At 38.7% G+C, this 61665-nt stretch overlaps 3 protein-coding genes across 3 annotated transcripts; 1 reads left to right on the top strand and 2 right to left on the bottom strand.

The window, feature by feature from the left end:
- Positions 1-29549: 29549 nt before the first annotated feature.
- Positions 29550-33700, top strand: LOC126707251 (protein LAZ1 homolog 2). Its single transcript, XM_050406838.1, has 8 exons — positions 29550-29839; positions 30330-30386; positions 30544-30652; positions 31171-31355; positions 31427-31515; positions 32115-32364; positions 33005-33238; positions 33327-33700. Exons 1-8 carry the CDS (start codon positions 29690-29692, stop codon positions 33525-33527), a joined length of 1275 nt encoding a protein of 424 aa, XP_050262795.1. The 5' UTR covers positions 29550-29689; the 3' UTR covers positions 33528-33700.
- A 480-nt stretch (positions 33701-34180) lies between these two features.
- LOC126706672 (uncharacterized) lies at positions 34181-43077 on the bottom strand. The gene is made up of 13 exons (XM_050406205.1): positions 42502-43077; positions 40167-40319; positions 39826-40038; positions 39643-39732; positions 39310-39426; positions 38949-39218; positions 38657-38813; positions 38315-38392; positions 37171-37271; positions 36517-36687; positions 35878-35952; positions 35226-35333; positions 34181-34815 (listed from the first exon to the last, which is right to left on the bottom strand). Exons 1-13 carry the CDS (start codon positions 42883-42885, stop codon positions 34489-34491), a joined length of 2244 nt encoding a protein of 747 aa, XP_050262162.1. The 5' UTR covers positions 42886-43077; the 3' UTR covers positions 34181-34488.
- Positions 43078-46858: 3781 nt separating this feature from the next.
- LOC126706671 (protein trichome birefringence-like 16) lies at positions 46859-52782 on the bottom strand. Its single transcript, XM_050406204.1, has 6 exons — positions 52495-52782; positions 51936-52093; positions 51190-51399; positions 50595-50849; positions 49847-50042; positions 46859-48219 (listed from the first exon to the last, which is right to left on the bottom strand). Exons 2-6 carry the CDS (start codon positions 52087-52089, stop codon positions 47391-47393), a joined length of 1644 nt encoding a protein of 547 aa, XP_050262161.1. The 5' UTR covers positions 52090-52093; positions 52495-52782; the 3' UTR covers positions 46859-47390.
- Positions 52783-61665: the final 8883 nt, after the last annotated feature.

The following is a 61665-nucleotide window of genomic DNA, read 5'->3' as shown; positions in this document are numbered from 1 at the left end:
TTTTTTGTGACGAAACTGATGATACCGAAAACAATACCACCAATGAGTCACACGTTCCTCGTACGATCACTAATGGCACCTGCACAACGAAAACGAATAACCTAGCGGGGAGTACCGGTGTGGTACCGGCCAAGTACCCTCCGAAGGTCAAATTAGAATTATTCTCGCAGCTCTAGAGTGCTAGAGAGGGTAAATTACGCGTACCTTGGTTTGTGAGAATGCTTGGGTTTTTATAGTAGAGAGGGCTGACCCTCTTTTCCTTGGAGTAGAAGTCTTTTCCTTATCGGAGTCTTCCTGGGCGTATTTTACAGGATCCTTTCCATATAGGAGTCCTTAGGTTCCATGAAACGTGGGGAGCAAGTTATTTATTTGTACATGTAAATGTGTAGAATAGGCGTTTCATAGACTGACGCCGTCAGTCTATGTATCCCGTCAGTCTACACATATCCCGTGACCTTCAGGATGTTCGGCTTTGTGTGTCCTTTTGCCTTAGGTCACCGTCAGCCTCGAAGGTATGCTGACGGCAAGACCGTCTCGTCACCCTTGCAAGGCATTCACCGTCTCCCTTGTTAAGTATGTGCCGTCACCCCTTTTTAGGTCTTCACCGTCGCTCTTGCCAGTTATGTACCGTCACGCTGGCCAGCATAATTTTATCCTCATCATTTGCCCCCTACTCCATAACTCCGTCACCCTCTGTACTGACGGGCTATGGAGTTTGTTTTTCAAAAGAGGCAGAAACATCGTTCGCGTGGATCTGAGCATTTAATGCCTTGGACAGGTGGCTCGTTCCCATTGGCCTCACTTCTGACGAGATGTCGCTTCGTCTTCCGCGCCATTTTTTCCATATATAAATAGCGTTTCCAGTCATTTTTTCACTATTTCATCCTTGCTGAACTTGTGGAGAGACAGACCGTCGATCACTTTCCGTCAGCTTTAACTTCCGTCAGCTTATCCGTTGCTGTAGCCGTCCAGAGGGCTTCCATACCGGTAAGTTTTCATCCTCTCTCCTTCTCTTTATTTTTGCCTCATTAGTGAGGCCGTCAGCCTAGGTACTTAGTTTGAACCCGTCACTTGTAGGTAGTCAGATGTCGAGTGACGCGTCTTGTGACGGGTCGTCAGTCCGCGAAGGAGCGGGCTACGACGAGACCTTTGGTTCCGGAAACGAGTCGGACTTCTCCCTCCCGTCAGAGAGAGAGTCGTCAGCCCAATCTCCTGACGGCAATGAGAGTTTTGCTGAGGGAGAAGATGAGGGAAGAGGGGATGAAAATGACGGGGGTGGAATGGATATTGACGGAGGGAATAGTGACGGGGAGGAGAGATCCAGTGAAGGAACCTCGGAGGGTACCGTAGATAACCGTCCCTTCATTCTTCCTGAGGATTGGGCCGTCAACAGATTTTTGCCTGGGATGAGTGGTAAAGTTTTTAGGGAGTTACGGATCCGTTATCAAATCCCAGACCACATCCCCCTCCGTCTCCCTAGAGAGGGTGAGAGGTGTTACTCCGGGCGGACAGCGGACGTTGGCATGTATGACGCCATGTTTGCTGCCGGCCTGAGGTTACCGTTGACGGCTCTTCACCGTCAACTAGCTGACTTCCTTGGGATATCCGTCACCCAGGTTGCCCCAAACGCCTGGAGGACTTTTATAGGAGCTGAAATCTTGTGGGGCAGCTTTAGTGGAGGGCACCGTCAGCTTACACTCGGAGAATTTTTTTATTGCTATAGGCCTCATCACATTGCCTCGTCTAAGGGGACTTATCATTTTAATGCCCGAGAGAAAGGGCTACGGTTAGTGTCAGATATGCCTGACTCAAATAGGAACTGGAAGAGTAGGTATTTTTTCGTTGAAGGGACGGACTGGGTGTGCCGTCAGGAGGAGTGGGCGACGATGCCCAGTGGTTACTTTGACAATACCTGGGCCTTTGTCAAGGATTCAGGTTAATCCCGTCACCCATGAGGCTCGTGCGTTTTTTGAAGTGACGGTGCTAACACTTGTTATTTTTTTCTTTTTCCAGCTTATACCCGTCCGTATATAACTGACGAGCAGGAGGAGTTCATCCATCGGATTCTAGAAATTCCTTTGGAGGACCGTAAGTGCAGGGATTTGATTACCCTTGACACCCTCCATCTATACTGTGGGGGCCCAAATCCGTCAGCGGAAGCTCGTAGGTTGGAGGAGTTTGCGCGACGTCGTAAGTAGACTTTTATTTTTCCGTCAGTTTCATTATTTCCGTCACTTTTCCTAAAGTGTTTTCTTTTGTGTTGTAGAGATGGATTCTGCGAAGCAAAGGATACGGGCTGCCGCAGCTCGTCAGAAGGAGGAGAGGAAGGCCAAGGAAGCAGGGGGGGAAGCCTCGTCAACCCCCACGGCCGTCGCCAAAGTGGCGAAGAGGAAACCTGACGGGAGTGACGGCCGTCCCTCAAAAAAGCCTGCCGTCACTCCGTCAGTCGAACCATTGAAGGAAAAGTCCCCTCCGACGTCTGGCCATGGTGCGGGAAAGGGGGTGATGACTTCCGCTGGTCCCGTCACTGAGGGTCCGTGCCGTCTCCTAACCCACAAAGAATATGCCGTCGGGGAGGTTGAGTCCCTGATAAAACCAACGGACATGGAGCCCTGTGATCAAGTAGGGATGGAGGATTTAGGGGCGTCGGCCCTCTTTGATCTCTCCAGGGTAAGTTTCTCACATTTTTGGGTTGAACATACCGTATCTTGTTTTGGCGTACTTTTTATCTGACGGATATGCTCTTTCAGGCCTTGGTTCGTGTCAAAGCCCTCCGTGACCGTTGCGTGGCGAAGGAGGGGGTCGTCAGTCGAGTTCGCAGCCATAACAAGAACTTACTGAATCAGCAGGCTCAGTATAAGGAAGCCGTCCGTCTCCTTAACCAGGAGCTGCAGGAAGTCAAGGAGAAACTGACGACGGTCAGTGGCGAGAACGTCAAGCTCCAAGGAGAGGTGACGGCTCTGGAGGAGAAGTTACAGACGGCGGGGGCTGACGCGATTGGACACTTCAAAACGTCGCAGTCATTCATCGACTCATGTGGTCAATATTACGGCACTGGGTTCGATGACTGCCTTCGACAGGTCGCGTCGGCCTTCCCGGAGCTGGACTTATCTGGGATTTCAATGGATGATGGAGACGACGTCTCTCTTCAGCCAGAACCCACTCCGGAGCGTGACGGCTCGGTAGTCCTGGCTCAGCCTGCTGCTAATCCTACAGCTTCAGATTCTCCAACCGTTATCGTGGATGTTGAAGATCATCAGGCTGACGGAAATCCTGCTGACGCTCCTCCTTCTTAACCATGGCTATGTAAAATTTTTTGAAAATAGTTGTAATCTTTAGACGGTTTTTTGGAGAACAGTTGTAATTTCTTAAACAGTTGTAGTTTTAAACAGTTGTAATTTTAAACAATTGTAGTTTTAAACAATTGTAATGTTTAAGTGCCCTTGACGTTTATGCATAGTTGTACGTATTTCATTTCCGTCGCTTTTATCTCTATCTCAGACAAATGTTGGAAATTCCCGTCTGTTTTTAATACGTCGGCTTTTTAAATTGTTTGAATATCCCGTCAGCTTTACGATCGTCGGTTTACAAGTGTTGTCTTTTGACATCTTTGTTGGTCCGTCAGTTTTGAGGACCTTGCCTCTAAGATGGTTATTCCACCTTATCGGACCGTCAGCCCTTAGGCTGTTAGTCTTTTTGGGCCGTCACCTTCTTGGCCTTGGCCCTGATGTCATTTGACATCCTTTTGGTCCGTCAGTTTTGAGGACTTTGTCCCTACGATTGTTACTCCATCTTGTTGGACCGTCAGTCTTTTGGCTTTTAGCCTTTTTGGGCCGTCACCTTCTTGGCCTTGGCCTTGATGTCATTTGACATCGTTTTAGCCCGTCAGCTTTTTAGGTGTTGATGTCTTTTGACATCTTTGTCGATCCGTCGGCTTTTTAGCCTTTTCGGACCACTGTTTTCTTGGCTTTTTTAGCCTTGATGCCTTGACATCTTTCATTAGTCCGTCAACTATTAAGGCCTGGGTCCTGTGATGGTTACTCCATCTTATTGGACCGTCGGCTTTTTCTTTAGTCCGTGTGTTATGGACTTAGTCGTTTTTTGGGCTGCAAACTTAGTGGACCGTCGGAAGGAAAATACACTTCAGCAATTTCTGAATAAAACTCCTCTTATTGCCATGCATTTAAATAAAAGTAATTAAAACCAAATCCTGCCCCTTGGGCTAAAAAAGTTGTTGCGAAAAAAACTAAAATAAACGATAAATCTGAGGAGTTAAACTATAATTTGCTGAAAAAATATAAAAGGAGTTGGTCTTCATGCTGCTGCTCCTATTGGTAGTACTTCCGTAGGTGCTCGGTGTTCCATGGATGTGGTAGTTTCTGTCCCTCCAATGTTTCAAGGTGGTAAGTACCTTTTCTCTGCCACGACGAAACTCGGTAAGGACCTTCCCAATTGGGGCCGAGTTTCCCTTGGGTAGGGTCCCTAGCGGCGCCCATGACTTTTCTAAGAACAAGGTCTCCGACTTGGAAGTCTCTGTGTCGGACCCGAGAGTTGTAGCATTTGGCCATGCGATCCTGGTACCTAGCGAGCCTTTGTTCTGCTGCTGCCCTGATCTCGTCCACTAGGTCGAGCTGTAGTCGCATAGCCTCGTCGTTTCTGCTTTCATCGTGGTTGTGTACCCTGTAGCTTGCGAGTCCAACTTCGGCCGGGATGACTGCTTCGCTTCCGTACGTCAGGCGGAACGGAGTCTCTCCTGTGGGTGTTCTTGCCGTCGTCCTGTATGCCCATAGTACACTTGGCAATTCTTCGGGCCATATACCTTTTGCCCCCTCGAGCCGAGTCTTGATGATCTTTAGCAAGGATCGGTTCGTGACTTCGACCTGTCCATTAGCTTGAGGGTGGGCGGGGGAGGAGTAGTGGTTCTTTATTCCCAACTGTGAGCAAAAGTCCCGGAAGTGATCGTTGTCGAACTGTCTCCCGTTATCCGAGACAAAGACTCTAGGAATGCCAAACCTGCATACGATGCATCTCCAGACGAAGCTCCGAACGTTTTTCTCTGTAATCGTGGCTAAAGCTTCAGCTTCCACCCATTTCGTGAAATAGTCGATGCCTACTACCAGGAATTTCAGCTGCCGTATAGCTGTAGGGAATGGTCCCATAATGTCTAATCCCCATTGTGCGAACGGCCATGGGGCTGTCATTGGGGTCAGCTCTTCGGTCGGTTGTCTGATGATATTGCTGAACCGTTGGCATTTGTCGCAGGTCCTGACATAGGCTTCGGCGTCCTTCTGCATGGTGGGCCAATAATACCCTGCTCGTACAAGCTTGTGTACCAATGATCTGGACCCTGAGTGGTTTCCGCAGATTCCTTCATGTAATTCTCTCATGATGTAGTCTGCTTCTTCCGCACCCAAGCACCTCAGATACGGTCGGGAGAAACCTCTCTTGTATAGGACGTCTTTTATCAGGACGAACCTTGCCGCCTGGACTTTAAGTTTCCTTGCGGCGTCCTTCTCGTCTGGTAAGACCCCGTCTTTTAAGTACGAAACTAACGGTGCTGCCCAGCTGCTGTCGGAACATATTTCCTGCATGTTGCTGAGATCTATTAGCGGGGAAAGCTGTACAAAAGAGAGTACATTACCAGGGATGACCATTTGTTCAGCTGAAGCGACCTTCGCGAGACGGTCGGCTCTCTGGTTTTCTTCTCTGGGAATCTGGACGACTTTGGCTTCTAGGTCTCCCACCCTTGTCTTTACTTCGCCAAGGTACCTTTTCATCTTTTCGCCCTTGCAATCGTAGTCTCCGTTTATTTGGTTAGTGATGACCTGTGAGTCGCAGTAGATGACTACCCTGGCGGCTCCTGCTGCTTTGGCAAGGTCAAGTCCTGCTATCAGAGCCTCATACTCTGATTCATTGTTGGTGGCAGGGAAGTCGAAACGGACCATACATTCGATGGTGTCTCCCTCGGGCGATAGCAGCACGATGCCGGCCCCTGCGGCTTGTCTGTTGGACGATCCGTCCGTATATATGCTCCATTGAGGGGACTCTGCTGCCCCCTCATCTTCCCCATGGGTGAACTCAGCTATAAAGTCGGCGACGATCTGTCCCTTGATGGCGGTCCGCGGGCGATATTGAATGTCAAATTCGCTTAGTTCTATGGCCCAGAGTGCTAATCGTCCCGCCGTCTCAGGGCTGCTCATCGCCCGTCGTAAGGGCTTGTCCGTTAGGACGTTTATAGTATGAGCTTGGAAGTATGGCTTGAGCTTACGGGCTGCCGTAATCAATGCGAAGGCAAGTTTCTCCATGGGCGGGTATCTCTCTTCGGCACCGTGAAGCGCTCGGCTTGCGTAGTACACGGGTTTCTGCACCTTCTCTTCCTCTCTGACCAAGGCCGCGCTAACGGCTGCGGGGGAGACGGCTAGATAGAGGAAAAGTTCCTCTCCTGGCTGCGACGGGCTTAGCAGTGGTGGGGAGGAGAGGTAAGCCTTCAATCTTTCGAACGCTTGTTGGCACTCGTCAGTCCACTCGAAGGATTTCTTCAATGTTCGGAAGAAGGGCAAGCATTTGTCCGTCGCCCTTGACACGAACCTATTCAGTGCCGCTATCTTTCCATTGAGGCTTTGCACCTCCTTCACATTTCTTGGTGGTGCCATATCCATAATGGCCCGGATCTTGTCCGGGTTTGCCTCGATCCCTCTTTGAGACACCATGAATCCCAAGAATTTTCCTGCCGTCACTCCAAAGGCACATTTCCCCGGATTGAGTTTCATGTTGTAAGAGCGAAGGGTGTCGAATGTTTCTTTGAGATCTCCTAGATGATCTTCCTCCCTTCGGCTTTTGACTAGCATGTCGTCTACGTAGACCTGGACATTCCTCCCAATTTGTTGCGCGAACATTTTGTTCATGAGCCTTTGGTATGTTGCGCCCGCGTTCTTCAGGCCGAAGGGCATGACCTTGTAGCAGAATAGGCCTTGGCTGGTCACGAACGACGTTTTCTCCTGGTCGGCTTCGTGCATCCGGATTTGGTTGTATCCTGAGAAAGCGTCCATGAAGCTCAGCAACTGATGTCGGGCCGTAGAGTCTACTAGGACATCGACCCTGGGAAGGGGGTAGCTGTCCTTGGGGCAGGCCTTGTTAAGGTCGGTGAAGTCCACACACATTCGCCATTTTCCGCTCGCTTTCTTCACCATCACTACATTTGCTAACCAGTCGGGATAGTACACTTCCCTGATGAAGTTTGCATCCCGTAGTTTTCTGACTTCCTCTGCTATGGCTCGGTCCCGCTCCGGGGCAAACACCCTCTTCTTTTGTCTGACGGGTGAAAAGGCGGGCGACACATTCAGCTTATGCACCATGATTGAAGGATCTATTCCTGGCATATCTTCATGACCCCATGCGAATACGTCTTGATTTTGCCTAAGGAATGTTATGAGCTCTTGACGGGTCGTGGTGTTAGCGAGTGTTCCAATTCTGGTCGTTCGGCCAGGATCGGAACTGTCAAGGGGTATTTCTTCTAGCTTCTCAACCGGCTCCGTTACCGTCCGGTGCTCTTCTATACTTAAAGTCTGAACCTGATCCTCCATTTCCACCATGGCTATGTAACATTCGCGCGAGGCCATCTGATTCCCGCGCAACTCCCCTACTCCGTAGTCAGTTGGGAACTTAATCATCAGGTGGTAGGTGGAGGTTACTGCCTTCCATGAGTTGAGCGTGGGTCGCCCGAGGATAGCGTTGTAGGCTGATGAGCAATCAACAACCAAGAATGTCACGTCCCTGGCTATCTGTTGGGGGTAATCACCCACAACTACGGATAAGGTAACTACGCCCAGTGGGAATACTCGGCTCCCGCCGAAGCCGACAAGCGGGGCATTTGTTGGGATCAGTCGCCCCCTGTCGATCCTCATCTGCTGGAACGCGGTGTAGTATAAGATATCTGCTGAACTGCCGTTGTCGACGAGCACCCGGTGCATATTGTAATCTCCTACACGCAAGCTGACGACGAGTGCGTCGTCATGTGGATGGTGAAGGCGTCGTGCGTCTTCTTCTGAGAATCCGATCACGGGACCTTCTCTTCTTGCTATCTTCGGCACGGCTCCCGTCAGTTGAACATTCTGTATCAGCCGGAGATAGGTTTTACGGGCCTTCTTGGATGACCCGGCAGCGGTTATCCCTCCTACGATCATCCTTATATCCCCAATTGGGGGCCTTGGTCGCTCATTGTCCCGTCGGGGGTGCTGGTCTTGTGCGGGGGGATCCGCCCTCTCCTTGCTAACGAATCTCTGCAGCTTTCCTTGTCTAATAAGGGCTTCAATCTGCTGCTTGAGGTCATAGCAATCTGCTGTGTCGTGGCCGTGGTCGCGGTGGAATCGGCAGTACTTATCTCGTGAACGTTTGTTGGGGTCACTCTTCAGTTTCCCTGGGAACGTCAGTGACTCCTCGTCCTTGATCTGCATAAGGACTTGATCTATCGGGGCTGTTAGCAGAGTGAAGCTTGTGAACCTTCCCCCCAGGGGCTTAGGGCGTCTTTCGTCCCTTCGGTCCGCGGTTCTTGCCTTCTTTCGGCTTTGGTCCTGCCGACCGTCTTCCTGCCGTTCTCTTTTTCTAGGCCTTTCTTCCCGAGCTAAGAGTGCATCTTCAGCGTTCATATATTTTGTGGCACGATAAAGTACTTCTGACATGGTTTTTGGGTCGTTTTTGTATATGGAAAACAAAAACTTGCCCTTCTTCAAACCATTTGTAAATGCCGCGACAAGTATCTTGTCGTCCGCTTCGTCGATTGAGAGCGCCTCTTTATTGAAACGGGAGATGTAGGCTCTTAGAGTTTCGTCTTCTCGCTGCTTCATACTCATCAAGCAAGCCGTAGACTTCTTGTACCGATGGCCTCCAATAAAGTGTGCGGTAAACTGAGCGCTGAGTTCCTTGAAGGTGCTGATGGAGTTTGGGGTCAGTCGACTGAACCAAATTCTTGCCGCGCCCTTTAGCGTTGTAGGGAAGGCCCTACACATGATGGCGTCCGCTACTCCTTGAAGGTGCATTAGGGTTTTGAAGGTCTCCAGGTGGTCCAGTGGGTCCTTGACCCCGTCATAACTGTCTATCTGCGGCATGCGGAACTTGCTCGGCAACGGGTAGGAGTTGACGGTAGTGGTGAACGGTGAGTCCGTTCGGTTGACAAGGTCATCAAGGTCGCTCGATACTCGTCCCTTGAGAGCATTCATCATAACCTCCATTTGTTCCTTCATGGCTTGCATCTCCGCGAGAACGAGGGGCGGAGTGGTTTCCGCGAGGGAGGGGATGCTCGTGTTCTGTCGTTCAGGTTTGCTCGGGGCGTTGCTGGCCTGGGGTCCTTCCTGGTTTCTCCTGTCAGCGCTGGTTCCTTCCTGCTCTGCTCCTTGGTTATTGGGAGCTACATTCTTCTGTCTCAGTTGCTCTTCTAGGTCGTGATTTTGCTTTGGTACACAAGCTTGTACGAGCAGGGTATTATTGGCCCACCATGCAGAAGGACGCCGAAGCCTATGTCAGGACCTGCGACAAATGCCAACGGTTCAGCAATATCATCAGACAACCGACCGAAGAGCTGACCCCAATGACAGCCCCATGGCCGTTCGCACAATGGGGATTAGACATTATGGGACCATTCCCTACAGCTATACGGCAGCTGAAATTCCTGGTAGTAGGCATCGACTATTTCACGAAATGGGTGGAAGCTGAAGCTTTAGCCACGATTACGGAGAAAAACGTTCGGAGCTTCGTCTGGAGATGCATCGTATGCAGGTTTGGCATTCCTAGAGTCTTTGTCTCGGATAACGGGAGACAGTTCGACAACGATCACTTCCGGGACTTTTGCTCACAGTTGGGAATAAAGAACCACTACTCCTCCCCCGCCCACCCTCAAGCTAATGGACAGGTCGAAGTCACGAACCGATCCTTGCTAAAGATCATCAAGACTCGGCTCGAGGGGGCAAAAGGTATATGGCCCGAAGAATTGCCAAGTGTACTATGGGCATACAGGACGGCGGCAAGAACACCCACAGGAGAGACTCCGTTCCGCCTGACGTACGGAAGCGAAGCAGTCATCCCGGCCGAAGTTGGACTCGCAAGCTACAGGGTACACAACCACGATGAAAGCAGAAACGACGAGGCTATGCGACTACAGCTCGACCTAGTGGACGAGATCAGGGCAGCAGCAGAACAAAGGCTCGCTAGGTACCAGGATCGCATGGCCAAATGCTACAACTCTCGGGTCCGACACAGAGACTTCCAAGTCGGAGACCTTGTTCTTAGAAAAGTCATGGGCGCCGCTAGGGACCCTACCCAAGGGAAACTCGGCCCCAATTGGGAAGGTCCTTACCGAGTTTCGTCGTGGCAGAGAAAAGGTACTTACCACCTTGAAACATTGGAGGGACAGAAACTACCACATCCATGGAACACCGAGCACCTACGGAAGTACTACCAATAGGAGCAGCAGCATGAAGACCAACTCCTTTTATATTTTTTCAGCAAATTATAGTTTAACTCCTCAGATTTATCGTTTATTTTAGTTTTTTTCGCAACAACTTTTTTAGCCCAAGGGGCAGGATTTGGTTTTAATTACTTTTATTTAAATGCATGGCAATAAGAGGAGTTTTATTCAGAAATTGCTGAAGTGTATTTTCCTTCCGACGGTCCACTAAGTTTGCAGCCCAAAAAACGACTAAGTCCATAACACACGGACTAAAGAAAAAGCCGACGGTCCAATAAGATGGAGTAACCATCATAGGACCCAGGCCTTAATAGTTGACGGACTAATGAAAGATGTCAAGGCATCAAGGCTAAAAAAGCCAAGAAAACAGTGGTCCGAAAAGGCTAAAAAGCCGACGGATCGACAAAGATGTCAAAAGACATCAACACCTAAAAAGCTGACGGGCTAAAACGATGTCAAATGACATCAAGGCCAAGGCCAAGAAGGTGACGGCCCAAAAAGGCTAAAAGCCAAAAGACTGACGGTCCAACAAGATGGAGTAACAATCGTAGGGACAAAGTCCTCAAAACTGACGGACCAAAAGGATGTCAAATGACATCAGGGCCAAGGCCAAGAAGGTGACGGCCCAAAAAGACTAACAGCCTAAGGGCTGACGGTCCGATAAGGTGGAATAACCATCTTAGAGGCAAGGTCCTCAAAACTGACGGACCAACAAAGATGTCAAAAGACAACACTTGTAAACCGACGATCGTAAAGCTGACGGGATATTCAAACAATTTAAAAAGCCGACGTATTAAAAACAGACGGGAATTTCCAACATTTGTCTGAGATAGAGATAAAAGCGACGGAAATGAAATACGTACAACTATGCATAAACGTCAAGGGCACTTAAACATTACAATTGTTTAAAACTACAATTGTTTAAAATTACAACTGTTTAAAACTACAACTGTTTAAGAAATTACAACTGTTCTCCAAAAAACCGTCTAAAGATTACAACTATTTTCAAAAAATTTTACATAGCCATGGTTAAGAAGGAGGAGCGTCAGCAGGATTTCCGTCAGCCTGATGATCTTCAACATCCACGATAACGGTTGGAGAATCTGAAGCTGTAGGATTAGCAGCAGGCTGAGCCAGGACTACCGAGCCGTCACGCTCCGGAGTGGGTTCTGGCTGAAGAGAGACGTCGTCTCCATCATCCATTGAAATCCCAGATAAGTCCAGCTCCGGGAAGGCCGACGCGACCTGTCGAAGGCAGTCATCGAACCCAGTGCCGTAATATTGACCACATGAGTCGATGAATGACTGCGACGTTTTGAAGTGTCCAATCGCGTCAGCCCCCGCCGTCTGTAACTTCTCCTCCAGAGCCGTCACCTCTCCTTGGAGCTTGACGTTCTCGCCACTGACCGTCGTCAGTTTCTCCTTGACTTCCTGCAGCTCTTGGTTAAGGAGACGGACGGCTTCCTTATACTGAGCCTGCTGATTCAGCAAGTTCTTGTTATGGCTGCGAACTCGACTGACGACCCCCTCCTTCGCCACGCAACGGTCACGGAGGGCTTTGACACGAACCAAGGCCTGAAAGAGCATATCCGTCAGATAAAAAGTACGCCAAAACAAGATACGGTATGTTCAACCCAAAAATGTGAGAAACTTACCCTGGAGAGATCAAAGAGGGCCGACGCCCCTAAATCCTCCATCCCTACTTGATCACAGGGCTCCATGTCCGTTGGTTTTATCAGGGACTCAACCTCCCCGACGGCATATTCTTTGTGGGTTAGGAGACGGCACGGACCCTCAGTGACGGGACCAGCGGAAGTCATCACCCCCTTTCCCGCACCATGGCCAGACGTCGGAGGGGACTTTTCCTTCAATGGTTCGACTGACGGAGTGACGGCAGGCTTTTTTGAGGGACGGCCGTCACTCCCGTCAGGTTTCCTCTTCGCCACTTTGGCGACGGCCGTGGGGGTTGACGAGGCTTCCCCCCCTGCTTCCTTGGCCTTCCTCTCCTCCTTCTGACGAGCTGCGGCAGCCCGTATCCTTTGCTTCGCAGAATCCATCTCTACAACACAAAAGAAAACACTTTAGGAAAAGTGACGGAAATAATGAAACTGACGGAAAAATAAAAGTCTACTTACGACGTCGCGCAAACTCCTCCAACCTACGAGCTTCCGCTGACGGATTTGGGCCCCCACAGTATAGATGGAGGGTGTCAAGGGTAATCAAATCCCTGCACTTACGGTCCTCCAAAGGAATTTCTAGAATCCGATGGATGAACTCCTCCTGCTCGTCAGTTATATACGGACGGGTATAAGCTGGAAAAAGAAAAAAATAACAAGTGTTAGCACCGTCACTTCAAAAAACGCACGAGCCTCATGGGTGACGGGATTAACCTGAATCCTTGACAAAGGCCCAGGTATTGTCAAAGTAACCACTGGGCATCGTCGCCCACTCCTCCTGACGGCACACCCAGTCCGTCCCTTCAACGAAAAAATACCTACTCTTCCAGTTCCTATTTGAGTCAGGCATATCTGACACTAACCGTAGCCCTTTCTCTCGGGCATTAAAATGATAAGTCCCCTTAGACGAGGCAATGTGATGAGGCCTATAGCAATAAAAAAATTCTCCGAGTGTAAGCTGACGGTGCCCTCCACTAAAGCTGCCCCACAGGATTTCAGCTCCTATAAAAGTCCTCCAGGCGTTTGGGGCAACCTGGGTGACGGATATCCCAAGGAAGTCAGCTAGTTGACGGTGAAGAGCCGTCAACGGTAACCTCAGGCCGGCAGCAAACATGGCGTCATACATGCCAACGTCCGCTGTCCGCCCGGAGTAACACCTCTCACCCTCTCTAGGGAGACGGAGGGGGATGTGGTCTGGGATTTGATAACGGATCCGTAACTCCCTAAAAACTTTACCACTCATCCCAGGCAAAAATCTGTTGACGGCCCAATCCTCAGGAAGAATGAAGGGACGGTTATCTACGGTACCCTCCGAGGTTCCTTCACTGGATCTCTCCTCCCCGTCACTATTCCCTCCGTCAATATCCATTCCACCCCCGTCATTTTCATCCCCTCTTCCCTCATCTTCTCCCTCAGCAAAACTCTCATTGCCGTCAGGAGATTGGGCTGACGACTCTCTCTCTGACGGGAGGGAGAAGTCCGACTCGTTTCCGGAACCAAAGGTCTCGTCGTAGCCCGCTCCTTCGCGGACTGACGACCCGTCACAAGACGCGTCACTCGACATCTGACTACCTACAAGTGACGGGTTCAAACTAAGTACCTAGGCTGACGGCCTCACTAATGAGGCAAAAATAAAGAGAAGGAGAGAGGATGAAAACTTACCGGTATGGAAGCCCTCTGGACGGCTACAGCAACGGATAAGCTGACGGAAGTTAAAGCTGACGGAAAGTGATCGACGGTCTGTCTCTCCACAAGTTCAGCAAGGATGAAATAGTGAAAAAATGACTAGAAACGCTGTTTATATATGGAAAAAATGGCGCGGAAGACGAAGCGACATCTCGTCAGAAGTGAGGCCAATGGGAACGAGCCACCTGTCCAAGGCATTAAATGCTCAGATCCACGCGAACGATGTTTCTGCCTCTTTTGAAAAACAAACTCCATAGCCCGTCAGTACAGAGGGTGACGGAGTTATGGAGTAGGGGGCAAATGATGAGGATAAAATTATGCTGGCCAGCGTGACGGTACATAACTGGCAAGAGCGACGGTGAAGACCTAAAAAGGGGTGACGGCACATACTTAACAAGGGAGACGGTGAATGCCTTGCAAGGGTGACGAGACGGTCTTGCCGTCAGCATACCTTCGAGGCTGACGGTGACCTAAGGCAAAAGGACACACAAAGCCGAACATCCTGAAGGTCACGGGATATGTGTAGACTGACGGGATACATAGACTGACGGCGTCAGTCTATGAAACGCCTATTCTACACATTTACATGTACAAATAAATAACTTGCTCCCCACGTTTCATGGAACCTAAGGACTCCTATATGGAAAGGATCCCGTAAAATACGCCCAGGAAGACTCCGATAAGGAAAAGACTTCTACTCCAAGGAAAAGAGGGTCAGCCCTCTCTACTATAAAAACCCAAGCATTCTCACAAACCAAGGTACGCGTAATTTACCCTCTACATGTGTAGTAGTGGTAGGGATGTGCCCCATCAAGAGTATTGTCCGCTTTGGGGCAAGGGTGGGATTAGCTTTGCTATGTCCGCACCGCATGATACCCGCACGGCTTTGTTACCCTCCAGGGGCACGCCTCTACCACTACTACACATGTGTAGTAGTGGTAGAGGCGTGCCCACCTTGGGTAACAAAACCGTGCGGGTGTCAAGGGTGTCAAGCCAACATGGCCAAAGTGCCTGAGGTGGAAATCCCGAAAATCCCCAAAGCGGACAATACTCTCGAAGTGGCTCGTCCACGGAAAAGCGCCTTTTTGTGGGGGATTTTTCCTCCGCAAGCTTATTGTCCTCTTTGGGGAGCCAAGCCCGCAAGGTTTTTGTTTCTCGTCCCCGAGTATGGAAGTCCAGGATTTTCACCTCAGGCCAAGGGCTTTGCCTTGTAGCCATTTTGGCTTGACACCTTTGTCCCACATCGGTTAGAGATGCGCCCCACTCATGCTTTATATGCCCTTGGAGCTTGCATGAGTGTACCACTACTACGCATGCGGAGTAGTGGTACACTCATGCAAGCTCCAAGGGCATATAAAGCATGAGTGGGGCGCATCTCTAACCGATGTGGGACAAAGGTGTCAAGCCAAAATGGCTACAAGGCAAAGCCCTTGGCCTGAGGTGAAAATCCTGGACTTCCATACTCGGGGACGAGAAACAAAAACCTTGCGGGCTTGGCTCCCCAAAGAGGACAATAAGCTTGCGGAGGAAAAATCCCCCACAAAAAGAGCACAAGCTTATAAGGCATAGGGGGAGCGCTTCTCTAAGCGATGTGGGACTCTTGCACAATGAGCATGCCCACACTCGCTAAGAAGACAAAACCGTGCGGGTGTCAAGCCAAAATCCAATATCGGCTACAAGGTAAGCCCTTGGCCTGAGGTGAGGTGAAAATCCCCAAAGCGGACAAATAAATTGTATCCCCACAGACGGCGCCAACTGATGATACCGAAAACAATACCACCAATGAGTCACACGTTCCTCGTACGATCACTAATGGCACCTGCACAACGAAAACGAATAACCTAGCGGGGAGTACCGGTGTGGTACCGGCCAAGTACCCTCCGAAGGTCAAATTAGAATTATTCTCGCAGCTCTAGAGTGCTAGAGAGGGTAAATTACGCGTACCTTGGTTTGTGAGAATGCTTGGGTTTTTATAGTAGAGAGGGCTGACCCTCTTTTCCTTGGAGTAGAAGTCTTTTCCTTATCGGAGTCTTCCTGGGCGTATTTTACGGGATCCTTTCCATATAGGAGTCCTTAGGTTCCATGAAACGTGGGGAGCAAGTTATTTATTTGTACATGTAAATGTGTAGAATAGGCGTTTCATAGACTGACGCCGTCAGTCTATGTATCCCGTCAGTCTACACATATCCCGTGACCTTCAGGATGTTCGGCTTTGTGTGTCCTTTTGCCTTAGGTCACCGTCAGCCTCGAAGGTATGCTGACGGCAAGACCGTCTCGTCACCCTTGCAAGGCATTCACCGTCTCCCTTGTTAAGTATGTGCCGTCACCCCTTTTTAGGTCTTCACCGTCGCTCTTGCCAGTTATGTACCGTCACGCTGGCCAGCATAATTTTATCCTCATCAGAAACAGTTTCGTCACTAAAGGTGTTGCCAGTCATACCTTTAGTGATGAATCTGCGTTTTGTCACTAAAGGCATGACTAGCCGCACCTTTAGTGACGAAACTGTTTCGTCACAAAAAAATAGAACCTTTGGAGACGAAGCTGAAGTCGTCACTATAGGTTCTTTTATATATAAATTTGACAAACCCCTCATTCGACGAAACTAATCATTTTTTCCCTCACCCACACATTCGACGAAACTACTCCAAGTCGCCGGCGACGCTTCGCCTTCCGTCGCCGCCTAGCCTCAGCTCACCGTCGCCGTCGCCTTCGTTCGCGACGCTTCACCTTCCTTAGCCCCGGCGACACTTCGCCTTCCGTCATGCCGTAGCCTCAGCTCGCCATCGTCGTCGCCTTCCTTCGCGACGATTCAGACGCAATCGCGACGCTTCGCCTTCCTTAGCCCCGGCGACGCTTCGCCTTCCGTCGCACCGTAGCCTCAGCTCACCGTCACCGTCGCCTTCCTTCGCGACGATTCATCCTTCCTTCGCGACGATTCAGACGCAATCGCGACGCTTCCGGCGACGCTTCCGGGTATTTTTTTTTTTTTTTCCTTTTGAGTTAATTTTTTTTGTTAATTTTTGTTTCTAAACACTTGATGTTAATTTTTCTGCTTAATGTTAATTTTTTTTGTTTCTTTCTCGCTTACACTCACTCCTGCTTCTCCGATGCTATTCACAGGTCTGTTTCTTTCTCTCTCTCTCTCTCTGAAATTTTACTTTTTTTTTTTTTTTTTTTTTTAGCCAATTCAATTTGTTTAATTTTCTTACTTCTCTGTTTGGTTGCTCAGAAAGTGTGGGAAACTGAAAAATAGAATAGTGCCTTGAGTTGTTGCAATTATGTGATTTGTGTATTGTTACTAACACTAGTCAGCTATTCAGAGCTGAGTAGTCATGTGTAGAGCAGAGAATGTGATTTTTTGAAGCATTAGGGATTAAATTCTCGTCCAATTCCCTTGTTTTTTTTGAGTAAAAAAAAAAATTAGGGGTGAATATTATGCAATGAGCAACCATATCATTACTTTTATACAAACTAGTATGTAGCCCCGTGCTACCGCACGGGAATTGATATATTATTAATCATGAGTTTATTCATGTTTAAAAGGCTCAGTTAAGTCTAAATTCATATTATTAACCAGAAAATTTCATTAACAAAACTTAGCAGTATATATATTTTACACAGAAAGATGAACCTTGGTGACAATGTTTATCCAAAAAATCCATTCATGCTTTTGAATCTTCAATCTCTATTGGTGAATGAAATTTTCGCAGCTTAAAAAATTTAAAATTATAAAAAATTATAAAAAAAAAAAAAAAAACACCCTCAGAGTTGTACTCATTTTGTAGTTTTACGATGGTTCATTTTGTAACATGATGGGCATTTGTGTGAAGAAAAAACCTTTGAAATTCCATGGCAGATAAAAGAAATTCTCTCCAATCTCTTTTTATAGAGAGAGGGGTTTGTGCGTGTTTTTATACATCCTTCATAGTTGTATTATCACGAAGCAGGTCTAATGGATTTAAATTGGTACTACCGATTCCCAAAGAATGAGTGTTTACTGTGTCATTAATTTCATCTCATTGGCTTCTACACATGACAGCAAAATTAAAAATAATTAGATTGTACACGTGTATAGTTGGACTCCAATTTCAGATTCTAATTGAACAATTGGAATGATAATATATGATAGTAACAACAATAGGAAAATTCAAATAAAATTTCGAATTAAATTGTAACAATCTAAATAAAAAATTCCAGTAGAAAGACAGGGTGGAGTGATCCACTTCAAGAAGGCGACCAAACTTGCGTAAATATAGAATAATAAATCTCTCTTCGGAAAATTTATATTGTTCATAGCCTTTACCTTCACTAAACATTTTAAAAACATAGTGACTCACATCTACCATCCAGACATCTACAGCCGGGTCCTCTCCAATTCGCGTGAGATTCCATTGATTACTAAGTTCCTTTGCAGCTTGCAAAAAGTATCATCCATCGGTCTACAGCAGTGCTTTCTTCATTGTTATATGTGCCAAACCTGAACAAAAAGCCAAATATAAGGATAGTGAATTTTAGGCATAATGTGCATCTAATCACATATTAGCAATTTATAACAAATGTAAAGATACAAACTTTGTAAGTGAATAGTAAACAAAACTCAGTGTCAGAACCAAGAAGAAAGCACTTTAATCTGAAACTTAGTGCAAATATAAAGATGCAAACTTTGTAAGCAATTTATAACAAAGATGCAAACTCTGGCTTTGCTATCTTTTTGGAAATAATGCAATGTACCCAAACCAAGTTCTTATCACTGATATTAATCTCTTTGGTTTTCACGTTTGACTACAAAATCAAGAAAAAACTTAATTAGCACAGTAACTCACTTGACCTAATGCATAGAAGTGGTTTTAATGAGAATGAGCCCACATACATTTAGCCACATGATGCAAAATTCAACTTCAATTTCAGATTCTAGACACATGGCACAAAATTAGAGTTCTAATTTGAAATTCAATTTCACACTCTCTTTGCTTCACCTATTATTTTATATATAGATTAGCTTGCCTTGTTGATTGCAAGAAGATTAGGAATTGTGATTAAGGAATAGGAATTTTAACCTAGTTTTCTTGTATTGGCTTGTATTTATTGTCATTAATATAAAAGCATAGTATATGGTGATTGCCAAACTACGTGGGTGCATTGGCAATGCTCTTGAAGAATCTAGGATCATAACATTTGATGGTTTTATGTTTAGGCCATTTTTGTTAAAAATATTTTGAGTTACTATTGAAATTCTTTGGTTAGAATCTAGCCTTTACTCTTCTTTAGATAATCTTACATTTTTGGGTTTCTGATTTTACAACTTTTGATTTTAATCTTGAATTTAATCCATGATATGCAGCTAGAATCCTTCTTCCAATTTGAAAATAAAAGGTTAAGGGTATCGGGTGAATGGATTATTGTAGTTTTGTCTTTGTTTATTACCAACCACTTTTTGGTGGGTTGGGGGAGACCTCGTTCTTATAGTATGTGTGGGTCCCACTGCTGTAGGTCCCACATGCTGTGAGAGAATATTATTTTATTTTTATTTTAGATTGATTGTTCCTGAGGGAGAGATTGAGCCAGAAGTTCCTGCTAATTTTTATTCGTTTATTTGTTTGGATGGATGAGGGAAATTGGTCTAATATGACTTTTCGATTTATGACCTATTTCAATGCATATGCTGGCATGAAAAGTAAGATGACATGTATCAATTTGAGAATAAAATGCATTGCTTATGGTAATTGTAGAACGATATATATATATATATATATAAGGTATTTACAGTTGGGCTCTGTTTGATTGCAATTAAGAGAAGTAGCAGTTTGCAATTTCTTGAACTACCAAGTTTATTAACTGAGAAAAAGGATGTCTTTGTAGTTGTCCTTTAAATGCCTATATATAGATAGATATGAAAATTGAAATTTTTGTAATTGGTGCATATTTTCTCTAATGATTGGGTCTGGTTATACCACAGTTTAGAAACAGGAAAAAGAATAAAGAATGTGTATTTTAAATTCGGTTCACTAAAAGTTATCTTTCTTTTATCTCCAGCTCTCTTTCTCTTTGGTGACTGAAGAAATTGTAAGGAACAAGGTGAAGAACACAAGTTAGCTTTGGATTTTTTCTGAAAGTTGTAAACTTAGCTTGAGCAAAGTAAGTATATTCTAGTTAAAAACTTATAAAACTCTATATATATTTGTGATGTTGGAAATTTGTTTTGTGGTGGGTTGTTGTGTTGGAGCAAGCAAGTGGCTTGCATCGTGTTATAAGGTGATTTAAATTCATATTGGGAGTGTTTTTAATTTTTTTGCAAATGTGAATGAAATTTGTTGATTAGTAGCAATTGTGTTTCTTTATTCAATTTCAATATTTGTAAGCATTATACTTGTGATGTTGAAAATTTGTTTTCTGGTGGGTTGTTGTGTTGGAGCAAGCGGGTGGCTTGCATGGTGTAATAAGGTGATTTAAATTCATATTGGGAGTGTTTTTAATTTCTTGTAAATGTGAATGAAACTTGTTGATTAGTAGCAATTGTATTTCTTTATTCAATTTCAATGTTTGTAAGCATTATACTTGTTAATGTGCCCCTAGAGTTTTAAGGGGAAAAAAAAGATTTGTAGTTTTGTTATAAAAAGAGAGAGAGGTTTGCTTGACCTTAGGCTAAATTCACTCTTATCACCTTTTGTTTGGTATTCAAGTGTCACGTTTATGAGGGATTTTATTTTACTTACCATTCGATCCAAAGGATATGAGTTTAGAAAGAGCTAACCTATTGTCAATCATCAACATTTTGGGTGTTCAAACTTCAGTCACCAATGCCTCTATTAAGCAGTCGAATAAGATTTATTTTTTGGTATTTTCGTGGCTGAAGTACAATGATGAGAAGTAGAATGACTGTGTTATGGCAACTAGAGGAGATGTAGAGATCTCCACCAGTCCATTCTCTTTTGCTCGAAATAGATGGCCCTTTGAGTTCATTGTTGAATGGTTTGAGTATGTCAGATTCACGAGAGGAAAAAGTCATTTTTCAAAGAGCATAACTTGCCACCGATCGTCACAGGCATCAAAACTAGCAAAGCTTGACGAGGTAGCCCAAAGTCTTCACATGTGCTTGAAATAGGGATACTAACAATTGATCAAATATTCATTCTAAATTACGGAGGAATTTGCAATATATACTGTATATAAAATTTTGTAACTAACAGCTAAATTTCAGATTAATTTATGACATACATATATATTATTACAAATTAATAAACTAGTAGATACATTAATCTCTAACTAGGATATTCATTGCAAATTTTTTTAGTCTATAGTGCATAATGCAAGCGTCCCTGTACTTTGGAATAGATAGTTATACTAATATGTTATTATGTACATCATAACTCAATCTCGAAGTAGGGTGTTGATTAGAAAATCTTCACCCCCTATCTAGAGATCAAGAGGAGCGAGCTAAGGACCAAGATGCACGAACTAAGCAAGATGAGGTCCAAAAAATTATTCTTAACTTTTTGAGGAGCAAGGGTTATGATGATGCTCTTACTTATGGGGGTGGTTCAACTTCAAGTTAAAACATTTTTTGGTTTGTACTTTATTTGCTTTCTACAACTTATACATTAGGAGTTGTGATTTTAATTTATTGGTGTGGTTACTCTTAATGCATTGTTAGAAATGTTTCTTATAACATAGTTAATGTTTTTACTTTATGATTTTAACAAAGTATTGTTTTTATATTTGTGTAGATTTCTTATTGGTGGCTTTTGGTATTACTTGAAGACATATGATGATATTTTCCGTTAGTTCTAAAATAGGGTTTAGGTAGAGTTATTGTATGTAATGCAAACAATTATTGTATGGAAGGAGTTTGAATTGGATACTTGTTTTCTTTTTTACTTGTGGAATGTATGGATCTTTTTTTATAAATTTGTTGTTGAAATAAATGTGTTATTCAAATGTGAGGTTTTAATAATGTAATGACAGGTTACAGGTTAATATCAAAGCCATGAAAAAAATAAAAACAGAAAATAAGTTTTAGTGACGAATTTTTGTCACAAATATAGCAACAATAAATTGTTTTAGTGACGAAAATTTCGTCACTAAATATAGCAAAATTTGTAAGAAATGGTTTTAGTGACGAAAATTTTCGTCACTATATATGCCTGAATTTTCTTAAAAATAGTTTTAGTGACGAAACAATTCGTCACTATATGTACCTAAACATAGTTTTAGTGACGAAATTATTCGTCACTAAATATAATTTAGTAAACTAAAGTGTTTTTAGTGAGGAAATATTTTTGTCACTGAATAGTGTTTTTAGTGAGGAAAACATTTAGTGACGAAACGTTTTCGTCACTAAAAGTTTTTTTTTATAAAAATCAAATCAGACTTTTAGTGACGAAATTTTTCGTCACCAGGACTTTTAGTGGCGGGGCTACAGTGACGAAATGAGTTTCGTCACTAAAAGTCCAATTTCGTCACTAAAGGTCCTTAGTGACGAAAAACTGGACTTTTAGTGACGAATTTTTTCGTCACTGAAAATACATTTTGTTGTAGTGAAAGCTGCTACTATTACATTAAATTCTCTGTAACTAACTGAACCCTGCTTTTCAACCTTTGCAGCCACTCCCAACGACTTTGGGAAGGGACTGATGGGACAAGTATCATCACTATCAACCTAAATCTACACATGGACGATGGAACTGGGAAGAAGATAGTATAAAATAGGGGGGAAGGACTGGTAAGAAGGGAGGGGGGGGGAGATATATGAAGAATGAGTCTCCTCGGATAAAATCCGAGGACGTCTCTTCCTAGTAAATCTATGTCATTTTCCTTCTTTATCATCCAGACCTATTGGTTGATCGTCTGATTCGCTAAGATCCAAGTTTCTAACCCATTCTCTACAAATTTATTGCATTGGGCTCATTAATCTAATACTCCATACAATTTGGGCTTGGGTTCCAAAATTGTGACCCTATAGGTTTAATTAGTAACTATTTTTAGAAACATTTTATGGGAAAATAATAAAACATTTAATCATGTTGACAGCTAATATTTCTCATAAAAATGATGTTGAAACTTTTCTAATATGGTTTATTAACAATTACCCTAAGAGCACTCATTAACATGACCTTATCATTAAAAAAAAGTTTATTTAAGGAATTCAATTAAACTATGAAACAATTTCAATTTTTACTCTCATAACATATTCTTTGTGATGTAATAAAAATAATTTAATATATTTATTTAAAAAATAGTAATTGAAATTCCTAATCAATAATTAAAGAAACACGTTGTCATAAAATCTTAAAATTTTCTTTTTGTCGACTTAAGAACGCTTCTCATTAATCAAACAAAGTAATACTGGTTTTATAAACAAAACAGCAAATAGAAAGTAATTTTTCAAATTCTCTACTTCCTCAACATCTAAACAAAACATTCGTTCCTATAAAGGAGACAGGGTATTTACCTTCTCAATTGGTTTCCAAAGGATATTGTAACACTCGCAGAAGGCTCTCCCTACTCCCTAGACTTGTTCACATATATAGATCCACTTTCAATCTAATTATCATGGGAACAACCGTTTACCATAAGCTTTTGTCTTCCCCAACATCAAAACAATACATTTTGTTATTTAATTAAACAATTGTTATAAGGAATAGTAAAGTGAAAGAGAGTAATAAGTAATCACCTACTTAATTGGTGCAACAAATACCTAATCTCAAGTGGTACTGATGAGTATTGTTGTCAGCTTATCCACGGACCACTAGTACCTTGAGATTCTCAATGCTATCAATAATATCAACTAGGTCAAGGGCTTTCACCCTTGTGGGGTGGGGGTCAATCTTATTAATGATTTTGATTTTTATGACTACAAAATGCTTAGATTCAAAAATAGGCTAAATATGTATATATATGTTTGTATGTTGATATAAGTATATAACAAAGAGAATCGAGAACATATAATGTTTTGAAAATCATGTTTTTTTTTTTTTTTTTTATGTATTTCTGGTGAGCGTATAATATTGAGTGTTTCTGATAAATTCAAATTAAATGTGTTTTTATATGTCAAATTGTTTGATTTTTGCATCTTCTCAAAGTTAAATTTTTCTTGAATTGTCATATTCATCTATTAATCATTTTTCCATCTCAATGTGTATACTTGTTTTTGGTTCTCAAAGCTTTTTTTTTTCTTTTTTTTTTTCAATTTTTAATTTTTTGGGTTTGGAATTAGGTGCACATATGAACAACTTACATTATTTATACTAGTCTCATCATAAGCATTTTGCGTATGTGATGAGGGTTTTTTTTTTTTTAAAGGTTTAGTGTTATAATTTTATATTCATCTCAATTTGGGGTGCTACATTTTCCAATCACTATTCCCCTATTTTCACTAAATGTTCAAAGGTTGGCAATTATGAAATCATTGAATTAAGACTTTTGAATTAGCTTGAGTGATAAATCTAATCAAAGTAGCAGTAGCATAATCAAGAAGGCAATTTCCATAGTGTTAAATAATTAAAAAGTATAATTGCTGATGGACAGTGAGGGTAAAGTTATTGTGCCTTCTTATTAAATCTAATCAACGACATTCAAATTAAATATATAAGAGAAAGAAAAAAATGAAAATACCTTTGTGGTGGGCCTTTTTGCAACTATGGGCTGGGTTGCCTCCTGTCACACTATGGCCCAATGGTTCTGGGTAGGAGAGTCAGGACTGGCTTGACTGCAATACACACCAAGCCAACTTGTAGACAAACTAAAGCCCCTTTACTAAAATTTTGGTCACATGCCCATGGCAGAGAAAACTGTTACAAAAGAGTTATGGCAAGCAGTTGTAATATAACAACAACAAAAGGAAATATGCCTATTGTCAACTAGAAAACAAGAAATACTGAATGAATCAAAAGAAGAAGCAACGCAGCAATATAAATGCAATATAAACAAGATGATAACAATAAAGAAAGAGGAAATAACACCGTTGCGTGATTAATAAAAATGAAAGAAAGATTGATCAGTTTGCCATGCTTGGTTGTCTAGCGGAGTTAAGTCTAGGAAGGGAACCGCTTCTTCAATGTGGGTAACCTCACAGGGAGATCCTACCACGAAAATTACCCACTTTGAGAGAATGGGCCTAGATGGCTTATCCTCAAATTCCTTAATCCTTTCTAGAGGGTAGGCTTTTAAAGGGAGAGAAGGGATTACCCTATCGATGCCTGCCTGCTACCACACTCTTGCCTACTCTCTATTTTGCTTTATAACTCTCTTTTCCTTCTAAGTTCTCTGCTTTGTTTTTTTACTCTCTTCTTTCGTTGTTTTCTTGTGGTATTGTTATGTTATCCCCTTTCCTCCTTGTTTTGTTTCCTATGCACGGCGAATGACCCTTTTATACTGCCTGTCATGATAGGTTTTTACTATTTTACCCCTTAACTGCTTTTGTCGAGATGTGGGTGTCCTTCCAGACCACCCACTGGTATGTCAGCTGCCCAGCCACCACCACTTGCCTGTGCTGGCCATGCCACATCCCATTATCAAACAAAGAGTCTTATTTTGTTTGCTTGCTCATCGTGGCATTCCCATCCGGATAAGGGTGGGCATTCTCTCTCACTATCCCTCATGGCATGCACCTAGTAATTCCAACTCATCTTTCCCTCTTTTGAGTGGTATGTCATCCAAGCAGAACATTTCCCCCAAAAGAGTTTGAACGGGAACCCTAGAATAGGCTTCCCTCTTCTCCCCACCGCCAAACTACACCCTCTCTTACCTCTGATCCATGGCCCACCACTCCTGTATTAGCTGGGTACAAATTGGTGGTGCTTGAGCCTTGTGCGTGCTCCACTTCCATGTGTGTCCATGGCTTGTCTGTTGCTCATGTGTTTACCATGACCTGAAGGCCCATCTGTACATTTTGCTGCTCGTCCTTAACTTCTTGTGGTGTGAATGGGTCTCTGAGCCTTCATTTTTTATGTCTTACTTCCTTCCTGGGCTGGGCCTTACTTGATTGTGGGATTTTCCTTCTCTAATCCATTTTTTGCCCCTTTCGCGGGTCTGCTTGCACTTCTGTCATGCTATTCTGTCATTCCTGTTGTGCTATTGTTTGACCCGTTCTTGTTGGGCCTTTTTTGGGCCTGCTGTATGCTTTCCCTTTGCTTAATTCCAGTGGCCCAGTATTATCATTGGGCTAGTATTCATGCTATTTTGGGCCTCCTTGGCCCATTTCATTGCTTCCGAGCATCCTCGGCCCATTTCATCTTTTTGGGCATCCTCAGCCCATTTCATCCTTTTGGGCATCCTCAGCCCATTCTAATTTTTTATTCCCATGGGCCTTTGCTAAGTCTTTTGGGCTTCCCCAGCCTAAATTACCATATCCTTTACTCTTGGAGTTTATGGACTTTCCCATCAACCCCTTACTCACTTAATTCATTACTCCAGGCCTCTTTGGCCCATCCTTGCTTGCTTTCTATTTCTCATAATGCTCATGGGTTTACTACTTCTTTCTTTGGACTCCTTTAGGCCTGCTTGCTTTCTTTGAGGCCCATTTACTATTTTCTAAGCCTATGATCCATTATTCTTGTCATTCGGGTTTAATGGTTTTCTTCTCAATTTACTAACTCTTTTCCTCCCATATTGTTGGGCTTCTTCCTGCTATTGGGCCTCCTTGCCAAAGTGGGCATCAACAACCTTCAAGTAAAAGAATGGGAATCATGAGATAAATAAAATACCAACTAAAAAATCAGAATAAAGGAAAATATAATTCTGAAAACAATTAAACTAAAACTTTATCTAAGTACTAAAAAAAATTGGCAGTGAAGTACTAAAAATAATGGATCTTTTTTTTGCTAAAAAATTTTTAAAAAACATATCTTTAAAAATTATATGAACAACTTTTGATGAAGACAGAATATTAAAACCATCCCGTGAGTGTTTTTATTTTTAAGGCTAAAATGCAAAACTCACTTTCTATATTTCACCAAAATTCATTTCAGTCCCCTAACTTTACTTTCATTCATTTCAGTCTCTAAGTTTTAAATTCATTCAATTAAGGCTTTTCCATCAAATTTTTTTATATGTTGTGGTTAATTTTTCAATTTTTTAAAATTTTCTTCAAATTTTTTTAATTAAAAATTCAATTAATGATTGAAAAATATTTTCCAAATTTTTTTTTCAAAAAATTATAACAAAAGTTAACGAAAAGACCTTTGTTGAATAAATTTGAAACTTAGAAAACTGTAATAAATTAAAACAAATTTAAAGGACTAAAATGAATTTTGAAGAAACTTAGAGGGTGGATTTTGCATTTTAGCCTATTTTTAATTATGTCCTTAAATAATGACATTAATAGAAAGAAATATTTTACTAAATACTACCTTGGAACTGTTTGCGTGGTTGCCTCCACTCATGTTTCTCGCTACTCTTAATGCTTTGAGTAACATAGGAAGATTGGTTTCTTGTGTGTGTAGTTTTTCGAAATATGCAAAAGACTTGAGGATAGAGATTGGAAAACATTGTAAGTTGTATCTACTTGATAACAACAGGAAATTTTAAATTGTAAATGAGTGGAAAACTGAACATTTAAATTTCAATTTGTAAACTAATGGAGAGTTAGAGAGTACAACAGTTTTGTGGGGCATTTTTTTTAGGGGGAGTTAATAGACGTATTTTTACTGCTTTGTCCTCAATTGTTTTCACTTATTAAACATTAGATGCGGGGGAATTTTAGACTGATAAAATGATTATCCCAAACGGGGATATAATTATGTATATACTAGCCTCTAAGCATGTGCTTACGCACGTGCTTAGAGGCTCCTCTATTTTTTAGAGGAATCATTGATACCACTCACTAAGGGGAAATAAAATGTAAAAATAATTAATTAGAAGAGAAAAGCTTGTACTAATTTTTTTTTTTCTAAAAAGTAAAACCTGATAACCAAAAGGGGAGAATGTTTCAAAACTAAAATCAAATATGTAGGACAAATTAACAATTAATACACAAAATAGCATCTTAATTACACCAAAAGAAATAAATAGTTTCAAAGAAATTTAAAAAAAAAAATAGTTATTGCAAACCAAAACTAAAATTTAAAGTTTTCCGACCAAATACAAAGCAAATAAAAATAAGAAAATAAATAATTAAACAAAGGTAAAATAGAGCCATTGGTACTCGCAAGTTAGTAGAACATGTTTATATGACATCTCATCTGTTAAAAGATGATCACATGCTCATTCAAATGGACTACAAAAGTAAGGCAAAATAAGAATTAGTCGAGAGTTAAATGTGATGAGTAATAGATAAATAGTAACAATAGGAGCCATAGTTGAAGTAATTAATTAAAAGTAAAATTAATATGAAAAGTTGAGATTTTATTTATGATATAAAAAAATAAATAAATAAGTACCTAAAAAATTTTTTGTGCAGTATAGATCTTATTCTTCAAAATTCCCAATGGAAAATTTGAGAGAGGAAAAGGTGATAATATGCATTTGTACAACATAATAAAAGTGTCTATATTGTAAATACATTTTCTTTTAGTTTTTTAGTTTATTGGTTTTATACAATATTTAAAGTCTCACTTGGTTTTAGATATAAGAGTTACATTTAAAGGAAGAGAGGATGATTTATCTGAAAAAGATAGTCATTCATTAAAATAAAAAAATCTGAAAAAGACAGTCTTTGAGATGAACATATCTTACTTGGATAATCACTTCTAACAATCAAAGGGTGAGAAGATCTTTATCCAAACGCTCGTGTTAAGAGACTTTTCTACTTTTTTTTTTTAAAAAAAAAATTCATAATTTACATTTATTATAATTTGAAATTACTATATTTTTAAAAATAAAAAAAATTACTAGTGGCTGATTTTATCGATGCATGTATCATACACAGAGCAGTTAGTGTTGAAAAGTAGAGTTGTACGTGTCAGTGTTTGAACTGCTACAAGAGTGGAACATGTCAACCTCGGACGCAAACTTTACTCCGTGGCCCAATACACTTGGAATATGTATGCATGCTCTCATAACTTATATGGATATGACCGTTATTGTTTCGTATTAATTCTTTGGATTTCGAAGAAGCTACATTCTTCTGCATCAAACCCTTTTGAGAGGTCAGCAATATTCACTTTTCATGGACTTCAACCATTCTTTTTACTTTTATTAGTTCTTCATTTGGCTTTTTCTCTCTCTCTCTCTCTCTCTCTTTGGGGGTTCAATATTAGATATGTTAAGCTTTCTAATAACTGAAGCTAATTGTAATATTTTAAGTGCTGAAGTTGCCCCAATGGGTCACTTTCAATAAACAATTTGGAAAACAGAAAGTGTTTGTTATTCTTGTTGGAAAGAGAAACATTTCTGGTTGTTACTTTTTTCTTTTTTCCAATGTGGGTGTCAACTTGAGAAATTATATATAGAATCTGTTTAAAGTGAAAAATTTTGTGGCTTAGTTCTTGTGCAATTAGTTAATTCTTGCAATTGCTTATGGGTGTTACTGTTTGGACTAGAAATGATAATGGTTTTCAATAAGAAAGGTGAACTAGCAGTAACAACAATGAAAAATTTAATTGAAACAGAATCCAATAAATACAATTACAGTACTGTAGTAGAAGGATATGAGTCCTACAATTAACATGACTTCTATAATACTTGGAAGGTAATGAAAAATATATATGTGCCAATCATAGTGGAACAGTGTCATGCATTTTTTACATTTTTCTCCAACATTGTATTCAAGTTATCATCCCGAATTTATGAATGTATATTCTATCTTACTAGATACTTACTTTATCATCTAATGTTGTAATATATCTCAGGTTGCATAACCATAGGTGGTAAGTCATAGCATAGAGCTTTCTATTCAAGTTATAGACAGTTGTGAGTGGAAGATGTGCAAGTAATGGCATCAAATCCTAGCTCAGCCCATGCAGACACATACCAAAGGCTTCATCAACCGGCCCTCATCACTGCAGGATGCTTTGTAGTTGTAGCATTGATCCTCTCCATCTTTCTCATTCTCCAACATCTCAGATATTACACCAATCCTGCAGTTAATTCATTTCCCTAATAAGCATCGTAACCGTTCTATGAATGCCATACTTTGTATTAATTTGTGTTTCTTCTCATTCACTATTAGCCAAACTGAAATTTTTATGGTGTTTGACCGATTGGGTGTTGCTTAAAAATTTCCAAGCCTGCCAAAGATGGGATTTATGTATTGATGGTTCCATTGGCACCGATGGGGCTCAATGGCATCAGCTTTTTTATCCACAGAACTTTAGGACAGTGGTTTTGGATCAGAATTTTTTTTCTTGTACTTCTGTTTTAAGCTTGTAATTGACGGGGATAACGGTTTTTCAACTTGAATCTTGCCTGCTATGGCTCTAAAATTTGAACATTTTATAGCAATTGTGTGTCATTTCCCCTATCTACAGAAACATATCCTTAGTGCTTATGTAAACTTGCATTCATAATTCTATATAGTGAATGGTACAAAAATGATGACTGACTTAATCTAATCTTAATTGATATCTATCCAGGAACAAAAATGGATTGTTGCTGTTCTTTTCATGGTTCCCGTCTATGCCACTGAGTCAGTGAGGTTCTATCTCTCTGAAAAGCATATGTTCTGGAAATCTCATATTTATTTTTACTTCACAAAATTGTAATTGCCCAGATATCTTCTTCAGATCTGAGATTTTGATGATTGATCATTTAACACTGGTGGTAAATTAATGTTTTGTTCTTACCCAGATCATATCGTTGTGGTTTCCAAAAGCATCCCTTGCATGCGACATTTTAAGAAACTGCTATGAAGCATTTGCCTTGTATTCTTTTGGGAGCTATTTGATTGCTTGCCTGGGTAAGCTACTACTGACCGGATCTTCATGAGCAACATTCGCTAATTTTACTTCCATGCAATTGTGCCATTTTCCTTTGCTAATTTGATAGTTGTTTAGGTTATTTCACAAACTGTTGGGAAACACTTGGGAGATTAAGACTAACCATTTATCTTTGGAAGTGTTTTACGGTCAATGAGATGTATCTTCACCTTATGTACTTCCTTGCCGGAGAGTAGATGGATAAATATTCTTGACTTTAAGTGCTTAAAGCCTTAAACAAAGCCTAATGAAATATAGTACCTCCATAAAAGTTAATAGGAAAGAAAAAAATGAAAAGTGGTGTCTCCATAAGAGATTGTTACCTTTCTTTTATTAAACATTAACATCTTTAACTTTCTACAACTCAAATTGTCTCTCTATACTCACATATTTGCATTAATCTCTGTTGTGTTTGTTAGACAAGATCACACTTCAAGAGGTTATAATGTTGCTATAATGTTTTCATGAAGTTCTTTCTTTAAAATAAAAACTATGGTAGGTGGTGAAAGCAGAGTCGTTGAACTGCTAGAAAATAAATCACGGAAACAGCTTGGCGAACCATTGTTAGAAGGGGAAGATGAGAATCGTATAGTGCAGGAAAGGTCGTTCAGCAACTTCTTCTTTCGACCTTGTACTCTTGGGAAAGATTTACTTGCAATAGAAAAATTTGGTCTTGTACAATATGTAAGTCACTGAACTTTCTCTATGTGCAGTTTGAATTTCTCTTTTAGACTAATGTTTTCTGGATAGCCCAGATGATTTTGAAGACAGTTTGTGCTTTCTTAGCATTATTGTTAGAACTCTTTGGTGTTTATGGTGATGGGGAATTCAAGTGGAACTATGGGTATGTATCTTATATGCAAGTCCAACATTTGTACATGTTTCATTATAACATAGTACTTACATCACATAATGATATAACTCAGATATGCATTTTCTTTTGGGCCATTATCCAGTGTCCTCCATGCATGCTTTTGTATCCCTAGTTGATTCTGTTGTCATGGTTGGAGTTTGTCAATTTCCCTTGACTTATTTTGATTTTCTCATTAGTGGTTTCAACTGAAATTTCTTTCTTCTTGATTATGCTGTAGGAAACATCTGTCATTAAGTTTGTATTTATATGGTTGGGCTACATATTAGTTAATTTTTGTTCATTCTTTATTGCCCTTCATAAGCAACAGTGGACAAGCCCCAACAATAGCTATATTATTAATTTCTTAGGTTTTCTCAGTTAAATTGTGGATCCAAGCAATCTTAGCAGCGCTGAAAACATTCTTATGCGCACCCCTTTTTTTCACTCTAAATGCTCCTGTACTCTTATCTCTTCCTGATATCTATATATGGCAATGGTAGATAATAGCAAGTGAGAAGAAAATGTGACCTCCCCCTTTGTTTTTTTCTCTTTTCTCATGCTAATATCTGCTGCACTCTCATTTCCTGCAGTTATCCATATATAGCAGTTGTATTGAACTTCAGCCAGATGTGGGCTTTGTATTGCCTCGTGAAGTTCTACAATGTAACCCATGAAAGACTTCAATCAATAAAGCCACTTGCAAAGTTCATCAGCTTCAAGGCCATTGTGTTTGCTACTTGGTGGCAAGGTGTGGGTATCGCACTATTGCATACAATTGGAGTTCTGCCGAAGGAGGGAAAAGTACAAACTGGACTGCAGGATTTCTTGATTTGTATAGAAGTAAGTTGTTTCTGTTGCTGTGGTTTTAAAACTTCCTTTCATTCTAAGATACCTTTCTTCCTTATATTATATCACTTGAATACATACTTTCAAGAAGCCTCAAATGGTAATTGACAATATCTAATATCCAAATCAACTAGAAAGGGAGATTGACAGTGCAGAGAAATATCTGACATGTAGAATGTGATAACCACAGTCCACAGTCCCACAAAGGATGGTCTCACGTGTTTATGTAGAAATATCAGTCCCTTTCTACATGTTACAGAAAAAAAAAATGGATATCTAAGGGAATGGAATACAAGTGCTTCTAGTCTAATTGTGAGTAATTAGATGAAGTTCTGGTTAGGCATTTTTCACACTTTTTAACTGCTTAGGTTTACCAGTTTGCAAGGATACATGTTTCTAAAAGGGTATTAGTATAATGATTAGGTACTTGTTCAATTTCTGTTCGGTTTCTTTTCATTTCAGCTCTTTGCCTAATTGTAGTTGATTACAAGTAATTATCTTGAAGTGCTTTTCAGTTACTACATGTAGATCCAATGCAGAATATTTTTTATTAAACCATGAAGACTATTAAGCGTCACATTAGCCTGTTTATTTTTATAGCCCTGATCATACATGTCTCTCTCTCTTTCGGCAGATGGCCATTGCAGCTGTTGCTCATGTGTACGTTTTTCCGGTGGAACCATATCGTTTCCACCCAGTCTCTGAGTATGGGAAGGTCACTACTGAAACAACCAAAGAAGCACTCAAATTGGAGGAAGGTGACAAGGAGAAATCAGCCGTGCTTGAAAAGAAGAAAGCTAAAGTAGAGGCTACTGGAACAAGTGTCACTGAGAGTGTTCAAGATATTGTTGTTGAAGGTTGTCAACATGTAAGTTCTGTCCCTGCTTATGAGCCATTCCATACAAGATATTCAATATTTATGTTTTAACTTTCTAGATACTACACATTGTGATCAGGTTGTCCAGGACGTTGTGTTGACCATTAATCAAGCTATAGGGCCTGTGGAAAAGGGTGTGACAAAAATCCAGGAGACCTTCTACCACAAATCAGAGGCAGAGGATTCAGATGACCAAGAAGAAAAAGTAGAGCAACATGTAGAAGAAAATCATAGTGAAAGTGAAACTCATGTAAACTCTGGAAGAGACGTGGACACATAAAATAATGGTTATGACAGTGAACAAAGAAAAACATACCACGTGCAAATTGTTATGTTTTATTGAGAGGATCTTGAGACAGATAAGTTTGATCCAGTGTTGGGATTGACTCCATGATTCCATTTATTAAGTAATTAGGGTAAACCATGTGCATAACTTCTCGCTATTTTATCTTATTTAAGGCCATTGTTTTCAAGTTTTCACTGTCTATTATCTTATTAACTAACAGTGTTTTTAAGGCAGTATTTCTTTCTCTTAAATCTAGGGAAGTAAAATTCCCTTCTACTCAATTAGAATTCCTACCATTTAGACCTAGTTAGACTGAGATTTCCTACTATTTAAACCTGGTTAGAATGAAGTTCTTAACCCAATTTATAAAGCTTGGGTGTAACACAAAAATATTCCGGAAATTCAATGCCAGGCATCCTAATCGAGTTCGCATCATGGCCCTCAAACTTTCTGAAGCCTGATGCGTATTTAGCTAACATTAATTTACAGCACTTTCTACCCAAAACTTCAAGCCTCATTTCAGGTTTGGGTGGGGCACAGCAACTGCAAATTAAATCAAATGCAGCCAGCTAAATTTAAAAAACCAATCCATGAAAAACAGTATCTTCTTCTTCTTCTTTTTTCTTTTTTGAGAAACGAAAAACAGGATCTTCAATATCAAATATATTTTGAACTTGTGGTGACTATCACAAGAGTCAGCCAAAAAAGGTCTACTGCAAATCTGTTGACTTGAAGTAATCTAAGTGTGCTCAATAGTTTAAAACTCCCATGTATTTCGCGCCAGTCTATGAGTATCTAAGTTATAATAATAAAAAACATGTATTGCTATACATAACCCTAAAGTAAATAATACTAATAAGGTTAGTTTCTACCATCCTCTCATAAACTATAAAGCAAAGTATGAAATACTTATGAGCTCCTCTCAGCCCCAAAAGGGGAAGGGAGGGTGAATTTCTTATCGTCCATCACTTCCAGAACAGCAAACAGTTGCACAACACTCAAAGCAGCCAATACACGCTAGAGCAGTACAAAGCTGCGTGAACACGATTGCACATTGGTTATTCATCTGGGAACAAAACTGGATGCCACACATGCAACAGCAGTGACTACACAAACTGGCACAACAATTTGAAGTTGCCTTGATGAATATTTCGGCTGCTTCAGGTAATTTTGGTTCTTCAGATCCTGGAGGTATATTATCAGCAGTTGCAATCAAGTTGCCAAAGCCAATGCAAAGGTTTCCCAGGATTATCATTTTCTGGCCTTTAGGGTCTACAGTTTTCTGAGAATGGTTCAAAATGATCACAAAACAGTTCATAAGCCATTATATAAACAGGCAAGTACACAAAATTAGACAATAAAAAATGGTTTGGACTAACAAAAGTAACCCTTTTAAACAAGTTGATGTGTGAAAATAGAAAAATTATTGGTTCAGCTAATGCATCTATAATCAACATCAGAAATCATTTGATCTTAACATAAGTAGTCTTCTTTTTTTCAAGAGTAATCTCAAAATTGGATTTTCTTGATTAGATGATTTACTTCATATTCACAGGGAATGAAATATAAGAGTGGGGGAAGGTTAGCCAACATTAGAACTTTGATAGGTAATGCTCACAAGAATGCCCAACAAATTTTATGGCATAAATATGACAATATATTGAAATATCTAGTCAAATCATGAATGCATACCTCTTTTACCCCAAATGATTCTTTGGCTGTCTTTCCTCCTACTATCTCACATAGGACCATATGGGTATATTCAGACGCAACAGCAGTCTGTATGCTCATTTTCGCAACCTGCAAAAAAAAATGGGTATGGGACCAGAAATTCTTTTCATTACCAGGAATCAGAAACTTTAAAGTAAGGATAGGCAGAAATGGTCAATGACCTTCCTAGTCATGTCATGCACTATAAACATATATCTGTCAGTGACTTAACTAGTCATGTACTTATCAAAATAAAAAAAAAGCCTTGCTAGTGATGTACTCAACATATGGTATTGTTAAGGGTAGAGATAAAGAGCCTTAATCTGTCAGAAAATTTCTAAACAATCAAGCATATGGGAAAAAATCCAAATGAAGGTTGTAATTAAAGCGATCAGAATTCTATTATTCAGAAAACTAGCTATTGTAAATTTTCTAGGAAGATTCAAATTATTCAATCCTAGTTTAGAATTGAACTTGCTAAAAGCATTCAATTTGATCCAGCTCAAAAGTCAAATCAAGCCATTTTGTATCTACATACTTTTTTTTTTTTTGGTTGTTGGGGGGGGGGGGGGGGGGGGGGGGGTTTGTTTGGGGGGTTTGAACAAAGGGGATAATTGAACACTAAACTACATACCTTTTCCTCAAGCTGTTTATTTTCTGAAAGCCACGCCTGAGCTGTAAGTAGTTCTATCTGTTCTTTTTCAAACACCTGTTGCAGAAAAGACACAAATGAGTGACAAGAAAACAAGCCTTGTAGTTATAATATGAAAGCGCCACTACCTTAAACAATACACAAGCCACACAAGAAATACGAGGGACATAAGCTTCTTTTTCGACAAATCACCCATGACATATATTTTAAACTAAAAAGAAAATGGATTGCAAATGAATAAGCATGTTGAGAAGTTAATAGATTGTTTTTAAGAGGAGGCAGCTCCAACATGGATCAAATCTTTGCCATCGTGTAACTTTCAGAAAATAACCCATGACATATATTTAAAAACTAAATGGAAAATGAATAAGCATGTCGACAAGTTAAGATATGTATTTAAGAGGTGGCAGTTCCAACATGGGTCAAATCTTTGCCATCATGTAATTAGCCTAAATGGCTAAATTCCAAATCAGGTAATGCTTCTCTTGACAGAGTATTAAAATTAAGCTAACCACACAAACGCATGTATGTATACGTAAGAACATCTGGAATCACCATACTTGACCAAAAGATACAACATAAATAAGTAAAGGTGAGCAGACTGACAAGTTGGTTTCTTACCCTGTCAATAGGTATGTCCTTTGCTTTTTCTACTTTCAATTCTATCATATAATTACTCAAATCAGCCAAGACACCTTTAGCTTCAATAGTGTCAGGAAAATTTCCCCGGTATCTTCCAGATACAGTCAATGGACTCTCAGACGAAAGATCTGGAATATGAAAAGGGTACACCTGTCACAATATTTGCAGATATATGAGGTAAGAATAGAATACCATATTTAATAAATTTTGGATATATTTGTCAACTTTCAGCAGATTTATTATGTCTAAGACTGATTCCATAATAAATGCATAGAAAATATAATTTTATATCATCCCTTGGATAATTAGTAAATAGAAATAAAGACATACAGACATTTGGAGAATAAACCTCACACATCAGGGAAAGAAAATCTAGAAAGTTATAGAACTATAGAAAGCATGATGATAGATCTTCCTCACAGTGATGACAGAAGTTATTCTCAAACATAAATCCTAATTTATCATTAGCATAGAAAGGCAGAGCCTAAGTTGGTCCTTAGAGATATAAAGGTCAACGCACAAAGGAAGAGACAATTTTAACTATATGCATGTGATACTATTGGAATAATGTAGTTTCATGGTAAAAACTATGAGGCATGTTTGAGAACACTTAAAGACGAGAGAGGGAGTTACCTCAACTTCATTGAGATCATCCAAAATGTCCAGAGTTATATTTGCAAAAATGGGAGACAAAGCTCTGGTAAACAATTTTTGCATTCGGAATTCAACAGAATCTGACAGTTAAAACAAGAAGAAGAAAGAATCGATAAGCTTGGGTTTTATTGATACAAGAGAAAATCATAAATTTACAATTGTTTCTTATTAATGAATACTATCTAATTAAAAGAGTACTTCCTAATGTAGACAAATAGGAATACATATCTTAATCCTAAATATAAACACAACTCGTTTCAATTCCCATCATTCTTAACATCACATAATTGGCAAACTACTGGGTTGTGTACCATTGCAAATAAAGGCCATGACCTAATGCTGGTCCCATTAAGGCAGGGTCTTGGAGGTTGACGTTCTTATAGTCCTAAACTTGAGCGTTTTGGAATAAAACCCATGCACTTGCACTTCATGGCTTCAGATTTAATCCATGTATATGCACAGTATAATTATAATGCAATAAGGGCTCAAAGTTCACATATAAGCTGTAAGACTTACAGCCATACTCACTGAGTATGTCAAATTTATCCCAAAAAAAAAAAAAAAAAAATTTGAGCACTCAAATCTCTCCTAGAATTTGCTACAAAGTGAATGGACATTGCCAGAAAATGGAGGAACACTACCCAAAACCAGACCTAAAAACTGTACTCATTTAACTTGTTAAATTACCAATTCTCCCAAAAGCTTAAGCTCTTAGGAAAAGGTTAATTTAATCATTTAACCACATAATTCTAACACCTCCCCCCGGTGTGGGCTCAAATTCCTTTTTAATCCATGAGGCCCAACACGTGGGATTTTAAATGAGAGGTGGAGTGGAGGGAGATAGGGATCGAACTAAAGACCTCCTGCACTGATACCATGTAAAATTAACAATTTTCCCAAATGCTTAAGCTCTTGGAACATGGTTAGTTTAATCATTTAACGATGTAATTCTAACATAACTTATCACACTGAATTCTAGAGAGTTCAAAATTTTCCAATTGCTTAGTGTAACATAAATCATTCATATCGACATCCAAAATTATGTCATCTTAACCATATCAACAAGCTCCCAAGAATTAACTAATTCAAATTTAGTTTTGCAAATTCAATTTACAGGACTGACCTATATCATAAGCAGCATCATATTGGCCCCTGCCAATTGTTGCAAGCATTCGCAGGAAATAATGGTTGCAGAATGAACCTGAAATACATCCAGATAACTAGTCAACTAGAAGTACTACATAAAATAAGAAATCATAATTCCAATAGGTGCAAGTGCATAAATACCAAACATGTTCTAAACTTCTAATTAATCAGGAAAAAAAAATGTCACTGATACTCAGCAGAAGCAAAGATTTGTTTACATCACATGTGAAAATATCAGAAATACTTCTAGACAGTCTTGAGGCAGCTAACCAGCACAAGGCTTCCAAGCAGAAAATAAAAATAAAACAAAAACCATTACCTATTCCAAAAGTGAAAATTCGTGGACATATTGGTCTTCCATCTCTTAGATAATTTTTCATTGTATCACAAATATGTCTCTCATCCTCTACAGCCCCATCAGTAACTAGAAAAATGATGGGAACTGAACCCTGGACATTGGATAGCATCTCCATTGCCTGAAAGAGAAGAGCAACTTATCTTTTGATACTTCCCAAGTGGCATCAATGTCAAAAAAAAAAAGTCAAAACTAGAAGTGCATATGATAAGTAAAGTCTAGATAAAAAGATACTGAACCAACTGCAAAATCATACCGTGTTCAGGGGAAGTAAAATGTTTGTAGCACCCCCAGCTACAAAGTTCACAATTATCCATTGAATGGCCCTTTCAACAGCTTCCTTGGTTGCCAATTCCAGTGATGTTGAAAACAGATAAGTCTCTCCATTAAAAGCTATAATGCTAAATGAATCCTCTGGATCAAGCTTAGACAGGGCCGCAAATAGTGCATCCTTTGTATCATCAATTGGCTTTCCCCGCATGCTTCCACTTATATCAACAATAAAAACTATATCCTTTCTGAACACCTATCAGATTAGATTAAATGGGAAAAAAATTATAATAAAAGAAAATCAAAATACAAAACATACCCATTAAATGATGAAGTACTAGACCAACCTTCCTACTTTTCTGATTTCCCGGAAAAAGATAGACACAAAATATCTCTCTTTGATCATTGTCATCCAAAGACGGAGATTGCAAGAGCACACTGCCAAATATATGACTTGAAGAGACCTGAAAAGCAAGCAGATGAGCTAGAACGATAAGCTTCTATAGAATCTGTACATATCACAGTGAAAGGGCTTCTCACGAAAATACCCATGCATCTCTAATATGATCAGATTTTTTTATTTACATTCACATTCTAAGAAACCATCTTTTGATAAGCACTCAACTGTCCAGAATCAAGATATGGTGACCAAAAAGAGAAAAAAGTAATCTGTATCTTACAGTGTAGGAGAAACTAAAATCAGTACTTGACCATGAGAGAACTTCTGATTCATATAAGAAGCCCAAGTTTCCTACCTTGCGCCTTATTTCCTAAAAGCCAGGGTAAAAGAACCACATCAGTTATTAAGAATATAATGAATTTAAAGTACCATACTACCATGGAAGTGTTAATGAAATATGCACCTTTAAAGGATGACTAATTTTCTTGCACAAAACTTGAGTTCCAGTACCAGCATTCACATTTAGTTGTATCTTCTCTTTTTTTGGAAGTTTCTTTAGAAGAGGAGTGACATACTCGGGGAAAGTAAATGGTACATTCAAGAATAACTCCCCGTCACTATATAAAAGTTTCTGAGACCAACTAATTTTTATTGATAGATTGGAACCCCCATCAACCTTGGAAGATAGGAAAAGAAAATTTTAGTTGAAAATGAATCAAACCAAATAAATTTAGACAATAAATAACTCAAAGTGCTTACACACAACAAAAATTTCAAAGTTTGTTCTATTAAATAATTAGTTACCTGTGGAATTGTTAGGGTAAATATGTGGGGTTTTAAAAAGCCACAATCACCGGCTCGAGCTGTTTTTGCTGTCCCATCTATGTCTTCCGTTGCAATGAGTTGAGTATGGTATGACTTTCCAAGCACATCAGCCACAACACCTAGAATTGAACCCTGTTAGCCAAATAATATATTAATTGAGAACATAAAATCAAATTCCAGCACCTGTGAAGTAATGATATAGCAACAAAGAGTTCCACAAGTAGTACACATCCAAAGGAATATATTTTAAACCAAGAAGAATATTTTTGACAGTTAGATAGTTACAACAATAGGAGAGGGGGTTTTTGAACCCAGGTTCTCATGATAAGGGAGAGAAGGCAATGCCATGGATCAGGATCAAGTAGCAACAAAGAGTTCCACAAGTAGTACACATCCAAAGGATTATATTTTAAACCAAGAAGAATATTTTTGATAGTTAGATAGTTACAACAATAGGAGAGGGGGTTTTTGAACCCAGGTTCTCATGATAAGGGAGAGAAGGCAATGCCACGGATCAGGATCAAGTTACACTTTGTGCAACTTTTCTTTAATGTTACATCGCCAAATAATTCTTTATTGGATTAATATTTTAGAAATCCCACAATGAAATTACATTTTCTTTATGTTCTTAACAAGTACATAGAATTTCATGCCAATTGATTGTTGCTTACTATTTGATTCATAAACTCATCTTTTATGCATAATTCTAAAGTACAAAAAACAAAATAAATATATAAAATAAAACAAAACAAAACAAACAACCATTGAAATTTAAAAATTTTATAGATTATTATTAAAAAAAATTATAAATTAGATAGCTATTGATTAATGATTATCTTCAAATTTCGCAAGCATAGAGAGTATAACAAGAAATGTAATCCAACAATGGGTATGTCAAGATGCACCTCCAGTAAAAAATTATTAAATGATGTAAATTACTATAAGTTAAACCATGTGTAACTCTCTCTCTCTCTCTCTCTCTCTCTTATATGTGTGTGTGTTTTGGGGGGGGGGGGGACATAGCATGCACCACATGATTCAGTACCTCTATAACAGCTCTTAGATATCCCCAACAATCTATCGCTCTCCCTCCCCCTTTCTCTCCCTCTCTCTATACTTGAAAATGTTTATGAGTACCTAGGAAAGGAAGCTATCTTATATCAAACTTCTTAATTAAACAAGGCACTCTACAATGATTTTCCTCCACTTCTAGACTCCCATTTTGGATGTAAGTGGACAAAGATTCTAAATAGGGTAAAAAATAGCTTCCTTTTCTCCGAATTGTAAACAATTTCCAAGTCTATTTCTTCGTTCTTTCTAAAACTCAAATTGACACTTGTTCTTTACTTCTTTCTAAACTTAGGGATCGTATATTGTCTAACAAGTGGTCTCTCCAAATACAACCCTTCAACTTCTATATTATACATCCACAATAAAGAATTTAAATTCACAAAGCTCTCAACATTTCATCCGTTACAAACACAACAAATTTCACAACTTTCTTCACAACATAAGAGGTTTATGTTGCAGCGTGTGATTAGTTTAATGCTACTATCACAATAGGACCAACACTGACATCACTTTTATTTTACACCAATCACAACCCATCATCTCAACAATTGTAAAGATAAAATAAATAAATAATTGAGATTAATTATGTATCTAGACTTATTGTACAAACAAAAGAAATACGTTCATTGTTAACCTGAAAGTGCAAAGCATTAGCAACCCCAAAAAACCAAATTTCAAATTTTAACTAAAAAAAACGCTTAAGCTCATGAGATTGCAAATTGTGATTACTTTCACATGTAACGTATCACTTTTATTGTACACTAATCACAACATGCCACTTCAACAATTGTAAATTTTTTTTGGGAGACATATTATGTATCTAGACTTTTTGCACTTACAAAAGAAATAAGTACACTGCTTGTAACCTAAAAGTACAAGCATCCAAAATGAATTCAAATTCACAAACTGGGCCCCAAAAAAGATTCAAACTTCAACTCAGAAAATGCTTCATCTCGTAACAAACAAAAGAATCACACTGTTTGTAACCCATAATTTTTAGCACAATCCCCTAAAAAAACTTCAATTTCACAAACTGGCCCCAACAAACAAAAATTCAAACTTCAATTCAAAAATGCAGCTGCTCTGCTCATACTAACAAAAGAAACACACCGTTTGTTTGTAACCCAAAAAACCCAAATTCAAAACTTCATGCAGAAACTGAAACTAAAATCCCAACAAAACCCAAATTCAAAAATAAAGAGAAAAACCAAAACTTGAATTGAAAAAACACACAGACACAGACCTGTTCTCCCATGGGGATAGCTACGAGACAATCACAGCTCTTGCTTCCCATAACACAGTGCAGTCTCCACGACCCACAAACTCTAACGAACGCAGTGTCCAGATAACAATCAACCTCCAACTCAACCCCGTTCATCTGCAACGGAATCAGCGCCGGCGGGTCCCTCCGCCCATGCACGTGCGGCTGGTAGGTCGGTATGTCCGGATTATCCACCATCGCCGGGTCAAATATCACCGCGTAAACCATCACCGCCGTCGGCAAACCCTCAGTCGCCGCCGGAGACTTGACCATATGTGCCACCGGCCTCGGCGGCGCCTTCCCTCCATACACGCGCTTCGATAGCTTCAACCCGTCATCCACAGCTTTCGCAAAATCCTCGGCCATCAATTAAATTAAAAATTAATAAAAATGAAACCACTTTTTTTTTCTCTCTCACAATATGATTAACAATATAATTTCAAGTAAGTACTAAAATATAACAGTAACTTTTTTTCTTTGCTTTTTTTTAGAGTGGGATTTGGTTTTTTTTAGCAATTGAAGGGACCGACCATTTGTGTGCTTTGTTTGAAATATATGAATTTGAATTTGAATTTATGGGAGAAAGTGACGGACGGTGGTGATGGACAACTTGAAATGAAAAGTATTGTAGTTATTATTCTTAAACTATTTTATTAACTTATTATTTATTAGTATTCAATTGTCTTTTTTGTGTTTTTTGAGACACGTACGTTAAGGTTAAAGTTTACGTGACATGTAGGGAATGCAAAAGAGATTCTCAGATCAGATCAGATGCTTCATTTAGCCAAAGTTTACTTTTTGATTGATTTGCTAAGTTTGTAATCACCATTAATTTTATTTAATTAATGGGATGATGATATGGACTTGATTTTGTTTAGAGGAAAAGAATAATAAGGGAGTAGGTGTTGAGTGCAGTGGTTGGAATTTGGGATGATGAATCACTGGTTTCTTTTGGGTTTATGATTTGCTTTGGGACTTATAATTTTGATTGGTTAATGATGTGGGATTTGTGATAGGATCAAAGTAGTACGGATTATAAAAAGTGTTTTTTTTTTTTTTTTCAATAGAAAATAAAGAGATAAGACCTAAGATGTATTGTTAAAGGGAAAGGGTATTGGATGAGCAATTGATTTTTTTGACAATTTTTTGTATTAAAATGGAGTTTCTGAGATTCTCTCAGAGCACGTAGAATGATGTTTTTTTCTCTCACATTTATGATGGGGTTCATTATAAATATGAGAAAAAAAAGCATCATTTCACCGTACTCTAACAAGAGTACCTAAAAAATTTCCGAAAAAATATATCAAACATATGTGAGATATATCTAAATAAAAAGTGTGCACTAATTTTTAGGAAAAAAAAAAAAACTTGAATCTAACTGGTGGGAAGTTAAATTGAGATTTTTTTCGGGTAGTTTTTTTTTTTTTTTTTGAATTTTGTTGAATTATGATGTTAATCTTTTTTTTTTTTTTTTAAGGAATAAGGACTATATAATTAGATCGCAAGCATTTTTTGATATTTTCTAAAGTCATAACTAACTTCTTAAATCTTCTTAATATATAAAGATTACCCAATAATATAGTAATATAAATAAACAACCCATCTCTCTCTTCTCTCACTACCTCTCCTACTCTTTCTCTCTCTAGCACCACCCACCGATTCAAACCCAACCATGCAGCAACTGAAGCCAAAAGCAACCATCAAAACTGAAACCAACCCACACTACCACCCAACGCCACTGAACCAATTCAAACCCAAAACAATTCAACCCCATGAGCATCACTAAACAAAAATGACCCATAACCACCATCACAAACAACCCACCACCATAGTAATTGGAACCGCCAAAACTCAACAATCGAGAGCAAAACCCAACAACCAACGTCAATCCACCATCTTCGCCATTGCTTTTCATCCTCGAAGCCGTTGCCATCCACCACTCAGAGAGAGAGAGAGAGAGAGAGAGATGAATAAACTAAACGATTTTAAGTATAGAAACAAAGCTGCAATAAGTTGTAAAGCATTAGCATTGAGGTAAAACCCTCCAAATTGCTATTTTACATTTTCAAATGCCCAAAACATGCTTTATTCGAGATACTGTTGCTAAAAAAATTTAGCAACTATAAACAGTAAGCTTGTATATATACAAACTACTATAGCATGGTTGTAAAACAAATATATTTTATTTTATTTGGTTTGTTTTAGAGGATGAGATAGAAAAGGAGTGGAAGAGAGAGAGATTAAATAAATTAATAGGGTTTAAAAATAAGAACTGGGATGTTTGATGAGTTATAAAATAGGATGGTATAATAGATAAAGTAGTTTTTGAGTATGTAAAATAAGTATTTTTGTAGATACATGGTTGCAAATGCTAAAAGTAAGAAGTTACTATAGCAAAGTTTTAAATTTTTAAGTATAAGAACCTGGATGTAGGTAGTATTTTAGGATGTAACACTATTAAAGTTCTTTGATAATGAAGCAAATTTTGATCCATGTAATAGTCTTACTCTTACCTAAGAAAATGTAGGTAAATATTGCCCTTACCAATTTTATAATACAAAACTTGATAATGAATTTCATTAATAGCATATTAATAACAAAATAAATTCTAAATTATTTTTTTATCTTTTCCTTTTCTTTTCCCTAATCAAGTCATCAAGAACTTGCCAAGGGCCTTGTAGCTGAATTGGCATCTCTCCCTTGCTTGGAGGGTTTAATGGAGAAGGGTTCAAGCTATGGGTTTAACAACATATTATAATTATCTCTAAAAAAAAAAAATTCATCAAAAACTTTTTGAGAATCTAAAACTACTCTCCCAAAAGTTTCAATATCAAAACCTCATAAATCTCATTAGACTTTAAAAATCATTAGGTTAACTCAAAAGTTTGTAGCAAGAGGTTTAGTTATGAATTGGAAAAAAAATATATAAATTAATAGTTTAGTCAATTCGAGATGACTAATCTTCTAAACATTAAGAGAAAGAAATAGACTTTTTTTGAGTTTAATCCAGCTTAATTCTCAGTAATACATTTAAGGTACATAAATAGCCAAGACATGATGAGGTAATCTCATCAACAAATCCTATAACATAGGAACTAATCTTATCCAAAAGCATAAGAATTAATTTGAATATAATAAATAAATAGCAATACTTAAAGAGTCTTATTCTATCACTAAACTAAATTCAAATAGTTTACCCAAAAGCATAAGAATTAATTTGAATATGATAAATAAATAACAATACTAATCTATCTAAGAGTCTTATTCTATCACTAAACTAAATTCAAATAGTTTATCTAACTAAACTAAATTTTATTATAGGTTCCCGTTAGCTCAACTGTTAAAATCGTTGATGGTTGAATAAGAGATCTGAAGGGTTCAATTCCCACCTACACCAAAAATCAATTAGTGTCTTAGTCTGATGATAAAAAAATCATTAGGAGTAAACGCCATAGGTTGAAACTTTCTATAAAAAAAATTATATTTCTAAAAAAAAAAAATATTTCTAACGGAGATGCTATCCAATGGAAATTTGGCGCATCAATTGTGGCACAATTGTGCCAAAGACAGACAATGTAGTGCTGCATACGTGGACTCCACTTGACGAAATCATTCTGCAATATCCACACGATAGTTTGAACTTGACATGAAATGATGTAATCTTTCAAATAAAGAAAGCATGATGATGATGACAGATGGATATCTTGTGAGGCATGGCCAATAACAATCGAGCAGGCATTTCAGTCAATGAGTCATGGTTCCCCAACAGCTGAGCTGGTGCTATGTGCACCAATCCATATGAATAATATTATATCCCCAATCCACATTCCCTGTATTGATGACGAAGGTAACTTTGAAGAAGTCCGAAGTCCAAAACTCAAACTCCAAAGACCCATCGAAAGAAAAATCAATTGACCAGCTCATCATCTCCACAAGGATTTATGGAGACTCATAGGGTAGTCACTGTCAAGGCATCTTTTTAGGCATTTTTTGTGTGTTTGTAGCTGTTGTCTGCTCCTCTACAGAGACCGTGGTCCCAATTCTTATCTGTATGTGTACTTCATGCAAAAAAGTTTTGTTTTATGTTGAAGTTAGAAATAAGAATGGGTTGGCAGTGGCAGTAGGCAGTAGTAGGCACAACTGTGAATAGCTCTCTAACCTCAAGTTACAGATTTTCTGTTTAGGTTGCCAGTTGTAAATGCTTCAGAACACTGTTTGCTAATAGCATCATTTTTCTTAGGTACAAAAATGATAATATATAAAATTGAGTAAAACTTAAATATATTAAGTTCTCCAATTGAAGTCGAACACCAAGTTGTATGGACCAATAAAATTCAAATAAAGTACAATTTTGCATACAGTTTTTGCCATGATTATTGATTTCAAGCCCAATTTTGCATCTGTTCGTTGCTCCACTATGGCCTTTTATTTCTTTTCACACTACTAGTATTTAGCATCAACTAATCTGAGGATAATCCAAAATTCATTTGAAGGAAAGGCCTTCTCACATTTCTATAGTGGCGTTTTGCCCACAAACCCCAATTTAGGAAGTGAAGTGCACCATCAAAAGGCAAAAAAACTAACCTACAAACAGAAGGGGCTGCATCTACAAACATGTGGACTGCAGGGACTTATATAGTCCACATGACTAAAAAGAACAAACCTATTAACCATTTGGATGCAATTTTGTCAACAGATTGGTCAGCAAATAAATTCCATTATAGAACTTAGTCTCATCCCGTGTCACTGCAGCTTGTGGAATAGCATGTTGTTCAGAATCTTCGGATGGTGATCTTTACCCAAGCCATGCAAAGGCAGAGCAAAACCTGCTAAAGCCACACTATTCTTCATTTACCACCTATTACAATGGACTAAATTTGTGCAAAAAGGATTTCGTTCCATGTATCAGGAACACCAGGTAGACACCAATGCAGACAATCTTGCACTCCTGATCTGGCACTTTGGCTAAACCGGGACATATGACCCTCATCTCTGAGCTGGGAAAGAGCTGTTATGTCCAAGAGCTTAACCCCGGTTCCCTTCACTGCACCTGCAGCACTTTCATCACTGGACTTATCTTGTAATACTTCTATTCCCACTGACATAGGGGTAGTCTTGTCACAACTCCCACCTGTGTTCCAGTCCCCACCAACAAAATGCCTAGGTGAGATGGTCCTGTAGAAGGCTTTCAACCCTGGATATTTTGGCAGTTGTGAGTTCACCCAATCCACAATGCTATAAACTGTCAAATTCTTGGCCTTCCAAATCATTGCTAAATCCTTGTTGGTATTTGGTACACCCCCAACATACATTACCCATTTGTTGGCTTTAAGCTTTCCTCGATTCCAATGGTGTCCTGTGTTGAGTACTAGAACATCAAATTTGTGAAGAAATTGACGCAAGAATGCTGGCGGCCGATCAAGGTGCATGGCATAATCCGTGGTGGGGTTTGTCTTATCAATGGGTTCCACATCACAGAGGCTTGCTGACCAGTAGTAGAGTATGGTGGTGTTGGTGCTTGGGAACCGATATGCCCAGCCATTTGGACGAGCATTAATATGAGCTTGGATTATTCCATATTCATTTCCGACATCTATGACATCATGTCTCTCCTTACCACCAGTGATCATGCACATTAAAGACTGGTACTGCTGCCGGCCCAATGAATCACCAACAAAAGCTAGAGTTTTTCCTTGCATCCTGAATGCATTATTACAATCTTCACATCAGCATACATATTGAGGCTATACATAAACAAAGCAAAAAGTAAAGCAACAATTTCTGTAAACTTTGAACCAAAGCAAACAAGTACATAAACATAAGTGATCCGAATTTCCTGAGAGTGGGAGAAGACAGTGGAGAACAGAATGGGGGGAAGGGGGTGTTTTAGGTTCTGGTATGCCCATCCTAAGAATCTGCAACTTGGGCTGACCAGTGTGCCCTCCAGCACTGAGCTGTGACCCAATAGCCTGACACAATTAAAGCAGTAATTTGATGTGCAGAAGAAAGGTGGAGTATGAGGTGGAGAAAATCACATTGTCATACCAACCCAGGTAAAGAGAGGAAATGGTGATAATCATGTGTTGGCAGGGTTGGGTAGTTTAAGAACCATAGTTTAAGAACCAGCAGTAGTGATATCACTAAAACTAAATTTCTAGGAAGATTAAGTTACCATATCTCTCAACCAAATGCTACCCACTGCAAGTCATAAGGAAGAGATCTATCTAGGAAAACCCCACACTAAAAAAAAGAGTCATTTGGGCCCAGGGCCAGCTCTATGGTGGAGCAAAAAATGCAACCGCCTAAGGCCCCAAGTAAAAAAAAGGCCCCTAAATTTTAACCAATAGGATTATTTATAATTAATAAATAAAATAAATTTTTTTATTAGATGAAAAAAAAATAAAAAAATAGAGAAAAATATAACGTCGTCCACAATATTTTTCACAACACTTGTACAACTAATGCTAAGTAGCAAGTTATTACAGCCTATTGTTGATGGCAAAAAAATAATTATAGTGATATTTTCAAATAAAAAACAAAAAACAGTTTAAAATCTAGGATTTGTTGTAAAAAATATTGTGAATGTTGCACTTCTAAAAAAAAAATAATAATAAGAGTTTAATTAGCAAACTTTTACTAGTTTTCATCTAAATCTACCACTAACACCACTGTTTTACTTACCACTATCAATCTACCACATCAACAAGTATGAAAAATTTTGTCAAATTTTTTTGTCTTAAAAATTCAAAAAATAAAAAATAAATTCTATGTAGTTCATGTTAATTAGTAGTAATTTTGTATCTAAATAAGATGATCAATTTTCGCCTTAGGCCCCCAAATGCATCAAGCCGCCCCTGTTTGGGCCAAGCATGGATTGAATCTAAAAGGAAAAGATTATAAAAGATCAGTTTCTCCTAGCATAGCTTAATTTGGCCATTCCAAAACAAAGAACAGAATTTTCCTCCAAATCAGTTTGGAGGAAATTTCTTCCAACCCACTATGCGACGGTTCATAAGACCACCAACATCTACTCTTAGTCACATGACTATGTGACTTGTTTAAATGAATTAATGACTCATGATATAATCATGCGATAAATGTGAATGGTCTTACGAACCGCCATATAATGGGTTGGAGATTCCCCCAACCTATTTTGGAGGAAAACTTTGTGCAATGAACAAAGAGCACACCTTGAAAATTAAATGGTTCATTGAACCATAGCCAGTAACCCAATAAAATAGAAATAAGTCTTCTCATAAATAAATAAAAAAATAGTAATAAGTCTTAACTATTTTAATTCAAATTTAGATAAAAAATTATAACATACTTCCTCAAGAATTTAGACCCTTCAAATTCTTCCATCTGACAATATTTAGGCTGCCACCGAAGCTTCTCATAGGCAAAATCTGTTCGCTGTGTCAACCGGCAGGCCCACATCCCTGACAGCCATTGCTTACAATCAAACCCAGAATATAAAGGTCGATTATTGTCCGGAACCCATTTTCCTTTTGCTAAGTTACAAGCTGGAGTAAGTTAAGAAAAGACAACCATGAATAAATGTAGAACACAGAGCAAATGAATCAATATCATCAAGGTTTTAAAACAACAATCATAAGGTATAAAATCTGAGAATAATACAATCATGTCATACATGTTTTCAAAACCATTACGCCAATTTGTCAAAGAGAACCATGTAAACACCTCAATGTTTATTACATTTCAGTGCACTAATGTAATCTGTGCTTCCCTCACAAGCTGTGGTTGTTAATAACTTGTTATATTGTATTCGAATGATAAGGCCAATTCTCAAAAAGAGGCGGCTAACAATAGACTGTAAAAAATGGGGTCATCTATGTCAGAATTTCTAGCTCAAATTAAGGGACATTTCACTAAGCTGTGGTTAACAGAAACTCAAATTAAAGTCTACATGGAGGAGCATGCACACCATTTTCTCCTAGAGACAAACAAACTACTCTTCATAGATATTCTTCTCCAAGTCTTCTGTAAGTTTGAAGAGTTTGGGAACTAGAATCCATAAGACACAACCAATTAAAAAAATAAAAACAATACTCTACCTTGATTTTCCTTAAGTATTGTCAAATTCCTATCATCTTTCCCCCCAACTACGGAGCTAATAGATGGGGAACCCGTTCTTGTTACCATATCCAAAATTTGTTCTACTTGTTTCGAATGTTGATCTACCATTTTAAGAGGTTTTCCTTCTACTTCTGTTGGACTTGTAGGGCCTTCTACACCACCCTTTTTTTCTGCTTCCTGGATCTGTTTGTCTTTTGCTTCTTCTTCTTCTTTTGATACATTTGTGTGGATTTCTACATAAGCACAAACACAAGAATTAAGTCCCAAATTTATCAAGATGTCTATAATGTATGGATGGGAATATTGACATCAAGAAGAACAATTCTCCAATCGATTTTTCAATATACCAATTTGAACATATGGGATTTGTGAAAATCATTTTGAAATACTACCATCATAAGCCAGAAAGAACTTGAGCAAAAAGAGATTTTGGTAATTTGATCTAATGACATAAAAAGTTTGAAAAACAAAAGGAGGGACATGTAGGGTATCCAATCAGCAAAACAATGGTATACTTTAGAACTTGCATCAAACTTTTTTATACTAAAAAAACAAAAGAGATGCAAATCTTACCCCCATTCTGATCAGTGGTGGTTAGTAAATCGCTGTTTATCTCTTGCCTTGTAGGAGAGCTTCGCACAGAATTCTCTGGATCTGCTAAATCCAAATTCAGTTCTTCATCATTTTCAGTCAATTTTTCTGGAAATGATGACACATCTTTGCCCACAATAATTTGTGATTCTGAAAATACCACGCCAGCTACAGGTTTACTCACAATAATATCTGCATAAAACAAACAGTGAACAAAAAAGAAATACTAAAATAGCAAAATTAATAGTCAATAATAGTATTTCATTCAAAGAATAACCATACTGAGAGACTCCTCATTTTCACAATTATCACCCATCATTTCCAGAAAATTATCCAAAATCCAGATTCAGGTTTCAGTTTTATCATTCTTTAACACAACATAAACCAACAAATCCTCAATTTAAACAGCTAGAAGATTTCTATTCTTTTAGTATCACCCTCAATCCTGTGAGTTCTAATTAGCTCAATTAGTAAAGTCTCATATAGTGAATAAGGGTCGTGGGATCGGATCCTATCCACACTAAAAAGAAACCAATCAGAATAGATGCTTTAGGTTCAAATATATCTACTAATTACCACAAAGACAAGCCACCAATTGGATGGATTTAAACACGGGTTTCTTATTTGAGACTTTACCTATTGAGTTAAAAATAAAATTTATTGTAATAATAACAATTAACAAATGTGTTTATATAGAAAACTGAACAGATATAGAAGTGAAGGCTAACCTGGAGTCAACTGCAAATGAGTTTGCGGTGGCATGAAGGCGGTAAGAAGCGGGGTTTTCTCCCATGCCCATATAAGAAAAGTTGTGCACATAAGCACAATGGTTACCATAGCGAGCTCTCTAGCCCTCAATCCATACAAACCTCTTTTCATCATATTCCTATATCCACATTACAAAACAGCAACACAAAGTTCAAAATGCTATGATCTAAAATTAAGAAATTTCATTGCAAGCGGTCATCGTTTAATAGACCCATTTCGGATCGGAAACTATATCTATAGTTCACCATCATTAAATTGTAATAATAATTATTAGCATGCAAACCAAAGAGAGATCAGACACAAAACAAAAGGTGACGATATAATAATAATATTACTATCATTTTTTTTATCAGAATATTACTATTACTATCATTTAAGTAAAGCAAATTTAGAAACATTGAAATCACCGGTCGGCAAATTATGACTCAGAAAGGACCATAATAATTAAATAAAAAAGGAAATACAAGAATTGGGTTTCCATAATTGGAATGCAAAAGGCAATAAAGGAAAGAAATTTACCGAAAATTAACGGAAATCAGTACTCCAGGTATGATGTACTTTAACACATTAAGCTCTGAGGAAAATATTTATGAATATAGTTACCAAAAGAAGAAAGTTCTATGCTGAAATGGGGTGTACAGAGCTTGGAAATGGAGGACTTTTTGAGAGAGAGAGAGAGAGAGAGGACCCCGTGAAGGAGAAGAAAGAAGAAGAAGAAGAGAGAAGCGAAAAACACGGAAAAGTCTTTCAAACTGAAGATGGACACGACACGACACGCTTTGGAGAAGCTGTTTAGTGGAAAAAAGCAAGTCACAAATAGAGTTATCTATCACTTTGTCTTTTTCATTCCATTCTTTTCGTGTTTTAAAATTTCTTAAATCAAAGTCACACATTAACAAACATGATTAAGATGAAGACCATATGACATGTATGGATGGTGACAAATAATGACACCACCCTGCCCGCCACGATATTTCCCCATAAACGACTTGTAGCTTTTAGGACAAGCTTTTTTTTTTTTTTTTTTTTTGGGTCTAAAAGAAAATAAGAACACAAAAAATTATGATAGCGAATGGCCGGCTTAAGGCGTAGGAGAAAATGCACCATGCATCAAATGCATGGTATACCACCTCCTAAGTATAGGTTAAAGATCCACTTGTACTAAAAAAATATTTTAAGCGTGCTCCAATTGCATAAGTAAAAGGCCTTTAAATTTGTAAAATAATCATGTTTTTTTTAAGAAAAAATATAGTTGGATTTTGCATTTTTTTTCCCACTTTTAAAAAAACCCCCCAAAATATTGACTCAATCAAAATCAAACTCAATTAAAACTATAAACTATTATTGATGCCCAATTTTGTAAATCCCTATCCAAAAGCCCACGAGGAAGAAAGCCCAATGAAAACAAGGCCCAAAGACCCACCAAGAAAACTGAAGAGCAAGAAAGGTTCAAAGAAAGAAGTGCAAGGGAAAACGATCTACAGCAAAACACAGATCTACAGTAGATTACAAATCTTCCGCAGAATACTGTTCTTCAGCATAATGGCTTTGACAGATCAAGGCAAATTAGGCCCAAGACCTTTTTGATCCAGTCAACATTATCTGGCCCACAAAGGCCCAAATCCTTTTGTATAAAAGGATAGGAGTGAAAATTAATATGAAGAATCACAATGAAAAGAAACAAGGAACAGCAGGGAGTGTCAGTAGCAGGAATTGCGTGAAGGAAAGAAAAGCCAAGCTAAAGGAAATGACAAACATAGTAGGAAACGCATGAAGAAATAAGACAGAGTCACGCAACAGAACAAAACAAAGCTAATCTGCTATAGCAAAAACGGCGTGGGAACGAAAGGAGACAAAAACAGAAGATAATGGAGCAAGCACACAAGGGCCTGAGCACCACCAACCTGTACCCAGCCAATACAAGGGAGGTGGACCCACGGTCAAGGGGATTCAGAAGGTGTGGTTTGGTGGTGGGGGGAAAATGGGGTCTATATTTGGTTTCCAACCATAACTTCTTTTGGGAATATACCTTGCTGGGATGGTATCTTACCCAAGAGAAGTAATAGATGGTTGGGACCATCTGATGCATGCCATAGAGTTAGGTAATGAGGTAGCCCAATCCTTATCCATTTGAACTTAGAGGTAGGGGTACATAGCAAGAGCAAACAAAAAAGAATTTTGTCGTGAAATGAGTAGTGGTGTAGCAAACATGTACTGAATAATAGCAGTGGTCGGGGCAACCAATGGGTTGGTGGGTAGTCCTGAAGGGATGCCCACAACAAACTAAAAATAGTTGGTGAAACCCTACGGGTAAAAGGGAGAAATCCCATTGAATTAGCTCACTATAAAAGGAAGAGGTAGCAATAGATGAAAAGAGGAAGGACCTAAGGGAGGCACTTAGAAAGAGAGAGTCGCCTAGAGAGAAGGACCCAAGAAAAGAACATACCAAATGGGGAACAACCCATGACAAGAGAGTAGTAAGAAACTAAGAGTAAAAGAACGGAGAGAAAGAAAGAAAGTGGTAAAACGAAGAGAGAAAATACGGCAGGAATAGGGACATGCATCAATAGACCATCTTTTCCCTCCCTCTTAGCAAACCCACTATTTGAAGTACCCCAAAAGTAGTAGTCAATAGCCATTTATGCTTATTCTCCAAAATGCACAACTTTGATTGCAAAAGCCTATGACAAGGTTGTTCAAGTTGGGGTTTGGGTTTTTTCTTGGTTTACTTATTCTATGGGAAGATTCAATATTTGATTTCGACTGTAAATATTTTTGATTTCTCTCATTATAACTTATATCTGCTGTATTTAGTCATTGTGTTGTAGCACGTTTTTTTTTTATCACGTTTGCTGCATCTGTTGTCCTGCTGTGGTATCTTTACTTGTTGTACTAATTATTTTGTTGTAACACCTTTTTTATTATATTTACCGTGTTAGCTATTATACTAGTTAAATATTTTCTGTTGAAACTTTTTTATTTCTTTGTTATTACGTGTTTTACTTTTGACACGAACTAATTATTATCCTGCCATAAATATATATACATATACATTGTAGCTTATGTTTTGCCATATATATTTTATATATGTATATGTGAATACATATAAGTATATATACTCATATATGTATGTGTATATATTTGAGAATATGCTAACCCACTTAAACTAACATTTGTTTGATGTGTATTTTTTTTGGGTTTTAGATTTGTTTATGTGCAGGAAGTAGAAAAGTATTCCTGTAGTTAAAAAAAAAATGAAGAGTAGTCATTTACGTTGCAAAAAGCTTTACTACACAACATAAAACTTTACTATACAACAGACAGCTTTACTGCACAACAGATAGTTTTACTGCACAGCAGAAGGTTTTACTACACGACAGAAAGTTTTATCACACCGTAGAAAGTTTTACTACACAACAGAAAGTTTTACTACGCAACAGAAGATTTTATTGCACAATAGAAAGTTTTACCGCACAGCAAAAAAGTCAGTATTGTGGCAAAAACTAGAGAAAAGTTCCTTCTGCGGCAAGAACAACGGATAAGCCCACTTTGTAGCGTCTTTCCTTGGACTTAGACTCAGTGTTTGCACACAAACTAGCAGCGGCAGAGTGGTACTTTGGAGCCCATTCCACAGAGCGCCAGGCCTAACTTCTTCTTAAAAAAAATCTAGACTAAGCATTGTCTAATGACATCAAAACGCGTGTCTAAGATACAATAAACTTAAAAAGAACCCTCAACAACCATTTCACCAAAAAAATTTATTATGAGTGTGTCAATTCATTGACAAAATTTTTCTAACTAGCAAAAGAAATGCAAATAAAATCTAAACACAAAAACTGAAGGGTTGTGGTGGGCCTTTTATGATTTTGGGCTAAATTGCCTCCTTCTGCACTGATCCCAAGTGTTCTGGATAAGAGAGTTAGGACCGGTTCAATTGCAACTCACCTTGGTCTAGTTTGCGCACAAACTATGCCCCGTTTGTCGAAACTTTTGTCACATACCCATGGCAGGCGAAGCTGCTACAGAAGAGTTATGGCAGATAAATACAATAAAATGATGATAAAAGAAATACGTTATTGTTAGGCAAAGCAAGTAAAAGATCTTTAATTAAAATAGAAGGAAAAAAAAAAAAAAAACCGATATGGTAATAAGAAACACATTATGGGTAAAATTGCAAAGACAAGAGAAGAAACAATAGCAATAAGTGATAAAATCAAAGAAGGAAAAGATCAGTTTGTCGTGTTCAGTTATGTTACGGGGCTAAGGTTAAGGAGGGAACCACTTCCTCAACGTGGGTAACCTCACAAGAGGATCTTGATGTAGAAATTATCCACTTTGAGAGAACGGGCCTAAATGGCTTGTGCCTAAACGAGTTCTTTATCCTCAACAGAGGGTAGGCTTTTAGAGGGAGAGAAGAGATTAGCCTATTGGTGCATGCCTACCATTCTACACTCTCTATTTCTCTTCTATTTTTTTTCTTCATTTTGTTACTTTGATTATTTCCCCACTCCTTTTCTTTCTTTCTTAGTGCTTACTCGTGTAGTGTTATGGTGATGGTGGTGCTATGATTCTTTCCTAGTGGTTGCTACTATTGTGATGATGTTACTGTACACGACAAGGACCCTTTATATACTGCCTACCGTAACTGATTTTTACCATTTTAGCCTTTAACTATTTTTGTCTAGTTTAAGGTGTTCTTCCCGACCACCCACTGGTTTGTCAACTGCCCAGCTAGTATCATTTACCTGCGCTAACTGTCCCACTCCCCATTACCAGATAAAGAAGACTGTTGTTGATGGCTGATAGTTTTTAGACCCCTTAAAAACACAATTTGATTAACCTAGGTAATTAGCCAAGTTGCTACTTAGTCCAAATTCCAAATCTAGGTTATCATAATCAAACAATTATATCATGCAAAGCAGCAGAAAGATAAATAATACAATGATATGATCACCCAAGAAACCAAACCAGTAAAAATCTGGGGAGGATTTAACCTAACTATCCTCAAGGTAAACCTGAATCCACTATCTTGAAAGAATCGAAGTTCATATAATAAGACATACAAGCCCCCATGCTCGACTTCTTATTACTACCTACCAGTAGAACTTACTGACACGACCACGTGCAAGTTCCGAATCCACGGACTCCTTCTTTCTTGGATTCACCACCAGATACAAGCATACCTGCTTGTGTTTCTTTAAACTTCAATGGCAGCAACTGAATTGATCATCAAGGTATAGATAATATCTCCTCCTTGAAAACCTTAAATTTATGTAAAGGAAAGTTCTTCTAGATCTCACAAAAGATTTACATAAACAGCAATATGAGCAACACTAAAACGTGGTTAGGGTTTGCCTTTTATACTTAGGACAAATTAGAAAACCCTAAATGTTTTAAACAAACTAGGGCTGAGTTGAAATTCTGCAGAAAAACGTCTCTGACCCGATTTTCGATTGATCGAGCCTAAGCTTTGATCGATCGAACCAAGCCAAGAAGCTTAAATGGTTTCTGCATCAGTTTATTCCAACTTTACATAAACGAACCAACTTTGAGCAAGTTTAAATACGACTAAACATATTGTTTTGATCATGATTTACCAACAATACATATTAGAGTTCTAAATACATAAAAAACCTAAGTCTTTAGAACCTAACAGCCATTTTGGAAATCCAAGTGGAAAGGAGAAGCCTAGCAACGCGGATAGAAAAGAGTTGGTAAATGGATAGATAACCCATTAAACTCAAGCGGCAAGAATAATGGATCACAGACCCATGAGATAAACAAATGGGTCTTGAGGAAGCAAATGGGCTTAAAGGAGTCCGGAAAGAGAGAAAAAAAGCAAACCATTGTGAGAGACCGCACCCCCAGCCTATTTTTATGATCTTGGGCCAAACCCACGTGAATGGGTGGAGCCGTGTTATTGCCTCTCAGAATGGAGGTTCAATTGATTATATTTTCCCCTTTAGATTAAGGGTTTTACAATGGAGTCGCCACTTATTTAATTATTGGAATAAGTAAGAAAACCAAAATTGAAAAATTCCTCATTTTATTTATTTGAAATTGAATTTACATTGATCATAGGAAATTACATGACTTTGGTCCTAAATACAATTTAAGATAAAATACATGGCTTTGTTTCCTAGTTACGATCTAAAAATTGAAAATTACATGGATAAGTATTTGATCTACTAACCCTTGATCTAAGCTCAGAGGCTATGTTATAAGGTGGGAAGGTGTTAGGCACCCACCTTACCGAGTGAAACCAGTCTTCTAGACTATGGTAACCAACATTCATATCACATCATCCAATATATTATCAATCAATTTGCATATTGAATTTAAAGTATGTGCATGTGATAAATCCTAATTTAATTTATTAAACATTTCATTTGGATTGAAAAATAAATTATAGTGAATGTGTATGGATTGTGATATCTTAGATTCAATGATTTGAAAGAATTATGAAACAAACATGTTTTTCATATTTTTGATGTGGATTTAAGATTAAAACTAATGTTATGCATGAATATGTGATGAACAACTAAGAACATGTAAAGAACACATAAGAACATTTAAGAACATTCAAACATATTCAAGAGAATTTAAATAGTTACTATCATGTTTTAATCCTAAATTCTCATCATGACAACATAAAAAAATATGTTAGGGAAATAGATTATACTTTCATGCAAAATCCATATTGTGGAGGAGGAGACTCTTGGTAGAGGTCCTAAGGGTGGAGAAAAAGAAGAGTTAGGAGAGGAAGAGTAAGTCTCACTCAATACCTTGAGTTTCAAGAAAACCAAGATATGACAAGAAGACCAAGATATGACAAAATTGCCCAACTTCACTAGAACTCAAAAGAGGGGAAGAGGAGAGATTTTTGTATGCTTTGGAATGAAGGAGGGGGAGATTTATATAGTAGTGGTAGACGAAATATGAATGGAAGACCATTTAATGAGGGTTGACAAAGAATTATGAACCTAGACCTCATTTTAGCCTTGGGGAAAATCTAGTGCATTAAATGGAAAGATTGGTGAGAGTGAGGAGTAAGCCAAAATTCGGTTTTCCCGTAGCTGCTGTAAGAGCTTGTAGAGCCAACTTCGAATAATCATATTTGACTCAATTCTGATCAAAAATTGTCTCGTTCTTGTACTTAAATTGAAGCCCCGGATGTCTAATTTCTGGAAAAATTAACCTCATTCACAGATTCAAAATATTCTGAGAGATATCGATGAAATGGTGAGCAGAGGTCATTTGTTAGAAAATGATTTCAGTAAAATTAACATTAGTAGGTCCTAAATTAGCTCCCAATTAACATTAAATAGCTCCAATCACAACCATTTCAGACTTAATTGATTCCAAATTTACCCTAATTAAAAGATAATTGAACAAATTACTAATTGAATAATTAATGTTTAACTATCTAATTAATTAGGTATGTGCAACCCTACTATAAAATGTAGTCCTAACCAATCAAATTATGACACATCATCGTTTTCAAATTGATTATACTTATAACCAATTGAAATCAATTATTCATAATCACATATAGTCGGACTCAATTTGTGATAGTGCATCTTGGCTTTTAGAACTTGATTTTATGATAATTTTCAATCTGATGGTTCGATTAGGGCTTATGACCAGTCAATTTGATTGTTACAACATCAAGATCATTTTGGTGAAATGAGATTAATGATCTAGTGACCAAAATAAAGATACATATTTTCAAGGTGAAATTACCCTTTTACCTCCATGTGAGGTTAAATGAGGGTTGCAAAATGGAGTGTCAACAACCATGGGCAGTATATGATGTGGAAAAGTGAAAATGAGTCATGACAGAATCAAAGTAATGAAAGTAAAGAAAGTAAGGGGTTATGAGCCTCAAGGATGAGGGATAATGTAACTGGGCTAGGGAAGCCCAAAGAACTTAGTAAAAGCCCATGGGAATGCAAAGTTAAGAAAAGAGCCAAGGAAACTCAAGAAAAGCAAATGGGTCAAGGACGCCTAAGAGAAAACAAATGGGACACAGGAGCCCGCCAGTGATGTAATAAAAGAATCAATGGCCGTACTGGGCCATTAGGAGAAGAATAAACGGCAGACCCAAAAAGGCCCAATAGGATTGGGGCAAACAATTTCGTAGCAGGAATGATAGAGTGGTATGGCAGGAGATGGTAACAGAAAAAGGGGTGGGCTAAAGAAAGGCAAAGCCCACCGTGAAGCAAGGTCTAGCCCCTAAGTGGCGTAAACCATAAAAGAAAAGGGAACCAAAAAATGGTAAAAAAACAGACGGCAGATTGTGCAGGCCAACCACGGCGAATGCATGAGCAGCAAGCAGATTTTGGACATACATGGAAGAGAGGCACGCGCAAGGTCCAGACATTACCACCCTGTACCCAGCCAATACAGGACACAGCAAGTTCATGGGTTAGAGGTAAGAGGGTATAGTTTGGCAGTGAGGAGAGGGAAAAAACATATTATGAGGTTCTTACTCGGTCTCTTTTAGGGGAAGTATCCTGCTGGGATGACATACCACCCAAAAGAAGAAAAGTTGAGTTGGAACTACTAGGTGCATGCCATGAGGAATAAGGAAAGAGAAGACACCTACACCATAGTAGGGAAGGGTGCTACAGCAGACAAACAAACAAAATAGTTTTATTTTGTTTGGTGATAGGGAGTGGCACACAGACGGACCAGTGGTGGTCGACAAGTACACCCAGACTAGACAAAGGTGGTTAAGGGCTAAAATATTAAAACTCGGTCATAGTAGGCATTATAAAAAGAGGCTCTTACCATGTACAAGACACCAAGACCACGGTATAGAAACTTGAAAAATCGGGGAATAGAAAACAAGTATTGAGAAAAAGAGAAGAAAGAAAAAAAGATAAGAAAGGGGAATATTAGAAGAGAAGGAAAGAAAAAGATAGAGAGTTAGAGCGGCAGGCATACACCAATAGGTTGATTCCCTTTCTCCTTCTCAAAGTCCTACTCTTTGCCAGAAACAAAGAATTCTTTTGTGCACCAACCATTCAGGTCCGTTTTCCTCAAAGTGATTAATTTTCACGGCAGGATTTCCCTGGGAGATTATTCACGTTGAGAAGAGACATTTTTCTCTCTTTGGTTTTGGTCCTGCGGATAAGATCTAATCTGATTTCTTTCTTCTTTTCATTAACCCATATACTACCCACTTATTCCCCTTACTTTCTTTATAAAAGTAATTGTTGTTAAACTGTAATTATCTTTTCTTGATTAGGAATTATCTATTCACTTTAATTAAGAAGTCAAAGTACTTTCTTTTGTCTTATTATTATCAAATCTGTCTACCATGACTCATCTAAAACAACTTTGCCTGCCGTTAGCATGCTATTGGCGAAAGAGGCATAGTTTGCGCACAAGCCAGATCAAATTGAGTTGCAGTTAGACTGGTCTCAACTCCCTTACTTAAAATATTTGGGCCCAGTACCATAGGAGGCAGCCTAGCTCGATATAACCAAAAAGGCCCACTACAACTGTTTTGTTTGCTTGCTCATTGTGGCATTCTTATCCACCACAGTGTGGGTATTCTCTCCTATTATCCCTCATGATTTGTACCTAGTGGTTTCAACTCATCTTTCATTCTTTTAGGTGGTATGTCATCCTAACAGGATATCACCCCTAAAAGAATTTGAGTAGGAATCTCAGAATAGACTT

The sequence above is a fragment of the Quercus robur genome, chromosome 11, assembly GCF_932294415.1.
Source record: "Quercus robur chromosome 11, dhQueRobu3.1, whole genome shotgun sequence".
In the NCBI taxonomy this organism is placed as follows: Eukaryota; Viridiplantae; Streptophyta; class Magnoliopsida; order Fagales; family Fagaceae; genus Quercus; species Quercus robur.
Note: the sequence above shows the minus strand (reverse complement) of the source record. Positions and strands in the feature narration are given on the sequence as shown.

Bases quoted from the DNA above. Each gene is read 5' to 3' on its own strand.
- LOC126706671 (XM_050406204.1), bottom strand. From the start codon at position 52,089: ATGATGAAAAGAGGTTTGTATGGATTGAGGGCTAGAGAGCTCGCTATG. The intron at 50,850-51,189 runs GTAAGATTTGCA...GTGCTTATGTAG, and splicing joins CACCACTGATCAGAATGGGG to AAATCCACACAAATGTATCA. The intron at 48,220-49,846 runs GTATGTTATAAT...TAATGCATTCAG, and splicing joins GGGTCTAAATTCTTGAGGAA to GATGCAAGGAAAAACTCTAG.
- LOC126707251 (XM_050406838.1), top strand. From the start codon at position 29,690: ATGGCATCAAATCCTAGCTCAGCCCATGCAGACACATACCAAAGGCTT. The intron at 31,356-31,426 runs GTAAGTCACTGA...TGGATAGCCCAG, and splicing joins AATTTGGTCTTGTACAATAT to ATGATTTTGAAGACAGTTTG. The intron at 33,239-33,326 runs GTAAGTTCTGTC...CATTGTGATCAG, and splicing joins TTGTTGAAGGTTGTCAACAT to GTTGTCCAGGACGTTGTGTT.
- LOC126706672 (XM_050406205.1), bottom strand. From the start codon at position 42,885: ATGGCCGAGGATTTTGCGAAAGCTGTGGATGACGGGTTGAAGCTATCG. The intron at 40,320-42,501 runs GTCTGTGTCTGT...TTTGGCTAACAG, and splicing joins CTATCCCCATGGGAGAACAG to GGTTCAATTCTAGGTGTTGT. The intron at 38,393-38,656 runs GTAATGGTTTTT...GATGTATTTCAG, and splicing joins AATTTTCACTTTTGGAATAG to GTTCATTCTGCAACCATTAT.